This window comes from Phocoena sinus, chromosome 10, assembly GCF_008692025.1.
Source record: "Phocoena sinus isolate mPhoSin1 chromosome 10, mPhoSin1.pri, whole genome shotgun sequence".
Classification (NCBI taxonomy): Eukaryota; Metazoa; Chordata; class Mammalia; order Artiodactyla; family Phocoenidae; genus Phocoena; species Phocoena sinus.
In genome coordinates this window covers 93,296,948-93,369,036 of record NC_045772.1, presented here as the reverse complement: position 1 = coordinate 93,369,036, position 72,089 = coordinate 93,296,948, and the positions used below count along the sequence as shown (strand labels likewise).

General features: G+C 42.3%; 2 protein-coding genes across 2 annotated transcripts; both read left to right on the top strand.

The window, feature by feature from the left end:
* Positions 1–24,504: 24,504 nt before the first annotated feature.
* APOLD1 (apolipoprotein L domain containing 1) lies at positions 24,505–28,069 on the top strand. The gene has a single exon (XM_032645495.1). It carries the CDS (start codon positions 24,570–24,572, stop codon positions 25,308–25,310), a length of 741 nt encoding a protein of 246 aa, XP_032501386.1. The 5' UTR covers positions 24,505–24,569; the 3' UTR covers positions 25,311–28,069.
* A 17,523-nt stretch (positions 28,070–45,592) lies between these two features.
* Positions 45,593–65,992, top strand: DDX47 (DEAD-box helicase 47). Its single transcript, XM_032646752.1, has 12 exons — positions 45,593–45,695; positions 46,348–46,441; positions 56,941–57,129; positions 57,371–57,442; positions 57,649–57,767; positions 59,302–59,373; positions 59,499–59,615; positions 60,170–60,316; positions 60,875–61,012; positions 62,918–62,988; positions 63,580–63,709; positions 65,418–65,992. The coding sequence occupies exons 1-12, from the start codon at positions 45,609–45,611 to the stop codon at positions 65,547–65,549; spliced, it is 1,368 nt and encodes a 455-aa protein (XP_032502643.1). The 5' UTR covers positions 45,593–45,608; the 3' UTR covers positions 65,550–65,992.
* Positions 65,993–72,089: the final 6,097 nt, after the last annotated feature.

The window sequence follows — 72,089 nt, the reverse complement described above, 5'->3', positions numbered from 1 at the left end:
TCCCGTTGTGGAGCACAGGCTCCGGACACGCAGGCTCAGCGGCCGTGGCTCACGGGTCCAGCCACTCCGCAGCATATGGGATCTTCCTGGACCGGGGCACGAACCCGTGTCCCCTGCATCGCCAGGTGGACTCTCAACCACTGTGCCACCAGGGAAGCCCTACCACATGTAGTTACAAAATTTTTTCTTGGGATGAGAACTTTTAAGATCTATTCTCTTAGCAACTTTCAAATATACAATACAGTATTATTAACTATAGTCACCATATTGTACATACATCCCTGAGACTTATTTATTTTATAAGTGGAATTTTGTACCTTTGACCACCTTCACCCATTTCACCACACCACCACCCCTGCCTTTGGCAACTACCAATCTGTTCTCTGTGTCTACGAATTCATTTTTTAAAAATTCCACATATAAGTGAGATCGTATGGTATTTGACTTATTTCACTTAGTATAGTATATAATCTATCTATCTCACATTTTCTTTATTCTTTCATCCATTGATAGGCATTTAGGTTGCTTCCATGTCTTGGCTATTGGAAATAATGTTGCAGTGAACATGAAGTGCATATATCTTTTCAGGTTAGTGTTTCGTTTCCTTCAGATAAATACCCAGGAATGAAATTACTGTATCATATGGTAGTTCTATTTTTAATTTTTGGGGGAACCTCCATACTGTTTCCCATAGTGGTTGTACCAGTTTACATTCCCACCAACAGTGCACAAGGGTTCCCTTTCTTCTGCATCCTCACCAATGCTTGTTATTTCTTGTCTTCTTGATAATAGATATCCTAACAGGTGTGAAGTGGTATTTCACTGTGGTTTTGATTTGCATTTCCCTGATGATTATTTCCAGGTTTCTTTGTGCATATTATTATCAGACTAGTGTAATTTTGTCATTTAATCTCATTGCTGATCCTCTGATATGCTACATGGACTATACGGATAGGAATAATAAAAAAGTTATAGAAAAATGAATGAAATTTTAGCCTTGGATACAGAATGGCATTGAACTATTTAATTAATGCATACTAGGGAACTCTTTTGGAACTTTTCATGAGCAAAATCTCTCTTTCCTACTAGTGTCCCTGGGAGGGTACAAAGTTGGTTGACACAAGAGGGAAAGGTAGCCTCAAGAAAATGGGGCAGGACTGTTCTGATAGGCTGCCAAGATTCTCTCCTGAAGATGTGAGACACACTTCTGGTTGACATAGGCTTAATGGCTAAACCAATGGTTTAAGGGAACAAGAATCAAGGGAATATCAGTGGGGAATCATTCTTAACCAGCTATTGATACTACCTCTGTCCTAGGCTGAATAATGTTTCCCCAAACTTGTCCACATCCTAATCCCCAGAACCTGTGAATATGTTACCTTGTACAGCAAAAAGGACTTTGCAGACATGCTTAAGTTAAGGATCCTGAGGTTGTCCCAATGTAACGGAACGGACTTGGTTGGTATTATTTTCTAATCGGGAGGCCCTGTAGGAACTGCCCCCATTCTAGTGAGATGTAGCTTAATTTGCTAAAAGATCCTGGATAACCTGGTTGTCCCAATGTAATCACAAGGGTCCTTATAAGAGGAACACAGGAGGAGCAAGAGTCGGAGAAGAGGGTGATGTGATGACAGAAGCAGAGATGGGAGCGATGAGCTTTGGAGATGGAAGAAGGAGCCACGAGTCAAGAAATACAGGTGGGCATAGAACCTAAAAAAGGCAAGAAAGCAGATTTTCCCCTTAGGGTCTCCAGAAGGAACCATCCCTACCAACACCTTGACTTTAGCTCAGTGAAATGGATTTTGGACTTCTGACTCCCAGAGCTATAAGAGAATAAATTTGTGTTGTTTCAAGCAACTGTGTTTGTGGTAATTTGTTACAGTGGCAATAGTACATGAATACATCTTCCATGGGACAAAGTTTAGTACATCTGTGTTTTTGGAGAGGGTGACTTAATCTGATGGGTGAATTCTGGAATAATAAACAGAGCACAGTTAGCTTCATTCTCCTTCCTCTTTGGGAGCCAGTTAGGCAGAGAAAGCACAGTTCTATTTCTTGCAGGACAGAATGCCATCCATATGATGAGACCTGCTCCAGTCGGTGCTGCTGGGCCAGGCTGGTTAAGTTTATATAATTCTGTGGCTCAGTGTTAGTAAGCTCACCTGGCTTTCAGGCTAAGCTACATTCCCCAGTAGCTGTATCAGAATAAGGGGATATTTTGGCCTCCACAGACCACTTCGTTGTCTTATTTCTCTCGTTATACATACCTTAAGTGTGGTGAAAAAGTGAATTTGAAGATAATGGACCGAAAAAAATGATACAATCTTCTCTTCAGCTCCAAATTTCTATAAGTAATGGAAAAGATAAATGAAGAAAATCACAGCTGCATGGGAAATAAGAGAGGAAATTTCTAGGGACCAGACACTGTGACATATCCCTGCATGACACAGAATCCTGGAGATAAACCAGAGCTAAAACGAGAACAGTGGAACTTCCCTGGTGGCGCAGTGGTTAAGAATCTGCTTGCCAACGCAGGGGACACAGGTTCAAGCCTTGGTCCAGGAAGATCCCACATGCCGTGGAGCAGCTAAGCCCGTGCACCACAACTACTGGGCCTGTGCGACACAACTACTGAAGCCTGCGCCCCTAGAGCCCATGTTTTGCAACAAGAGAAGCTGCCGCAACGAGAAGCCTGCACACCACAATGAAAAGTAGCCCCCACTCGCCTCAACTAGAGAATGCCCACGTGCAGTAACAAAGACGCAGTACAGCCAAAAAAAAACAAAACTAGAACAGTGGCTATTGCTGCAAAATGTAGTAGGGACACCACGAATGTTCCTTGCCCTAAAGTGATGGATGCTAGCAGCAGGAAGAAGTTCAAAGATAACCAATAATCGATCAATTCAGGTACTGCAGCAGGACTATCTAGATACTTTGATTGCTGCTCACCACTACTTTTCTATCCCTTCAGTCAAACAACAGTGATGGTGGTTTCTATCTTCAGCGAAGAAAAATGGGTAGGAGGGTGGCAGCAAGAAAGATAAGGCAGTGCCCCACCCCCAGTGTCTGGCAATACCTGGAGGAGTGGGGAACACCCATATCAGAACATCAGCCTTCAAGGTATACCCAGTGGTAAATTCTGTGCTTCTTTAGAAAAGGCTAAGAAAACAGATGCAACATAGATCTAACGGGAAATGTCCATTAAAGAGATGAGTGAAAAATCAAGAATGGCCAAAAGAATGCCACCATGAAAGAGAGATAAGAAACCCAACAGATGATAAAACTTCTATCTGACAAAATAGAGTTAATAGGGCAAGAAGATTAAGGCTTTGAAATAGTGTGATTTGTGTCATCAAATGGGAAAACTTAATACACATATAAATAAGAATAAACAAGGATTGTGGAAGTCGATTGTTGAGATAATTTAATAGAAAGGCCAAATTAATTTACTGAGGAACAAATTAATGAACTGGAAGACAGAGCTATAAAGTTCTCCCAGAACATAGACCAAATAGGAAAAAGATAAAATGTATGAAAGAAAAATCAAGAGATGTGGAAGGTAGACCCAGAATTCTAACTTTCATTTAATAAGAATTCTAGAAAGAAAGAATATGGAGTAGGGAAGGGAAGCAGAACATTTAAATAAGAGAATTCTGTCCTCAGATCGAAAGGTCCCTACAAAATCCCTACAAATAGTGTGAGATTTGTGATAGAAAAGATAAAAAGATAAATCTTAAAATCTTCCAGAAAAAAAACAAAACAGATAGACTGCCTACAAAGGAAGGAGCATCAAATTGACATCAGACTTCTCATCAGAAACACTGAATTAAAAAATAAAAGTGCAATATTATCTTCACAGTTTTAAGAGACAGTAACTTTTTTTTTTTTTTTTTTTTTTTTTTGCGTTACGCGGGCCTCTCACTGTTGTGGCTTCTCCCGTTGCGGAGGACAGGCTCCGGACGCGCAGGCTCAGCGGCCATGGCTCACGGGCCCAGCCGCTCCGCGGCATGTGGGATCTTCTCAGACCGGGGCACGAACCCGTGTCCCCTGCATCGGCAGGCGGACTCCCAACCACTGCGCCACCAGGGAAGCCCGAGACAGTAACTTTTAATTTAGGATTCTATTAGACCCAATCAAACAGAAGAAAGAGATGGAGAAACTTTTCCTACCAGACTTCCACCTTTAATATGAAGCTATGGTTATTAAAACAGCGTGATATTAGTGCATGAATGGACAATTGGACAATTAGGAACAGAGCAGACCCATCTATCTATGAAAACATGACTTATATAAAACTGACACTCTGGATCTATAGGGAAAAGATGAACTATTATATCCGAGATGCTGGGATAACCGATTATACAAAATTATATCTCTAGCTCAGATCATACACCCAAAATGAATTTCAGTTAAGAACCCAAAGTGTAAAGCAACTTTTAGAAGAAAAAACTAGAGAATATTTTTATGGTCTTGCCTTTCAAGGTGAAAGAAAGCCAAAATCACAAGGAAGAGGTTGATAATTTCAACTACATTAAAATTTTAAAAAAAGTTGTTTATTAAAAGACATCATAAAAATTGATTGTTACAAAAACTTACAATCTGAAAGAAGATATTTGTAACATATATAATGTTACACAAGGATTAGTATCCAGATTACATAAAGAACTCCTACAAATCAATAAAATACAAGTAACCCACTGGGAAAAAAGAGACAAAAATTTAAAAATTCACAGAAAAGAAAAACCAAATCACAAATCATAGGATGATGAACCTTACTAGGAATTATAAAAATGAAATTAAAAACCAAGTTCAATTTTTAGCCAGTTTGGCAAAAATAAATATAAATGTGAAGTTGCCGATTGCTGGTGAGAGTATGGAGCCATAGGACCTATTATGCACCCCTGGAAGGAATATAAATTGGTATGTCCACTTTGGAGAACAATTTGGTAATGTCTAGAAGAGTTATTAATGCACATAATCTAGGGCCTAGGATTCCACTCTGAGGCATGCACTCTAGAGAAACTCTTGCCATAGTAAGTCAGTAAGACTTGGACAAGAATGTTCAGAGCAGCATAGTAAAAGTAAAAAAAAAAAAGAAACATATATTAGAAATATACATCAATAGGAAAATGAATAGTTAAATTGGATTCATTAATAAAGATTACTACAAAAGAACCTGATTAGATTATGATTAAACTTGAGCTACACATTCATTATAGGGATGGCTTTTGCAAATATATTGAATGAAAAAAGCAAATTGCTAAAAAAGATATTCAGTAAGGTACTGTTTATATAAAATTTAAAACAGGCAATTGAATACTATATACTGATTCACATTAAATACGTAGTACTTAAAGCATAATAAAATGCATGGAGTGATAAGCACCAAATGCAGGATCGTGTTTACCACTAGCGGTAAAAGAGGAGGATGTGATCACCATGAAAACAGATCAAAAGAAGTAACTATAGAGGATTTGATCAGACCATTGAAATCTTAAACATATATGCAAACATATACATATATATGTACGTATCAGCAAGAAGAGAAACAGCGTTCTTTTCAAATACACATAAAACATTCACAAAAACTGAGCACGTTTTTCAAGTTGTATACCATGGGTGACTGAATGGGATCCAGAATGGGCCAGAGGCTTTTGGGGACTGTGACCTGACTCCCACTGGCATTTTTTTTTTGGCCACACCATGGGACATGCGAGATCTTAGTTCCCTGACCAGGGATTGAACCCCTGCCCCCTGCAGTGGAAGCGTGGATTCTTAACCACTGGACTGTCAGGGAAGTCCCTCACTAGCATTCTTATCTGGGACTCTCAATTCCTTTTGGTTTACCCCAATTAGATGCACAAATATGGTTTTCCACATGTGTCACAATACCAAAAAATTTGGGAAGCAGGTACTTGACCAGAAAGAAAATCTTGACAGACTTCAGGCCACATGCAATGATTACAATGTAATAAAATCAGAAACTGAGGATAAAAAGAACCATCCCCAAAGCTATATACACACTTAACAATTAAAAATCAAAAGAGAGGCTTCCCTGGTGGCGCAGTGGTTGAGAGTCCGCCTGCCGATGCAGGGGACGCGGGTTCGTGCCCCGGTCCGGGAAGATCCCACATGCCGCGGAGCGGCTGGGCCCGTGAGCCATGGCCGCTGGGCCTGCGCGTCCGGAGCCTGTGCTCCGCGGCGGGAGAGGCCACAGCATTGAGAGGCCCGCGTAACGCAAAAAAAAAAAAAAAAAAAAAAAAAAAAAAAATCAAAAGAGACATCTAAATAAATCTTGGATTAAAGAGAAAGTAATGATAGAAGTTACAAATTATTTAGAATTGAACAAAAACCCGTGGAATGGGATGAAAGAAGAAAATCTCTGTAGGTTTAAACAGATTTTTAGAAAATGAGAAAGACTGAAAATAAATGCCTAGGCTTTTAACCCAAGAAGCTAGGAAAAACAAAACAAACAAACAAAAAAAAAACAAAGAAAGGAAAAGAAAAAAAAGATAAAATGGGAAACTAATGAGGGCACATACTTATATTCTATATTTTTATTAGCTAAATCTGGCAACCCTAAATGAATAAAAATGAAGAACCGGTTTTTTGAGAAGAAAAAGCAATTAGATAAATTTTGTGAAGTTTAATCAACAGAAAGGAAAAAATAAAATTAATGCTGGGATTAAAAAAGAGACATAATACTGATATAGAGGAGATTTTAAAGAATGTTATCTATAACGTATAACAATATATTTTAAAAAGCGAACAATTATTGAAGACTACCTAAATTTTAAAAACTGAATCCGCAAGAAGTGGAAACCTGACCAGGCCAATAACCACAGAAGAAATGGAATGGTTGTCTAAGAAATACCCACCAAAAAGGCATATGGAACAAAGGTTTTACAACGAGTTTTCCCAAGTAGTCAAGGAACAGATAATCCCCATCCTCTCCAAGTCTTTCCAGAGCACAGAATGAAATGGAAAGCTATGTGATTCATTTTATAAGCCCGACTTAACTCTGATACCAGCAAGGACAAAGACAGCATAAGAAAAGAAACAGGCCCAATCACGTATGGAACACAGAAGAATCAATCAGTCAAGAACTAGATTTAATTTAGATGTATTCTGAATGAATAATGCATCGTGACTGATTAGAATTTATCTTAGAATGCAAGAAGAGTCTAAATGAAAATGTGACTAATTCACTATGTTAACAGATTCATTCAACAGATGCTTACTGAGCTCCTATTACCTGCAAGGCACAGTGCTGGGAGCTGGGAAAGCAGCAGTAAACCAACAACCTTTTTTTTTTTTTTTTTTTTTTTAATTTAAATCAACTTTGTTTACAAAAACACTACTGCAAGAATCACAATTCTATAGCTTTTCCATTTGGGTAAAAATATAATCACTTAAGTAACAGCAATTTCCTAAATTAAAAATGAGCCACAGTTCAAAATTAATTTTGAAAAGAGATTTTTTAAAAAAGTCTCTGGTTCAGAAGGAGGTTTGATTGAAAGCTGCATCAGCCCGGAAGAGCACCCACTCTGTCAGGATAAAGAGATAGTGCAGTGATACAGTACATGGGGTAGTAAAAGGAGGCAAACATTTGGTGGATGGGTATGTCTCATTGCTGCTAAAAGATATGGTAGGCCAGGAAAAAGTCCTTTGGTGGGAAGGATTCTGGAGTGGTCTGTACATGATTTCTGGAGAAGCAGGAGGAAGAAGAGGTCCCTTGGACCTGCTGGCAACAAGGGACCACAAATTAGAGAATGAGGCATGTGATGGTTAGTTTTATGGGTCAACCTGACTAGTCTCTGGTGCCCAGTTGTTTGGTCAAATACCAGTCTAGATGTTGCTATGAAGGTATGTTTTAGATGTGATTTACATTTAAATCGATAGACTGAGTAGAGCAGATTACTCTCCATAATGTGGGTGGCCTCATCCAATCAGTTGAAGGCCTAAAAAGCAAAAAATGAAGTTTTCCAAAGAAGAGGCAAATCTGCCTCAAGATTGCAGTGTCTACCCCTGTCTGAGTTTCCTGCTGGCACATTTCACACTCAAAATTGCAACATCAATTCTTCTCTGAATTTCTAGCCTGCCAGCCTCTTCTACAAATTTCAGACTTGCCAGCACCTGGAATCCTGTGAGCCAATTCCTTAACTCTTTCCCTCTCTATATATCCTACTGGTTCTGTTTCTCTGGAGAATCGAAACACAAGGCAGAAGAACGAACTCTGAGAGCAAAGGGGAGACTCTGAATGGAAAGGCATGAAAATATCTGCTCTCAGATGAAGCTGACCCGGTGGTGAAGATCTATATTGAAGGACACTCTCTGGGAGACTGAAACAGCACAAGCTTTATTCAATGACCATAGAATGGGGCTTCCCTGGTGGCACAGTGGTTGAGAGTCCGCCTGCCGATGCAGGGGACATGGGCTCGTGCCCCAGTCTGGGAAGATCCCACATGCCGCGGAGCGGCTGGGTCCGTGAGCCATGGCCGCGGAGCCTGCACGTCTAAAGCCTGTGCTCCGCAACAGGAGAGGCCACAACAGTGAGAGGCCCGAGTACTGCAAAAAAAACAACAACAACACACAAAAACAATGACCATAGAATGAAGGACTGGGAACTTAGTTTGCAAATCAACTTCTCATCAGGGGTGATCAAAGCAAGATTTTTAAAGGTAGGGTTAATGAGGGGGAAGCATAAGCATTGGTTTTTTGGGAATAGGTGGGGTTCTTCCTGGAACTGAGGTGCCACCTCTTTTTCTACTTTCTATGGTCCACTACTTCCTGTCATGGCGGCAGGTGGGTATGTCATTCAGCATGCTAATGTATGCTAATGGGGCTCAAGGCCTATTGGAGATCAGGTCTTCCACCATCTTGGGTTTAGCGTGTTCTAACCAGTTCTGGTGGCCTCCTGTTTTTCTCTTCTGATGGTTTCCTGTGAGACAAAGATAACACTTCCCCACAGCTTACATTCCCTCAGGGAAGCGGGGGTTAGAATCTGAGGCTAACATGCATGGTAACATTTCTACTAGGAACAGTTTCCCAAAATTTATTTTGACTATCATTCCTCACTCACTGAGCCTTATTGAAGTGTGTTGAGATGGACTGACCTCATCTTCAGCTCCGTTGCTGCCTGGATTAACTTAAGCCAATCAGCATATCCAGTCACCCAGCCCACAGTGACTAGTTTAGAGATCAGCATGACCAGAGTCCATAAAAGACAAGAAGAAATTCACTCACTGCGGCTTCTGGGAAAGATGTCAGGATAATTAACCTTCCTTTGGGAAGGAGATATTAAATTTCTACTTCTTACTATTCACAAATATTAATTAAGGTCGTATTAAGAACCTAGAAGAGTCTATTATTATTAGAAGATACAGAAAGGCAAAAGCCATACTGATACGTTGATAATTTGATTACATGTTGTCAGGGCTACAAAACATCATGAGTAAAATTAAAAGACAAGCAACTTAGGGACTTCCCTGGTGGCGCAGTGGTTAAGAATCCACCTGCCAACGAAGGGGACACGAGTTCGATTCCTGGTCTGGAAGGATCCCACATGCCACAGAGCAACTAAGTCCATGAGCCACAACTACTGAGCCTGCACTCTAGAGCCCGCGAGCCACAACTATGGAAGCCTGTGTGCCTAGAGACCATGCTCTGCAACAAGAGAAGCCACCGCAATGAGAAACCTGCGCACCGCAACGAAGAGTAGCCCCAGCTTACCACAACTAGAGAAAGACTGCGCACAGCAACAAAGACCAACACAGCCAAAAATAAATTAATTAAAAATAAATTAATTAAAAGAAAAAGACAAGGAACTTAATGGGAGTAAATATTTGCTACATATATAACAAGAATTAGTATCCATGTCATAATAAACCTTCTATATATAGATAAGAAAAAAAGGCAACCCAATAGAAATATAGGCAAAGGAGATAATGAACAGATAATCCATATAGAAGGATATGGGGTGGGGGGGAAAGACAAAACAAAGACTACCCTAAGGGATATAACCCTTGATCTGTGATTTCCATTATTGCTCTTTCACACTATCATTTGTGTTTTGACTTCATTTCTGGTGTCTTTTGTCATATTAACTTATATTTATTTTTCTATGATGAATTACATTTGTCTTTTCCTTTAGGCTCTTAAGTTTTCTATCTTGTTTTCTGCCATGTTTCCTGTTTTCTTTAATATTTCTTTTTAAAATTTTGGTCCATCTGGAATTTGATACACGTTGTGAGGAAGGGATCTAACTTTGTTTTCTTCCACACAGATTGCCAATTAGGACAGCATCTTTATTAAATAAACTTGGACTGGGTTTTTATTTTAAATGTAAAAAAGGACATACATTACTGGAAAATTTTAAATTTTGATGCAGTTGCTGTTTTTCTCCATAGGAGAATTACTGGCTGATAGATCTAGGTGCTTCTTGAAACTTATTCTACTTACAAAATAAAATTATGTCACAGGCTTAAATGATGATAATTATCTTTAAGCTTATTATAATCTAAGATACTTAAAGACAGAAATCATACTTTATTCATTCTATATCCTACTACAATTCATGGATTACTTTTCATATATTACGTATTCAATAATACTTATTTAAGTTAACAGTATGGAAGTAGAGCATGTATCTAACTTATCCAAGAGAATTGAAACTATTTTGAAAAGAAGCTCAAACACAACTGTATATGTTCCCATAGAAGACTCATTTTGCATGTGTGATAACATGCCTTACAGTTACTTACAGTTGAACACATTGTAACTGCTATACACCATGCAGTGAATAAGAGCACAGATTTTGAATCAAATCCTAGCTTTACCACGTATTACATTTTATATTGTGATTGAAATAAACTTCTATCTAGTTTCTTCTAACTGGTTTTGTTCTACGTAAATAAAACTAATCCCAGCTGAGCCTGTTAATCAATGAAACAGATAATTACAAGCAAAAAGAAGGATGCATAGATATATTAAACGTTGTATACTTGTTTAGAAATAGAATTGTACAATTTTTCACCAATCTGTGAAATGAGGATCAAAGGACTTTCCTTTGATTATGGAATCACTTACTGGAATTCACACCAATATTGTGTGTGACCATATAATTCATCATCCAAACTAGGACTCTTGAGAGTGAAAGAGGTCACTAAAGTAATTAAAGTTGTATAATTTTTGGAATATTTACTTACTGACAAATAGCTTTTTAAAAAAAATTTATTTCTTTCTAAAAAATAATGTATGTATACAAATATTTAAAAATCTTCATATTAATTATCTGAATATTTAAAAATACAATAAGCAGAATAATTCAGTAGTCTCGATATGCATTCACATGCTTTAATCAGTTTCTTAGCCATATCTTCTAATATTGGGTCACTGGTATTTTTCTAACTGATGTAATTTTTCTAGTATGCTTTTACTGATTTGTTTGTTTTCTTGTTTTTCTTTCCCCCACAAAATTGCCTACAATCATCTTCAAAATTGCATTTTATAGTCAATAAACTTTAAAATATTCACTTTCAATGAAAAAAAAAACCCACCCTAAGTATATGAAAGATGCTCAAATTTGCTCATAATCAAGGGAGTGCATTTTAAAACTGCAGCATAAAATTCCATAGTATGGATGTACTGAAATTTAACCATTTCCAGACTGGTGGAAATTTAGATTATTTTTAATTTATTACATACAATGCTCAATGAATGTCTCTGTCTTGGCTTCTTTTTTTTTTTTTTTTTGGCTTCTTTTTATTTTCTATTTATTTTTGGTTGCATTGGGTCTTCGTTGCTGCACGTGGGTTTCTCTAGTTGCAGTGAGCGGAGGCTGCTCTTCGTTTCCGTGTACGGACTTCTCATTGCGGCGGCCTCTGCTGTTGTGGAGCACGAGCTCTAGGCACACGGGCTTCAGTAGTTGTGGCACGCGGGCTCAGTAGTTGTGGCTCGCGGGCTTAGTTGCTCCACGGCATGTGGGATCTTCCCGGACCAGGTATGGAACCCATTTCCCCTGCATTGACAGGCTGATTCTTAACCACTGTACCACCAGGGAAGCCCCTGTCTTAGATTCTTGAATCTATCTCTGCTTTTGAGATATTAAATCTTGTAAACTTAAACCTAGAATGTAGCAGCAAACGTCTTGGTATCTGGGCCCCAAATGGAAGCTGCATATTATGTGAATGTACTCTGAAACTTACCATCAGAATGTTCTTTGGATTTTATTCTTAATCATGGGCTTAATCTAATACACTTAGGGACTACAGGAACTTTTTCTGGTCAGATTAGTTCAAACAGTCAGAAATTGTTCTCTTTCCTTGAAATAAAGCTGATTGAAGGATTACATTGTCTGAATAGCTGTAGGATTCAGAAACTCCTTTACAAAGACTTACTTTATTTTTAGGTTTTAAAATATCCATGATTTCTTTTGGATTAATGGTCTAAACATGCATGTTTTACCAGAGCCTTACTTTTTCATTCATCATAGCCATAGCTTGTTTGTTGCTCATTAAATGTAAGTATGTTTCAGGGAGAGGAAACTGTTGACTCTCTGCCCAGCGGGGAGAGAAAATATTTATCAAATTTAAAATTAGTATGTTTTTGTTTCAGCAATTCCAGTTTTAGGAATCTCTCCTACAAAAATAGTCACCAAGAGTTTGCACACACATACACATACCCACACACAAGGATGGTGGCTGAACCATTGTTTGTAATAAACAATGCAATTGAAAATATGATAAACGTCCATCAATAAAAGAATGGTTAAATAAATCACGACCTGTCCATAGGATGAGCGACAGCTACGTGTATCACCTTAGAAAAATGTTTGTATAAGAGAGGGTCCCAGGAGGAAACAGAACTCACCCCCAGACGGGTCAAAGGAAGAAATTTTAAGGAACGGTTTACTTACAAAGGTTGAGCAGTGTTAAGCAAACGAAGAAGGGGTGAGGACGTACCTACAGACTAGCAATAGTGGAAAGCTATTACCATTCTAGGACTTAAGAGAGGCCTTAAGGTACATAAGAGAGGACATAAATACCAGAAACAGATTCACAGACATAGAGAACAGACTTGTGGTTGCCAAGGGGGAGGGGGGAGAGGGAGGGAAGGACTGGGAGTTTGGGATTAGCAGATGTAAACTATTTTATATAGGATGGATAACCAACAAGGTCCTACTGTATAGCACAGGGAACTATATTCAGTATCCTGTGATAAACCATCATGGAAAAGAATATAAAAAAAAGAATGTCTAGGGCTTCCCTGGTGGTGCAGTAGTTAAGAATCTGCCTGCCAATGCAGGGGACATGGGTTCGAGCCCTGGTCCAGGAAGATCCCACATGCCGTGGAGGAGCAACTCAGCCCGTGTGCCACAACTACTGAGCCTGTGCTCTAGAGCCCATGAGCCACAACTACCGAGCCCTCGTGCCACAACTACTGAGCCCGCATGCCTAGAGCCCCTGCTCCGCAACGAGGGAAGCCACCGCAGTGAGAAGCCCGCACACTGCAACGAAGAGGAGCTCCTGCTCGCCGCAACTAGAGAAAAGCCCGCGCACAGCACTGAAGACCCAATGCAGCCAAAAATAAATAAATTAAAAAAAAAAGAATGTCTCTATGTGTATAACTGAGTCACTTTGCTGTACAGCAGAGATTGCCACAACGTTGTAAATCAACTCTACTTCAATTTAAAAAAAATTTATAAATAATAGAAGTACAGTGAAATTTGGAACATAGGGGCAGGGCCACCCAGTGGAACTATAGCCAACGCGGGATTCAGCTACAGTCATCCCTCAGTATCCGTGGGAAATTGGTTTCAGGACCCCCTATGGATACCAAAATCTGTGGATGCTCTAGTCCCTTTCAGTTGGTCCTCTGTATTCACAGGAATATATGTGGAACCTGAGGGTATGGAGGGCCGACTGTATTGCAAAAGACAGAGCTGAAGCAAGGGAAAGCAGGGAAGGAATACTCTGACTTCTTTCCTCTTAGGCTCTGATCTTTTGCTGGTATGTCCCATGGGCTGGACCCAATCAGAAGTGTCTGGCAGTGGAAGCTGAGTGAGGCAGTACACAGGAGACAGGCTGCCGGGGCACAGAGCAGGCAGAGGGAAAGGGCAAAAAATAATCTGTGGAGATAGAGAATGACTCTATTTAGGTCATATTTAGGCACAATATTTAGGTCATATTTTCTCAGTGGAAACAATTTGCCCAGCAATCCATAAACACTGTGCTATTTTGTAAAGGAAAATCACAGCCACATATTTGTATAATTGTAGACATTGTGAGGAACACATAGCAAACTACAAACCTTCATATTACTTCCAGAGGGTGAAAACAGATGGAGGGGGAAAGACTTCTAACTTTTCGACATTTTTATACTATATGAATTTGTTACAAGAACTATTTATATTGTGGTTAGGAAAATAAACTACATTTTCCATGAAAAAAAAGCACTGTTATGCCTAATATGAAGACAAAGGTACGAGAGACCCCTAAATGGTTGTTAAACAGTTAATTCACTTAAGGGCACTGCATAAACACCCCCCAAAATCTGTTATTATTACTATTATTATTTTTTGCAGTATGCGGGCCTCTCACCGTTGTGGCCTCTCCCGTTGCGGAGCACAGGCTCCGGACGCTCAGGCTCAGCGGCCACGGCTCACGGGCTCAGCCGCTCTGCGGCATGTGGGATCTTCCCGGACCGGGGCACGAACCCGTGTCCCCTGCATCAGCAGGCGGATTCTCAACCACTGCACCACCAGGGAAACCCTATTATTTTTTATTGTTAAAGTAAAAGAGTCGATCTTAACCGCTCTGGTGTTGGTTATAGTTCTCTGTTGCAAAGGTCAGAAAGCAGGGCTTCACAACTACTGAAGACCGTGCTCCTAGAGCCCATGTTCTGCAACAAGAGAAGCCACCGCAATGAGAAGCCCACGCACAGCAACGAAGACCCAACGCAGCCAAAATAAATAAATAAATAAATAAAATTAAAAGTAAATAAATAAAAGGCTACAAGGTCATCAGAAATCACAAATAGTCACTGGTTTGGGAAAAGGTACCAATAACTTATATTTGCACCCAAATTTCTAGATCTCAAAAGGATTCCACATTCAATTTCTAATTTAATCATGAAAACTCTGTAAAGGCAATTGAGGCTCAGGGAGGTTAAGTGATTTGCCTAAAGTCACACAGGAACCACAGACTCAGGATTCAAGCCCCGTGTTTTCACTGTATACATAGAGGTCTACCTTATAGGAATCTGCTTTCCCTCATTTTCAAAGGTGGTTTAAACTTTTTTTTTTTAGCATAGAAAGTAAAGGCAGAAATAAGTTTTAAAGTGCTAAATTTTTAGGAGAAAAGTAGATTACGGAAAGTTATTTTCTCATCTAACTCAAAAGCAAAAAGAGTCAAAAACCCACTATAGTAACCATTTATTTTTTAAAAAGCAAAAACTAGAACATGAACAATCAACTTTCAGGGTGTTGGAATATACACCCTTGCTTCACTATAATATTTAATGTGGAATGACTGAATTCTTCTTATTAAAAATAGGCTTTAAACAAAGTTAAAAAAGAAAACCAGTATCTAACATTCTCTTGTCTACACGAGGCACGCTAAAAATGAAACTATTCAAATATCTGAGATTTGAGGGAGCACTTAAGATTTATTATGCTTCTCTACATACAGAACAAGCAGGTGTTATAATCCAGGTTGCAATGATTGTTGCATATGTCTAACTTGGGAGAAAATGAGTAAGCCTGGGAGAGAAAGAGACAAAGGTAATTGTTTCCTGGTGTCCTGGGAGATAAGAGAATCTTTACGGCTATCGAAGGGATGTGAACCCAGCCGCAGTCTTTCTGGCACCAGAGGAAAAGGCATGTGGTAAAGATGTTACTATAATAGGGCCCATGGGGCCAACGCATCTGTATTAATGATGTAATGTATGTTTCACCCACATAATCCCAGGTATTCTGTGCAGGTGTGCACACCTGTGGAAGAGAAAGTGGAACAAACTTAAACTGGCTTCAGTTTATCACGTTAGGGAGGCTGGGGCAATTGAAGAGCTCCCAGTGTCAGATTTGTGCAGAACAAGCAAGATTTTCCAGGAAGAGGCAATTATGATAGATTCGCTCTTTAAAAATAAAAATCATATTATCAAGCCGTGATTTTCAAAATTATATTATATTGAATTAAAAACAGGTAAACTGATCAGTAAAATAGAATAGAGTTTCTAGAAGTAGATGTAAACAACAGTAACAAATCAATAAAAGACAAAGACAGTAATAACACATCTATAGAAAAGCATATTACTATTTTATAAAAGGGATCATTCTGGGCAAGAATAGCTTAACTCCCACCATGTACTATAATAAACTCCAGGTGGGTCAAATTAGATAAAAAACAAAGATGTTTTCTTTTTCTTTTTTTCCTCCAAGCATCAGTTTCCCTTTCCCTAATATACCACCCCAACCATAATTTCCTAGTGTGAATTTTTTTCTGTCTGACTATATGTAGTGTTGGTGGGAGGGTAAAGTTCTGTTACTATTTTCCATTTGGAAGCTGAAGGTGATTTACCCTTTCTCTAACCACCCAGTACAGCCAGGGGATGGGCCCTTGACCTAAGCTCAGCCAATCCAGTGGTCACTCCTAGAACTTTGATTGTGATGCAAGGACAAGAAAGAACAGTGGGCCTTCCCTGGTGGCACAGTGGTTAAGAGTTCGCCTGCTGATTCAGGGGACGCGGGTTCGTGCCCCGGTCCAGGAAGATCCCACATGCCGCGGAGCAGCTGGGCCCGTGAGCCACGGCCGCTGAGCCCGCACGTCCGGAGCCTGTGCTCTGCGACGGGAGAGGCCACAGCAGCGAGAGGCCCGCATACCGCCAAAAAAAAAAAAAAAAAAAAGAACAGTGGTTGGTCAGTGACACCCTAACAGGTCATTCCAACTACAGACCAGCTGCTGTTCTTCCAGCTCTGGTACTACAGAGCTCCTTGGTCCTTTCCCAATCTCAAGCATGTTTCCTCAGACTCACAGCAATAGTTTGTTTATACTGGCCAGGGTGAGATTCTTTCCATACCCATGTGGAGACTGCAATTCCAAAGAAATAACTGATGAAAGAAAAGACAACATGAAATGGTTGGTGGTGTCACAGCTCATCTCGGCCTATCTCCTTTACAAGGAAAGCACTCTGCTGGATGGTCTGATGGTTTGCATTTCTTCCTCTTGCCTCCTAATACGGGAGAGGTATACTTCTCTAACCCATTGACCTTGTCTTGGCCCTGTGACTTGACTGACCAACAGAAGTGGATATGATGGGTATCACGTCTGAGCAGAAGCTTTAAGAACGATTTGCCAAATTTTGCTTCCAAAATATATATTTTACATTATCCATTCCATTCTGCTACCAACACTGTCCAAACCCATGCTGATCTTGTTCAGCTACTTCAACAGCCTTCTAACTATCTCCTGGCTTTTAGCTGTGTGCCTCTGAAATCCACCCCTCACACATCTGTCAGTGATGGCAAATCTAACCTTAGCCACAGATTCAAAGCCTTCGATAGTTTCCTCTCCTCGACATGGCATTTGAGAGCCATCATGACTTGCCTCCTACCTATCCCGTCAGCCTTATCCCTGGACATCCCCAGCTTCCCACTTTATGCTAGGCAATAGGAAACTGCCTAAAGCATCCCGAACGCTGCACCATGCCTTTGTCCATTCTGTTCTCTTTAGCTCGTCCTCTTCTTCCTCCTAAATTTTTGTCCAATAATCACTTCTGTTCAACTCTCAAGGTTCAGCTCAATATCAGTGCTTCTAGAAGGTTGTACCCAGTGCTCTGTAGGCATGCACTTTCCCTTGGTGCGTTCATCCCTGGCACTTCCCACATGGTATTGAAATTATTTGTTCTGTATCCTTCTTTCCAATGAATTGCCTCCATTCTGGACGGCAGACACGGTATCTTATTCAGCTCTTTATCCTCAGAATCTAGCATGATGTCTGGCACATGTAGGTATTCAATACATGTTTGTGGAGCTGAAATAAACCAAAAATCTTAACCATGAGTATAAGAAAACTGTGAGTAGTGTCACAGCAGCTGGGATTCTTACAAAGCTAAAAACATTATAAATTGGTTCTTCTGGAAAGGCAGTATGACAACATACAACAAAACCAGGAAAATGTTCATTCCCCTTCACTTGATATTTTCCTGTTTGTGAATACTCCCCAAAGAAAATAATCCAAACAGGGAAAATTTACGCAGATGTTCCCGGCAACTCTAGTTAAAATAGTGAAAAAAACTGGAAGCAATCCAAGTGTCTAATAGGGAAATGACTAAGCAAACAATGGGATTATAACATAGATATTAAAAATGACAGGGGTGGGCTTCCCTGGTGGCCGGCAGTGGTTGAGAGTCCGCCTGCCGATGCAGGGGATGCGGGTTTCGTGCCCCGGTCCAGGAAGATCCCACATGCCGCGGAGCGGCTGGGCCCGTGAGCCATGGCCCCCGAGCTTGTGCGTCCGGAGCCTGGGCTCCACAACGGGAGAGGCCACGACAGTGAGAGGCCCGCGTACCGCAAAAAAAAAAAAAAAAAAAAGACAGGGGTGAGGACTCTATCATCATGGAGAAGTGTGTATCTGGAGGAATGTTAAATGGAAAAAAGAACACAGACCAGTGTTTAAACACTAGTGGTTAAGGATGTGTGGGTACGTTAATGAGGATCAGAGGCCAATTTGGAGAAATGAAAATGCATGGTGTTCAATACTCACTGAGTCTTTTCTTTCCTGTGCAGCTCCATGAGTTTATGACAATAATAGTTGAGATCTCATGCAACATAGATATCTTGCAGAATAAGGGCTCTAGGGACTTCCCTGGTGGCACAGTGGTTAAGAATCCGCCTGCCAGTGCAGGGGACGTGGGCTCAAGCCCTGGTCCAGGAAGATCCCACATGCCATGGAGCAACTAAGCCCGTGAGCCACAACTACTGAGCCTGCGTGCCATAACTACTGAAGCCCGTGTGACCAGAGCCCGCGCTCTGCAACAAGAGAAGCCACTGCAATAAGCCCGTGCACCGCAATGAAGAGCAGCCCCCGCTCCAGCAAAGACCCAACGCAGCCAAAAAATAAATAAATAAATATTTTAAAAAAGAATAAGAGCTCTATATTTCCTACCAGGTTCATCAAATTATTATGAAAATAATGACACTTCTTCAAGGGATCAAAATACTTTAATTCAACAAGCAAATCTGAGTTTAACTATGTGCTAGAGCACTTAACATGCTCATGAAATTTACAAAAAACATGGGCAAAGATCCTCAGGTGGATGTGTGTTATTATTTAACTTATTTTTGTTTATTTGGGGCTGTACACATTAGGACCCAGTACAAAAGAAAGTCTGATGAAAGATCTTTGGCCTAAATCTCACATTCACAAATTGTCTCAATTTTACACTTTTGATATTGTCTCCAAAAAGGGTTTTTATGTACAGTCGCTGAGATATACTGAGAAAGGTTAAAAGGAAAAAGCCATCATCACATCACTTTAAACTTGTGTCACACTGCCATGTAGTGCACTGTTTTATAAATCTGTGATTATCTTGTGAATAGCAAAATATTGACATTGTAAGATATAATACATTGCAATTAAATGAAATAAACCACAAATTTTTATATCTTGCTTTAAAATTTCTTCTTTTTTATTTTTTATTGAAGTATAGTTGATTTACAATGTTGTGTTAATTTCTGCTGTAGCGACCAGGATGGATTGTCATACTAAGTAAGTCAGACAGAGAAACACAAATACCGTATGATCTCGCTTATATGTGGAATCTTAAAAAATGGTACAAATGAACTTATTTACAAAACAGAAATAGAGGCTTAAGAGGGGAAGGGATATGGGGATATATGTATACATATAACAGATTCACTTTGTTGTACAGCAGAAACTAACAACATTGTAAAGCAGATATACTCCAGTAAAGATGTAATAAAACCCCCACAGAAATAGTCACAGGTGTAGAAAACAAATTTATGGTTACCAAGTGGGAGCGGGGGAGGGATAAATTGGGAGATTGGGATTGACATATATACACTACTACATATAAAATAGATAACTAATAAGAGCCTACTGTATAGCACAGGGAACTCTACTCAATACTCTGTAATGACCTACATGGGAAAAGAATCTAAAAAAGAGTGGATACATGTATATGTATAACTGATTCACTTTGCTGTACACCTGAAACTAACACAACATTGTAAATCAACTATACTCCAATAAAAATTAATTTTAAAAATTTCTGCTAGGGCTTCCCTGGTGGCGCAGTGGTTGAGAGTCCGCCTGCCGATGCAGGGGACGCGGGTTCGTGCCCCGGTCCGGGAGGATCCCACGTGCCGCGGAGCACCTGGGCCCGTGAGCCATGGCCGCTGAGCCTGCGCTCTGCAGCAGGAGGGGTTACAGCAGTGAGAGGCCCGCGTACCATTAAAAAAAAAAAAAAAAAAAAAAAAAATTTCTGCTGTACAGCAAAGTGATTCAGTTATACATATATACATTCTTTTCTTTATAGTCTTTTCCATTATGGTTTATCATGGGATACTGAATATAGTTCTCTGTCCTATACAGTAGGACCTTGTTGTTTATAAAATTTCTTCTTTTTTAAAAAAATTCACTGAGACCCTTAAAAAATGGAGGTGGCCCAGGCCTCTCTAGATCTCTGGGAGGCCCAGAATGTAATTATCACTTTATCTTTACAATGTGATAGTTTTAACTAGGGGCCCCAAACTAATGGGTTATTAATAACTTAGCTATGTAAAACCTAACTTACAAACTGCTCTCTACTAGCTGTATGGACTGTTTCTGCTGCCATGTAACCAGTGGTCAGAAAAGTCACAGCTTTTACAGAGGTGGTTCACAGCCCTGGTGGCAGTTCAGAATCACCTATGTTTTTTCAGACCCCACTCCAGGACCTAGGTTCTCCAGGGCTGAAGTCTAGAGATTCCTATGCTTTGTTCCTGTTTTCTTTCCTGCACTGCACTGTATTTTCTTACAGTTCCAGGACTCAGATTTCAAGCTAGTACTGTTAATTGTATGGTTTAGCTGCATCATAGGTTTAACAGATCTGAAGGTCAGTCACCATTTTCAATAGAACCTCTCCAGGGTGATGTGTTATAAGGGCCCAAAAAACAATTTAGAAAAGAAGTTTGAGGGTGCAGTCCACAGATTTTGGGAGGAACTGCCTATATAACACTTTTAATCAAAATACCTTCAGTTATTCCTCAAATTTCTTATTGTGCTTAAATATATGAAAGTAAATAAATACTGAATCTAAGTGTTATGTTCAAGTGTCCATTCTTAGAAATGATGTGAAGGAGCAGGTTTTTATAAGCAGTAAAACCGCAACAAGCCCAAACTGTCAAATGACTGAATCCCTTTTGCTTCATAAAAACACAAACCTGGGGCTTCCCTGGTGGCACAGTGGTTGAGAGTCCGCCTGCCGATGCAGGGGACGCGGGTTCATGCCCCGGTCCGGGAAGATCCCACATGCCGCGGAGTGGGTGGGCCCGTGAGCCATGGCCGCTGAGCCTGCACATCCGGAGCCTGTGCTCCGCAACGGGAGAGGCCACAACAGTGAGAGGCCTGCGTAGCGCAAACAACAACAACAACAAAAACCCCACAAACCTGAAGAATATGGCTTTATAACATAAAGAAAAACAAATTCCAGGATGTGGGCTGAGGTCAGTACCCGTGCTGTCCATTCTCCTGTACCTTCTCCTCTTCTTCCTAGTTCTGTACTATGGTTACTGATGCTCTGGAGATGATGACCCCCTCTGTGTCCCAGCAACAGTCGCCATCCATGAAATAAAGATTTATTTGTGCTCATCTAAACCCAAAACACACAAGAAAATGTCCAGGGCAGTTAGAGGAGCATATGGGAACTGAGAATCAGGGTTACATTGTCTCACTTCCTGCCTACCCTACTCCCCGTTCACCCTACCTTACATTCCCATCGGAGTGATTATGTCTATGGGGTCAGAGGAAGACATTTTCCTATTTCTTACCTCAAAAGCACAGACAGACACTGAAGGCATCTGACTAAGGGTTATGTTTATCCTTTGAGGAGCTGTTACCAGAATATTTGGACTTGGATCAAATTCAGAAAAATCAAGTTCAAAAGGACCGTGATTGTGAGAGCAGCAAATGGCATGGTATTGATCAATGCAATGTCTAGTTATAATGGTGGTGGATTTAATTGTGTTCCAGAAAGATAAGGCTGTTAAGGTTTTCCAGATGAACCAGAGATCTGAGACAATAATTATTTAAGTTTAAATCCACTTTGGCCTTCCTTATTTGAAGGTAAGAGTGTTAGAAGAAGGATGATATATCTGGGACCCTGTGGTAGGAAGCTTCCAGGCTGAACTGCCACCACCTATGTGATTGCCCCAGAAAGCATCCACAGATGCTATACATGTTTTCCTCTCCCGAATGATCCAGAAAATTGCCCTTCAGCCCGTGCTTCATTACGTGGGGTAGAATGCATTCATATAACTATTGCCTGGGCTACAATTGCTGCTTCAGATGAAAACCCAGGAAGCCGAATCCCTGCTGCTGTTGAAAGTGTATAATTAGCTCCTTGTGCAGCCTGACCCCATTGATTCTTCTGACGCATTTGGCTTGAGGTGTGCCCTTTCTGGGACCTCCAATATCTTCTCCACAGCTGGAGATGCCCCAAACTGCACGCAGCACTTCCTGTGGGCGTGGTTTTGCATTCTGAGGGCTGTGCGCAGAGTGAACCACGTGTTTCAAATGCTCACAGATTCACGGTGCTTCTTTTAAAACACAGGAGTGGGTTGCGAGTGGCTCCGTTAGACACAAGAGAATCCCCTCCTTCCTTTTCTTTTTAAAAAGTGAATTTGTAATGGTAGCCTCTCAAGAAACCTATAATTGGTCAGCCTGGGGTGCGTTAGATGTCCTACCAGATAACGTCATTAGCTATTCTCAGGAGAGGAGAGGAAAGGCAGGGTATGCCCCCTGGGACAATGACAACACTTGTTTCAAGTTGGGGAAGAGCCTGTGGTTCTTTTCCTGCGTTTGGAGGAAAGCGAACACACAATGTTCATTTCCTAAATACGGGATGTGCTGCGAGGCTGGTGTGTCATTTTCCACCATGTCACATCCTTCTGGATGGAGGCAGCAGGGGCCAGGACAGGAAATGGCAAATTCTCAGAATGAGACAAGGCTTTCCCAGTGCAGTCATTGGCTCTCTGGAACTATAAAGCGTGCTCATCCAGAAACAGCCTCAGATTTTTCTTTCCCGGAGATCGCCTGAAGTGAATGGTAAGTGGGGAGGCCAGAGGGATGCTGTCTGAAAAATAGCCATTGGACTTGTAATACTGGGGTTATATCCTTGGTCTGTTATATATTTTGAGTAACTTTGTCTCATTTTGCTCAGAGGTGTCTTTATCTGTAAATTTGTCAGTGGTGGGTGGAATTATGGAGGCATGCAAGTAAAGTGAAGACTTAAGAGTCAGGAGACCAAGATTCTAGACTGGGCTCTGAAGAACCAGCTGCATCTAGAATGTGTCTGTGTTTCGATTTCCTCATCTTCCAGTTGAGAATGATGATTTCTGCCCTGATATCTCACAGTAGTGAAATCTTCCATTTCTGTGGCTTCTGTGCCTCTTCCAAGAAGTTCCTGATAATAAGGAGTACAGTGGATATGAAGGGAGGGATTTTTGGCAACTAGGAAGGATGTACTTTTACCCAGGATGGACAGTTCTCTCTGTCAGTCATCTTCAATTGGCTTCATTTCAACTTGGTACAGGTAGCCCTCGGTGAGTTGTTAAAAAATTTTGGCCACTTTTAAAATCGTTCCTCACTTTTTAAAGGAAGCTTTCATAATAAAGGGACATAGTGGTGCTAATTTAATGTAATTTATTTTTAATTAAGCACACATCAAAGAATGAAATTTCTGAAGACCCGATGAGCTCTAATTAGTGGCGCAAACCACATCTTAGGCTTGATTCTAAGATAAGAGACGGGGGGGAAAAAAACAAGCAGAAGAGTTGCTTCAGGCGCGCATCTAACTTAGAAAGATTAGTTTCCTTACACTTGATAGACGGTGTGATTTTTGAGTTTTTGGTGGCTTGTGTTTTTCACTCATCAGAGAGAAAAAGAAGAAAACAACCCTTTTGCAATAAGAGTATTGCAAAACTCTTAGGATCCCAGTCTTCATGTAAGGAAAGGGCCTTGTAAAGGGGTACAACGTAAGGCTTGCAAAGTGTCACCTTTCAGAGAAGAGGCCTTAATATTGCAGTGGACTTCTAATACCACCACTCCCTTATTTAACAGATAAGAAAATCCATCCTTGGCGTACCCTGGGAGAAAAAGCGGACAAGAGCATTCTTCCTATTGGCTTACTCGGATTTAAGGTCCTGAGAACTGGAGGACTTGTCCCAGATTACAGAACGGGTCTTTCAGAACTTGACACATGACTCACTGGAAAATGACCCGTTTCCCCTTGGGTGGAAGCATCTGTTGTGCTTGACTCCGGGCTAATCGCGTGTCGTGTCCCCGCAGGGCATGGAGGGGCCGGAGGCCCGGGAGCTGCAAGGCGCGGATGCGCTGCGCCGCTTCCAGGGCCTGTTGTTGGACCGCCGCGGCATGCTGCACGGGCAGCTGCTGCGCCTGCGCGAGGTGGCCCGGCGCCTCGAGCGCCTCCGCCGGCGTTCCCTGGCGGCCAACGTGGCGGGCAGCTCGCTGAGCGCGGCGGGCGCGGTCGCAGCCATCGTGGGACTCTCGCTCAGCCCCGTCACCCTGGGGGTCTCTCTGCTGGCGTCGGCCGTGGGGCTGGGGGTGGCCACCGCCGGAGGGGCCGTCACCATCACGTCCGACCTCTCCCTGATCTTCTGCAACTCCCGGGAGCTGCGGCGGGTGCAGGAGATCGCGGCCACCTGCCAGGACCAGATGCGCGAGATCCTGAGCTGCCTCGACTTCTTCCTTCGCGGGCAGGGCCGCGGGGACCGCCAGCTGCTGCAGAGCGGGAGGAACGCGTCCATCGCGCTGTACAACTCGGTCTACTTCATCGTCTTCTTTGGCTCCCGCGGTTTCCTCATCCCCAGGCGGGCCGAGGGTGCCACCAGGATTAGCCAGGCCGTGCTGAAGGCCAAGATCCAGAAACTGGCCGAGAGCCTGGAGTCCTGCACCGGGGCTCTGGACAAGCTCAGCGAGCAACTGGAGTCCAGAGTCCAGCTCTACACGAAGAGCAGCCGTGGCCACGACCTCAAGATCTCTGCTAACCAGTCCGCTGGGCTGTTTTTCTGAGAATATCTTTTCCCCTTAATGACCGGGGCCAGAAACCATCCCCATGGGATGCTCCAGATTTGTAGCTCCCTCAGGAAAACACCAAGTTGGGTTAGGAGCTGAATGCAAAGGATGAGAAAAACTGTTCTTCAACAGTTTGAGAACAGTGGTTTGAGCCGAGGCTGGAGAGGGTTGCAGACATTGCCACCCTTTGGGTCTTCTCCAAGCCCCACTAGGCTTTGAAGTCCTCAAAAAACCTCTAAGAGGAGACACTAGCTTTAAAACCTCTCTGCCAGAGTTTCTGAGTACAAAGAAATCCAGAATCCAGAGCAAATCAGACCCTCTCGGAACTGTGTAGGAGGGTTCAGAACCCAAGAGAGGCACCTCCCGCTAACACGTGTCCCCTCCCCTCTCAGCGTGCCCACTCATAGATCCAGCCTGCAGATGGAGTGGACCTTCCTGGGTGTCTTCATATCCAGACCTCCAAGGTACTCTGAGAGGGGAAACCAACTAAATGGTCACCTAAGTCCCACCCCCTTGCAGAAGAAACTGAGGCCAAGGAAGAGGAAATGACTAACAGCTTCGTTTACTGACATCATAGCGCAGAGAAGGGAGCAATGGCTTTTGAGTTAGTCCTGGGTTTACTGTCTAAGACTTGGCTTACTGGTCTGTAAAATGGATGCTAAAACCTCACCCTGTTGGGAGGTATTAAGTGAGATAAAGTGCCAAGCACAGTGTCTGGGTCACAAAGTGTGGCCCCCTGGGCTGGCAGCGTCACCTGGGGACTTGCTAGAAAGGCAAATTCTTGGCCTCAACTCTAGACTTGAGTCACAAATTCTGGAGGTGGGGCGCAGCAACCTGTGTTGAAACAAGCTCTTGCGGTGATTTGATGCCGGATAAGGTTTGAAAACCGCTGCAAGGGATGGTGGTTTCTGATCCTCTGATGAGCTTTCACGAAGTCTATAGCCTCTCTGGGTTCCGTGGTCTTCAGAGTCATTCACAAAAGGTCAAGGACAGTGTCCCAGAGGTAAAAGAAAGAAGGTGCGTGGGGACGGCTGTGTCAATGCTTCCTGGGGCAATTTCCTGCCAGGTGAACTAAGGGATGTAACAGTATCAGCCCTTTAGAGGGCAGTGTTGCCCACTCGTTGTAAAAACTGGTACAGAAAGGAATGTGAATTTAATGGAAATCGACTTTTATTTCCTTCTCTGAAAACCTCCAGACCATTTTTTAATTATTTATTTTAAGTTTCTTATTTAATTACCGTTTATTATTAACCTTTAATTTTATTTAACCACAACATTAGAAAATAATAGGAATAGCAAGTTGCTGAATGGGAGACTACTGAGGTTCTTCTCGGGAGATGAAGTTGAGTTTGCCTTTCTAAGGTGGGCCATGAGCTGAAAATAGCATTGCTTTCCTTGAATAAGTCTCTCTCCTTCAGAGGGGAATTTTTCCCCCCAGTGTTTTAAATGAACCTTTTAAGTAAATGTGGGAAGTTCTGAATAGAGAGACCAGGAGCTGAATTTAAGCTTACAAATGGAGGCTTGACTTGTCAATATACAGATGATGCAAGCGTATCTATCCTGAAGGTACAAGACTTTGCCAGCAGATAACACTTGACCTGAAAAGCCTTCCCTATTTCGTTCAGGGGGGGAAAAAACCAATTAGAGGCATATGAAGGAAGCACTTGGAAGCCTGATGTCCTGTGAAGTTGGGTTTTATGGGCGATAGACAAATTAGCTTGTGTTATGACGGTGATGTGTTATATTTTCACTTTGGGAGCTGTAAGAAATCTGTAAACTGTCTCTTAGAAAATACTTCCAATTTCTTCAATTTCCATTCCTACAAATGTACTGTTGAAAAGTCTTTGGGACCACATGCACAATAAAACTTGGCTGTATTATTTAATTATCTAATATGCTTTAAATTTACCCAGTTGACCCCCATGCTTCCCAATGATGGCAGGGTGTCTGAGGAAGTGTAATTTCAGTGCTGGGGAGAGGGGTTGATGTTTCTATATTTTTATTTTTCCTATAAATGGCAATGGGTCTGTATCCTGGTTTATTCTGAATTTGGTACCAGTTGTGTTTTTTTAAACCGGTGTCATTTCCTAGATTGCCTGGCACAGATGCTAGCATTTTAGATGACCAGAATGTACTTCACAGGGTTGTGTTATGTTATAAAGGTACAATCACTGCCTAACCTCATCTTTTATTAATGCTTAAGTTTAAATTATATTCTTCCAGTGCCTGAGCTGTTCCCCAGATATAAACTGGGCATTTTTGGAAGCCCCAGTCCCAGCCTCAGCAACAGCAACCATTTCATATTATTAGGGTATTTTGCATGTATCGAAGTCTTAAACTCTTGAAGTTATAATTTCAGTGACCCACTGTACATCTAAGGCAGGGTGTCTACTTTGGAACAATACTTTGCACGTTATAGGAGCTCAGTAGATGCATTTGAATAACTTAATGAACTGCTTAACCATATTAAGAGGAATCTGTTGATAATGAAAGAGCATCTATCCTCTTATGTGTCTGTTATAAAGATGGAAGCCTCTACCAGGATTTAAGTCAAGTTCAGTTAAATGGATCCTAGAGACAAGCATTTTCTTTATTTCTTTTGTGGGAATGTGAATAAGGCTTTTCCTTAAGGCCTTCGTTCTGTAAAACAGATTGAAATGGTATGTTGTAAAGGGAAGAAGAGAAAGGGGTATTTAGATTACAAGTGTACTTGAGAAAAATACCCGAGTTCGAAAAATAAATATGTTCATATTGAAGGTTTAAGTGCTTCTGCTGGTTTCTGGGGTTTACAATCCTGTGGATTGTTTTCTTTCACAATAAAGGAGATTCATTTGGTTCTGCATTTCAAGGGTTCAATAAAGCTACATTCTACTCTATTAAAAAGATAATCCTTAGCAGACATTTCTGATTCTAATCACTTTGATGCATTTGTCCTCAGGCGCCTGTTATTTCCAATGTGGTAAATGCCAAAGTCAAAAGTATTTACTGGGAGAAAAAAGAGAGAGAAGAGTGGTGTAGAAGGCACTGTAGATCAGATATGTCAAACAATTTGTCAACTTGATATATTTCTCACTCAAAGCCTTGGCGTGAAAAGAAAGTAGAAGGAATGGAGATGTTGAGAGAAAGACATTGTGCAGAGATAAATGGGGATACCATTAAATGCAGCAAAGTTTGAATTCCACATTTTTTCCCCATTGTAGCAAAATCAGTCCTTCCCTTTATTGAAATAAATTGCCCAGTCCTCAAACATCTTCTTTTTTTTTTTGGCCGTGCTATGCTGGCTTGTGAGATCTTATTTCCCCAACCAGCGATCAAACCTGGGCCCGGCAGTGAAAGCACGGAGTCCTAACCCCTGGACCGCCAGGGAATTCCCAACTTCTTTTTTTTTTTTTTTTTCGGTACGTGGGCCTCTCACTGCCGTGGCCTCTCCCGTTGCGGAGCACAGGCTCCGGACGCGCAGGCTCAGTGGCCATGGCTCACGGGCCCAGCCGCTCCGCGGCATGTGGGATCCTCCCGGACCGGGGCACGAACCCGCGTCCTCTGCATCGGCAGGTGGACTCTCAACCACTGCGCCACCAGGGAAGCCCTAGATCAATTTTTAAAGAGTTATCAACTCATGTATAGGAATTCCCTTATTATCTAGAAATCAGACTTCCAGCAGTTTCAAACCTTTGAACATAATTATAACCTGAGAAGTAATTGAAAAGAATCCCAGAATCAGCCAAATTAGGCTTCACAAAACCCAAACACTAGAGAGAGGCAGAGAGGGAAGGCAAGGGCCAGCATCTATATTAGGAAGGCAAAACTTTCCCAGGCGTCTCCACGGGACTTCGCCTGGCAAGTCACTGATCTTAACCGTGCAAAGCAAGCTGGGAAATGTAGTACTTTTAGCTAAGAACTAGCTGTTCCCAAAACACCTAGGATTCGGTTTGTAAGGACAAAAAGTAGGATGGACATTGGGTCGAGGGGCCAGCAGTCCAAACAAAGAGCCTACAGTGGTTGCTGCAGTGAGTTGAGAACTTTTGCTGAAGGTAACCTGGAGGTAATCTCGTTATCTGAGTCCCAGCCTGAGTCCGCATCTTGGAAACATCCCTGGATGTTGCACTGTTAATGACTGTGCAACCGAAAAAAGAAAAAAAAAGGCTGTGCTGGCAGGATCCTGGCTGTTTGCAAAGGCCAGCCACAAGCTGGGACCATATCTTTGGTAAAGCATATGGTATTCCTGTCATAAGAAGTAACCTTTTAGTTAATTGCAATAAATCTCTCCTCCTTGAGTTGACAGGAGTTTGGAAAATTGTTACTTTTTGCTCCTGGCAAACTCATAAGAGGAAAGTAAACCCTGCTGTGGTCTGGACTAGGACAAAGAGTGAGCCCTAAGATCTGGAAAGAATCCCTTAGCAACCAGAGAGCTGTTTAGAAGAGGGGAAATTGTGCTGTTGAAGCGAGAGCCCTAAGGGGCAGGAATGAACCTTAGGGACCCTCAGCATCCCCCAGTTCTGACTGGCATTAGCACTGGGTTGTGGAGAGAAGCCCCTCCAACGTGGTCTTGCCTGTACAGATAAAGCTCGTCCATACGAAGCTACGCCTGCAGAGAATGACGTTTAATCCCATTCTGTGTTTCCAGTGTAACCCCAGGGATGGGAGTGCCGGCAGGTTTGCAACCTGATTTGCCCCAGAACTTTAGCAATGAGTCATGGCCAAGGCCTCTGACTCTCAAGAGCACAGGGCAGCCACAGCAGGACTTGTTGCAGCATTTGTGCGCATCCAGTTGCTAAATTAATAAAACAGTTGTAATTGGGAGAAGCTTTTTGTGTAAAGGGAGTTGGAGAAGGGCAGTGATATCTAAAGTCTTTCTTTTAGGCTCCAAATTTCTTGTGCCCGTTTCCCTGGTTGACATGGGGACATTTATTAAAACTGATCTTGTTATTCAAACTGCACTGAACTTATTTATAAAACAGAAACAGACTTACAGCTATCAAAAACAAACTTATGGTTACCAAAGGGGAAACGTGGGTGGTGGGGGAGGGATGAATCAGGAGATTGGCATGAACACACACACACACTATATATAAGATAGATAACCAACGAGGACCTACTGTGTAGCACAGGGAACTCTACTCAATATTCTGGGATAACCTATATGAGAAAAGAATCTAAAAAAGAATGAATATATGTATATGTATAACTGAATCACTATGCTGTACACTTGAAACTAACACAACATTGTAAATCAACTATCCTCCAATAAAATTAAAATTTTAAAAACTGCACCGTCGGGGCTTCCCTGGTGGCGCAGTGGTTGAGAGTCCGCCCGCTGATGCGGGGGACACGGGGTCGTGCCCCGGTCCGCAAGGATCCCACATGCCACGGAGCGGCTGGGCCCATGAGCCATGGCCTCTGGGTCTGCGTGTCCGGAGCCTGTGCTCCACAACGGCAGAGGCCACAACAGTACCGCAAAAAAAACAAACAAAAAACCACACTGTCAAAATTTCATTACAGAACAATACTTTTCTAAATGCTTAAATAAAATGACATTTAGATAATAAAGTTAGAAAATAAATGTGGATATTTAAAGATGATAATGATAGTTAACATTTATGGAAAACTTACTAGGTATTGTTCTAAGTACAATTTGACATGTGTTATCACACTTACAAACATCTTATGAGGTAGACACTGTAATTACCGCATATTATTAGATAAAGAAGGTAAAGAACTGAAAGGTTGTACAGCTAGCAAGAGCTGCCCCAGGATTTGAATCCTGGTAGCCTGACTCCAGAGTTATGCCCTTAGTTCTTCTGAGACCAAGTATATTCCTAATGTAAAATAATGGCCCACAAGAGTGACAACGTTAATAACAAGGCTGACAGATTCATTCATCCAGAAAACATTTCTTGAGTACTCACCTTGCATCACCTACTGTCATTTGTGAGCAATGCAGACAGGGTTCTAGATCTTATGGCCCCAACAATCTAGTCATTCAGGTAGGGTATACTCTGATACCAGTAGGTTAATTGATAAGGAATTAGAATGCAGTTTTGCAAATGGCTAGGATGTGCAAACAGCAATATAGGGGCAATTTGAGAATGATGAAACTTCAGTTTGGATTGTAAAAGCTTGTGCATAGGTATTTTGTAATGCTGCCCCAGACGTCCCAGACATGGCAACATTCTTGTGAACAAAACACGTGAAACGGAAGGATGTGATTAATAAGAGAGTTTTGCTAACTGTTGATGTGTTGGGATGAAGGTATGGAAAAAGCCCACACAGACATGAATAAAGGAATTACTGGTTCAACAGGCCTTTCCAGATCTTGCATAAAAACCTCTGAAAATGAAACTACTTGGGGTCATTCCATCGAAACTACCACTGAACCTGCTTGTCAGTTTTCTTCCTGTTAGGGATGTGTATTCAATTTCAGTATGGTAGCTATGAACTAAATCTGCTGGACACTTGTGGGTGAGTAGACAGGTGTGAATAGGAATAAGACTCTAATAATCATAAAATTATTCAAAATAATAATGCTTTGTCTCTGGATGATTTGTTTTTAACATTGCTCCCTGAGCTTTTGCATGGCCAACACTATTAAATGTTGGACTTTCTTTCTTTTTTTTTTTTAACCATCAACAAGTTATTAATTTTCAAGACCTCAAGGAAAGCATTTCTGTTGATTTCTCTGTTACTCAAAGGACCTTTCTTTGATGTTTGAGCACCTCTGGCAATTCACACTCTACCATCAACTAATTATCACTGGAGGGAATTCCCTGGCAGTCCCGTGGTTAGGACTCCACTGCCTGGTGGCGCAATGGTTGGGGGTCCGCCTGCTGATGCAGGGGACGCGGGTTCGTGCCCCGGTCCGCGAAGATCCCACATGCCGTGGAGCGGCTGGGCCCATGAGACATGGCCGCTGAGCCAGCACGTCCGGAGCCTGTGCTCCGCAACGGGAGAGGCCACAGCAGTGAGAGGCCCTCGTACCGCAAAAAAAAAAAAAAAAAAAAAGGCAACATCGGTATCCCAGCTGCCTACCTTGAAATCTCATTCTCATCTCCCAGTCTTTCCCTCCCTTATTACTCTGATATACCTTTGCCAAGGTGTATCCTTCCTCTTAAATGTCTCTCTAGTGCTTTCTGATCCATTCCACCGCTACCCTAACCCATGTAGGCTTTTACCTCCTAACGCTTCCAACAACCTTCAAACTGGTTTTCCCGATTCCAGGTTCTTTCTGCTCAAATTCATGCTATACTCCAATCCTTGATTCATTGACGTAAATCATGGATTTCCTCATATTACAATCTAATGGAGCATCACCTTACCTAAAACTTGACTCTGAATTTGAATACACACCCCAGAGAGGGTTCCTGCAATGTTTGTTATATTTTAACCGTGGATTCTGATGGGTGATGCTGAGAAGGGCTAAGACAGACTTAATCCTGTGGAGTTCTTTTCATTCATTTATTTATTTATTTAGGTTGCTCCAGGTCTTAGCTGTGGCATGCGGACCTCTTAGTTGCGGCGTGTGAACTCTTAGTTGGGGCATGCACGTGGGATCTAGTTCCCCGACAAGGGATCGAACCCGGGCCCCCTGCATTGGGAGTGCAGAGTCTTACCTCCGGACCACCAGGGAAGTCCCAATCCCGTGGTTTTAATGGAAAAAACAATAAAGTACTTTATGGACTTTGCAAAAAGGGTCGAGTCTGGAAGAACAGGTCCAAGCGGGGAGGAGCCTTAGCAGGGGTATGAAGGTGGAAAGCAGAGGGCAAGCGGCTGGGATAGGCAGGGTTGGGCCATCCCTAGGGGAATATCCTCCATGGAGCTGCAGGTATCCTGGTTCTGAGTGACCTGGAGGGAAGAATCAGACCACCACATACCAACAAAACAAACTGTTTGCAGGACCTTCGATGGTGAGAAACGGGAGCAGAGAGGAAAGGTGGTTGAAATTGATGTTTCACCTCCACAGGCTCTTAAACCTGTGCAGTTGGCATAAAAAGAAAATGCACGCCCAGCTCTAGGTCAGCACTATTTTGTAGCTGAATCATAAATCTATGGAGATGACAATGAACTTCCTGACCTCTGAAAGCTTTCCTCCCCAGAGAGGCCTCCTTTTAAAGGCGTGTTATCCAAAGAAGAGAAGACTTCAGAGTGACCTGGGGTTCCATGTCCCTCCTCTCCAATGTGACCAGTTCTGTAAGCTCTGTCTTGAAGTTGCTAATCCACATTCACCTCTCAGAACAGGAGAGGGGGACACCGGTGTGCAGGAGCTGCTAAGTGAGGTTTTTCCTTTGTGTACCACCCTCAGAGTGGACCTTGTCTCCATACCACTGCCTTACTTACAAGGAAAGCTGTCGGGCTTCTGTCCTCACCAGGAATGACCAATCTTGGCTCAGGGTAATAACCTGTCTCCAGAAGCTCAGTTTAGTTCACGACATCTTTTACACACAAGGATATGGCCTTTCCACATCACAATGGCTGCTTCATCTCTCCTTCCTCAACCCCTCCCATATACACTACACACCTGCAGACACTCGGCTAATCATTCATTCAACTAAATAGTTATTGAGTGCCTACTATTTGCTTGGTCTATTTCTAGGCACTGAGCATAGAGTAGTGAACAAAAACAGTCAAATGTCTTGACTGTCACGGACTTTGATTCTAGTGATGACAGGGAGCACAGACATAAAGAAATAAACGTCTGGTTTGCAAGATGGTGTGTATTTGCGACTGCTGCTTTAACAAGTTATTGCAAACTTAGTGGCTTAAAATAACACAAACTAATTTTCTTACAGACAGAAGTCTGATGTGGGTCTCACTGAGCTAACATAAGGTAGTTGACAGGGCTATGATCCTATCTGGAGGATCTCAGGGAGGATCTGTTTTCTTGCCTTTTCCACCTTCTGCAGGCTGCTGCTTTCCTCAGCTTATGACCCTCTTCCACCCTCTTCAAAGCCTGCAATGATGATTGAGTGCTTCCCCACTGTGCCACTCTGAACTTCTGACTTTTCTTCCACTTTCAGGGCCCTTTGATTACATTGGGGCCACCTGGACAGTCCAAGATTATCCCCCTATTTTAAGGTCAGGTGATTAGTGACCTTTATTCCATCTGTAACCTAATTCCCCTTTGCCATGTAACATAAAATGTTCACAGATTCTAGGGATTGGGATGTGTGCATCTTTGGGGTCATTATTCTGCTTACCATTGGCGATAAGTGCCATGAAGGAAAACAAAACAGGGAGAGAGAGAGAGAGAGTATGGGGAGGGGGTGGTTTGCAAGACCTTGATGACAAGGTGACACTTGAGTGAAGACCTGAAGTTGGTGGGGGAGAGAGCCAAGAGGGTACCTGAGGACAGAGCATGCCAGGTGAAGGGAACAGAAAGGACAAAGAGTCTGAGGCAGAGGCATGCCTGATGTGTTTAAGGAACAGTGAGAGCGGAGTAGGGGAGGGGAAGTGCAGTGAGGGAATGAGTTCGGAGGGATGTCGGCTGGAACATGGAGGGCTTTACGGACAGTTGTAAGGACTTTGACTTTGACTCTGAGATGGGAAATCTTTGGAAAGTTTTGAGCAGAGTAGTGATCTGATCAGACTTAACGTTTTAAAAAGATGCCTTTGCTGCTATGTTGAGAATTCGCAGTTGAGGGAGTGTGAGTAGTGGCAAGCGAACTAGTTAGGAGGTTGGTTAGCAGACTAGATAGGAGGCAAGTGGACTGGTTAAGAGGCAAGCAGACTAGTTAGGAGGCTATTACAGTAATCCAGGTGAGAGCTGTTGGTGGCTGGGAGTGGAGAAGAGTAGTCAGATTCCAGATATATGATGAAGGTGGACCAACAGGACTTGTTGATTGGATGTGGGAGCCGGGAAAGAGAGAGGAGTTTGGGCCTGGGTCATTTAGAAGGGTGATGCTGCTATTACCTACCGTGGAGAGGACAGGGAGATGCGAGTCATGGAATCAGGAGTTCAGTTTTGGGCACGTCAAGTTTGAGCTACCTGATGTATCCAGGAGGAAAGATGATGAGACAGTTGAATATATGAGTCTGCAGTTCAAGGAAGGAGGTAGGGAGAGCTATAAACTTGAGGATTCTTAGCAAACAGGAGAGCCATGAGAGTGGATGTGACCACTATGGGAATAAGTGGAACTAGAGAATACGGAGACTAGGTTCGAGCCCCAGCTGGTCCTCTACCGTTGAGTGAGGAGCCAGTGGAGATGAAGGGGGCTAACTGGGAAGACTGAGAAGGAGTAGCCAGCAAAGCAGGAGACAAATCAGGTGTCTCTGGTATCTTGGAAGCCAAGTGAAAAGGGTTTCTCACGGAGGACAGCGCCAAATGCTGCTGAAGGGTCAAGTCAAATGAAGGATGAGAATTGGCCATTGGGCTTAGCAGCATGGAGGTCACTCCTGACCTGCCAAGTGGGAAAACAGAGGCGAAAGTGGTTTTGAGGGACAAGAATTGGAGGCAGCACAGGTGGACCTCTCTCTTGAAGAGTTTTGCTGTCAAGAGGAACAGAGAAGTGGGCCTTAGTTGGAGGGGGATGTGGGGTCATGAGAAATGCTTTTCAAGATGAGGAGAAATAATAGCATGTGTGTATGCTATGGGGGTGATCCAGTGGAGAGGGAAGAACTGATAGTCCGGGAGGGAAAAGGGAGACTTGAGAGGAACGTCCTAGAAGGAGTAAGCGGGGGTGGGATTTAGCCCCAGAGCACGGGTGGAGGCGTGGCCTTCGTTTGGTAGGAGCATTGAAAGCACACCCGGGACTTCCCTGGCGGTCCAGCGGTTAAGACTCCGAGCTTCCTCTGCAGGGTGCCTGGGTTCTGATACCTGGTTGGGGAACTAAGACACTAAGATCCCGCATGCCAAAAAAAAAAAAAAAAAAAAGCACATCCTTTGAATGAGAGGGAAGGTGGGCAGGTGATTAGATGGGTGTGGGAACTTGTAGTGGAAAAGTTGAGATTTTCTTCATTTTCCCTTGAAATAGGAAGTGAGGTCATGGGATGAGAGTGACAATGGGAGAGGAACACGGGATGGTTGACAGGTCATTTAGGAGAGGATGCGCTGAGGAAATGCACTAAGCTTGCCAGGAAGCACGAAGGGCCACTTACAGAGGGACAGTGTGGTGAATGTGTTTTAATGATGTATTGTCGGGGAAGCACAGTTCTTTTCCTTCAGAAGGTTGGCTAGTTAGGGTTCTTAGATTCAAAGAGCAGAAGCTCCTCCAACTAGTTAAGCAGAAAAGGAATTTATTAATTTATGTTTAGACGTTATATATTACTTGCTAATGCATTAAAGCATAACGAGGAAGAATCTCCAAGAAGGTGAAAGTCAGGTTTGGGGGCAATGCAGCCAGAAACAATGCCCCAAGCTGGAGATCGCTGCTCCAGCAGAAACTCCACTGCCACTGTCACTAAGCTAGGATACCTCAGACTGCATGTCCCACAAACGCTCTGGACACCAGAACCTTTGCCACTGCTGCCCACTTAAGCTGGACACCTGTGCCAATGCCAGTGTCTACTTCCTCGCGTTGCTCTTTTCTGAACTAAGCTCTGGAGGGGTGTGTCTGTTTGGTAGAGAGCAAGTCATGTGTCTGAGCCCTGGGTGCAAGGGAGAGTGGGAGAGTGAATTTCTGGTTTCTACTCAAGGAGAAGGACTTGTACGGGGAGAACTTTGCACATCATTGGAAAATTGTCCAAAAGATTTTGGGCTATCACCAAGCATGAGAAATTGTCCAGGATAGCCGTTAATGTTTTATTTTATCTGTTTATTTCAAACACTTAGACATTAAACTTCTACTTAAATTCCTATGCTTCCATTTGAAAGTGTGGCTGGAAGCCACTGTGTATTATCCTTACTATTTCATTGCAGCAATGGTATCTGGATTGCCAAGGAATTTCTTAAATACCTCCATTTCTAGCAAGTTGTTTTCTAAACAGTTGTGTCCTCATTTAAAATAAGACTCATATGAAAGGAATACGAACCAACCAGGAAATCAGGAAATGAGTCCAAGCTGCCTTCCCTTTATTAGCTACCCCATAGTATGAAGTGACCTTGAAACTCTAGCCTCTGTGGTTTGTAAGGATTATAAAATAACATGTGAGTTTCCTGCTTGTTGTTGAATTCAGGTTAAACCCATTCCTTACATATTTTATTTACATGTCAGAGTATCTTTGATCTCTTCATTGTAATTCTCAGTCTGAGACATCAGGTTTTTTCAGGTACTGGACATAAAAATCTTTCATCCTAAAAATCCAAGGATGGTAGTAGACAAGGGTTTCTGACCACTGTTCCAGGGCCCAAGTGACAAGTTTGGTAGAGAAGTGGCTTTACTGCCATGCTGAGCTGCTTCTGGCCCCTGCCTACGGGGTGATGCCTACCATGGGAATGGCTGCAGCCTGCCTTGTTAAATGACCACACTCCAAGGTCAGTGTCTCCATTTTCTTCCCCGAGATTCAGAAATTCCCTCTTCAGATAGTTAGTAAATAAATAGGCTCTGGGGATTTATTTGTGCCAAGCACGCTCACAGGAGACTAATTTACAAACCATTCTCATATTCATTGAACAAAAATTTGCTGAATGCCTGCTTTGTGCAAGGCGCTGGGAGTGGAGTGCTTAGAGTCTGCTAGCAAATCAGACAATAGTGAAGCTCATTTCGGACTAGGTGGTAGTGATGGAAAGGGAGGAGACCTAGAGGGACTCAAGATAAATTTAGGCAGCTGGGTCTACAGGACTTGCTGATGTGGAGGCTGGAGGAAAGGAAGAGGTGAGACGAAGAGATGCAGAGAGAAACAAGTGTGGAGGAGAAATCCAGATGCCCGTGTCTTAATGTTCATTGGAAGACAAGGCCAAGTTGAGACTCAAAGCTATCCACAGAAGAGACACCCTTTGGGGTGTGTAACTACACAGGACACAATAACTTGGCTTAAGCTAACTGAAAAATGTAAGGGCACATTACTTATATTTCCAACTCCCTTTGTCACACTAGGGAAAACACAGTGACGATACACTATGGTGGTAAGAGTGTGGGATCTCAAGCCAATCTGCTTGGGTGCAAGTCTTTGTTTCTACAGTAACCATTACCTTCTGAACATGACCTTGTTTCCCTATCCTCCCACATAATTGCCCCTCTTCTGGTGTTTTCTAGCTTTGTAAAGGTTCCACCAAGTCTCTACTTGCTCAAGCCAGAAACCTAGAAATCACGGACACATCCCTGACCTTCATCCTCCATGTTAAATCAGTCATGAGAATTTATCTAACCTCTAAACACCCTTGAACTTTGTCCAGTTCTCCCCAACCCCACTGCCCCTATCTGGTCCAAAATGCCATCATCGGACTTCCCTGGTGGCGCAGTGGTTAAGAATCTGCCTGCCAAGGCAGGCTCGCTGTAGATCCCGTGAGCCACAACTACTGAGCCCTCATGCCACAACTACTGAAGCCCGCGTGCCTGGAGCCTGTGCTCCACAACAAGAGAAGCCACCGCAATGAGAAGCCTGCGCACCACAATGAACAATAGTCCCCGCTCACTGCAACTAAAGAAAGCCCACTTGCAGCAACAAAGACCCAAAGTAGCCAAAAATAAATATAATTAATTAATTAATTAAAAAATGTCATCATCTTTTGCTTAAACAACTGCTAACTGATCTGCCTGCATCCCTCTCCCTGACCCAATCCATTCTTCACTGTAGCCGAGTGTCCTTTCCAAATGCATCTCTGATGAAATCTCTTCAAAAGGTTCCCACTGACCTTGGAATAAAGTCCCAAATCCCCAGGTCATTTACATGACCTATAAGGTCCTAAATATTCAGGTCCCTAACTGTATGTCCAGCTTCATCATAAATCACCATTTTATAATCTTTAAAAGCTTCATTTGATTTTCCCCACTGCAAGGCTTAACTGGGAATGTTCTTTCCGTCTGTAAATCACTACAGGGCCAGTGAGTGGCGCTCATCTTCCAGGTCTCAGTTTAAAAGTCCCTTCCACGAGGAAAATGTCCCCGATGTGCAGAGAAAGGCTGGGTCATCCCATCGTACGTTGCTCTAGCATCTTGCTTTTTTCCTTTTTACCATGCATCTCACTTGTGTTTACTTTTTTGTGTCCCACTTGATTGTGAGGATTTATTTATTTATTGTTATTTAAAACATAGGCTGCCCCTCCTACAACTGGAGCATAAATTCCATGCTTACTTCTGATTCCTAATGTGTGGTCCGTGGCCTGCCGTAGTGTTTGAGAATGTTTGTTGAATAAAAAAAGAAACATACAGATTTTCTGTATTTTAAAAAACTTCCCAAACTAAAGACCAAAAAAAAAAAAAAAAGGAAAGAAATCAACAAGTAACCAGAGCTAGTTATCTTTTTTTCCCTAGTCACAAATTGGTTCGATAATGAAGTATTTTGTACATCATCTCTCTTTTTCTAGATTCCTTGGAGACTGTCCTCTTCTCTCTCTGCCCTCATTATTACATCATCTACCTCCTTTCTCCCCTTGGACATACCTACTCATAACAGATTAGAATTCATAAATTATGGGGAATTCCCTGGTGGTCCAGTGGTTAGGACTCCGTGTTTCCACTGCAGGGGGCACAGGTTCGATCCCTGGTCGGGGGACTAAGAGGCTGTGCGGGGCAGCCAAAGGGAATAAAAAAGAATTCATAAGTTAAAGATAATTTTTTGATGGATTAAATTTTGCATTGCTCCTTCATGATGAGCATAGAACACTTTGTTAGAGGGAGCTCTCTCCAAAACAGACTACAGGGTATGCAGCTTCTGGGAAGATCTTGAGCAGAAACTGATTAAGAATTTATTCTTATCTGAATCAGTTCCACAGAACTCTTGTCGTAATTTTGGGCTCATGTTACTTTTGGTCCAGGAGCCACCTCTATCCTCACATGCTCTCACCCCACAGCAGCCTGTGTCACTGGTTTGTTGAAGGCTTCCCTGTGGTCCTCACGCCCTTCCCTCAACCACTAGGGCCGGGAGCCACAGTGCCTGGGAGACCACCACACTTTCACAGGCCCACATTAATGTTTAATTTCTTTTTTAAAAAAAATTTATTATTTATTTTTGGCTGCATTGGGTCTTTGTTGCGGTGCACGGGCTTCTCATTGCGGTGGCCTCTCCTGTTGTGGAGCACATACTCTAGGCACGCAGGCTTCAGCAGTTGTGGCTTGCAGGCTTAGCTGCTCCGCGGCATGTGGGATCCTCCCGGACCAGGGCTCGAACCCGTGTCCCCTGCATTGGCAGGCAAGTTCCTAACCACTGAGTCACCAGGGAAGCCCCAAGGTTTAATTTCTTTTAAAAAATCAAAAGAAAAAGATAAACTTTTAAGTCCAAGAACATATTTTAATATATATTAATATATTTATCTTTATATTAAGGCAGTCATAAACTGTAATTGTTACTAGATATTTTTTTTTTTTTTTTTTTTTTTTGTTACTAGATATTTTTGTGTGTTTGGAGGAAGGGGCACATGAAGGCCTATGAAAACCTTTCGGAGGGAGAGGGATAAACCAAGACTTTGGGATTAACAGATACACACTACTATATATAAAATAGATAAACAAGGACCTACTGTATAGCACAGGGAACCATATTCAGTACCTTGTAATAACCTATAACGGAAAAGAATCTGAAAAGGAATATGATATGTATAAATGAGTCACTTTGTTGTACACCTGAAACTAATACAACATTGTAAATCAACTGTACTTCAATAAAAAAAATTGAAATTAAAAAAAAAAACCTTTCAGAGGGAGATGGGCTCAGTCACTTTGACCTCTCCTTCTGGGGCCAGTGTATTGTTTCAGGCCTGCTTTGCCCCATACTTTGAATGTTTATTTGGATTTCCTCTTTAACCTTTCTCATTGTTCTGCAAGTACAGGATATGACATGGTTCAGTTACTAGAATGGACCTCTATTATTTCCACGACCAGAACGTAAATGTCCAAACTACCCCAGACTTGGTAGGAATAGTCAAAAGCAGACAGTCCTCTACGCTGGAATCCACCTGTGCTTACCCTGCTGGTCTGACGTGAATCCTGTCACCGAGGTGGGCACTGGCACCAGAGGAAGTTTGAAAAGGAGCCCATGTCTGATTATCCAAGAACACACAGAAGAACTTTTTCCTGGCTAAAAAGAGCAGAGTTTGCTGTTGTAATAGCAGCTTGGTGGTTTAAATCAGTTTCCCTTTAGAGCAGCCCCAGAGTCCCAGAAATCTTAGGCCTAATTTTCTTTTCGTTCCTGTAACACATTTTACCAAAACTTGGGTAACTTTAGACCCGGTATTATACACAGTTTTATAGTCCTCCCAATTGTTTCCATCTGGGTCCCCTTTTCCAGGCCTCTTCGCTCCGCTTCCCTGAATTTTACGATTGAGTCGTTCACCTTTTCCCAGCACTTTTAATTCCCATTCCACTCTCCTACATGAAATCAGAGTGTGAGCCTAGGGGAAGCAAAGTAAGTCCTTCTCTCTTTGTTTTTACAGAAAAATCTGTGTGGCAGAGGAATTCTGAGTGTGACTGTGGAGGGAAAATTGCTTGTTGTCGTGTAAAGCGATGTTTCTGTCAGTAAAAGCACTGGTCTGGGTCTCAAGAGGCCTGGGTTCTAGTCCTGTCTCTTGTTACCTTGCCACGTGACATGTCTTTTTACCTTCTGGGACTCGAGTTCCTCATTTGTCAAACAAGGAGCACAGATTCCCCAGCAGGTCTACAAAGCAGAGGACAGTGTTAAGAAAAGAAACAACAGGGACTTCCCTGGTGGCGTAGTGGTTAAGAATCTGCCTGCCAATGCAGGGGACATGGGTTCGAGCCCTCACCCAGGAAGATCCCACATGCCGCGGAGCAACGAAGCCTGCGAGCCACAACTACTGAGCCTGCGTGCCACAACTACAGGAGCCCGTGTGCCTAGAACCCGTGCTCTGCAATGAGAGAAGCCACCGCAATGAAAAGTCCGTACACTGCAACGAAGAGTAGCCACCGCTCACCGCAACTAGTGAAAGCCTGCGTGCAGCAATGAAGACCCAACGCAGCGAAAAATAAATAAATTTATTTTAAAAAAAAAGAAACAACAGGCCCAAGATGGAGTCACTTATGCTAAAGCCACGTTCACCAAATCCAGACTTAATACCTAACCTAACTGCAATTTCAGCTGCTTTCAGGAAAGTAATCTTAACCAGTCACTTTAGAATTACCTGGTCAGAACCAGGGAGGTAACTGGCCTCATAGACCCATACTGTGCCCCAAAGGAAGATGACCTGGCCTGAAACAATCAGCTCTTTGATAGAACAACTTCCTTGTCCCACCTCCTCCTGCCTATAAAAGCCTGCCCTTTTGTACAACTCTTTAGAGCTCCTTTCTATCTGCTAGATGGGATGCTGCCCAATTCATGAATCACTGAATAAAGCCAGTAAGATCTTTAAAATGGACTTGTTACCAACCAAGGTTCTTGGACTCCTTAATCAATAGAAATTGATAAGAGGCTGGGACTTCCCTGCTGGTGCAGTGGTTAAGACTCCAGGGGGTGTGGGTTCGATTCCTGGTCCGGGGCTGGGGGGTGGGGAAGAAATTGATAAGAGGCTAGATGCGAAATTCAGGGAAGGCTTTATTGGGACTTGTGCTGCAGGTGAAAATAAGTAACAGGTTCCCTTGCTCACTCCCCGGAGTGGTGGAGCTGGTCCCTCAAATGGGGTGAGCGTAGAGGTGGATACATGGGTGGGGTCAGAGGGGCGGCTTAGGTGGCCTGCCCACCCCCTTGGTGGTGCTGTGTGCAGGGAGCATGGGTAGTACCCTGCTTTTGCTCCTGACACCCAGGTCCCAGCCTGTCTCATACTCAGCTGAATTTTGTTTTTATCACAACAGGAAGAGGAAGAGACAGAGCTTTTTGGGTGGGTTTTCTTTAGGATAAATCAACTCCCCCTTATCTCAAAGCATGTTGTCTGCTTTGGACATCATCTAAGGTGGCCTAATCCCGGTCCTAGGAAGATGGAGAGGTGGCCATGAGGGAGAGCTGAAAAGCGGGCCTGAGCATCTTAGGCTGCTGCCATGGCATAAGCCCCTGTTTCCGACTGCCTGATGGAGCCGATTTCAAGGTGACCTCTTGTTTCACACAATGTGTGTCTTCTCTCCTTACCTTTAACTTGGAGTACATCAACATAAAAAGACAAAAGGCCTATTCTGCAGCGGTGTAACCTCAGAGATGGAAACAACTTCATTCCCTAAAGAAACAACCAGCGACGTCCTTCCTGATTTGCCACCCTACCTGACCCCCACGCTCCGCTGAGCTGTAGTTCATCCAGGTGGGGTTCCTGGGTGTCTATTTCCTGTCAGGCGGTGGGTAGGCAGATCATCTCTTGCCTCTTAGATGGCCTCTCTTTTTCATTATTTCCTCTCTACATATAAAGTTAGAGTGATATTTTAAATATGTAGATCATGTCACTCACCTGCTCAAAACCTTCCAGTGGCCTCTTTCATATTTAGGATAACATCCAATCCCCATACCTTCGAATCTAGGGCCCTGCAGGGTCTGACCCGAGCCTCAGGGCCTTTGTACTTGCTGTTCCCTCAGCCTGAAATCATTGTTCCCTGGGTTCTTGAAGGAACTTTCTTCTGCTTCCCAGTGACGTCTCAGCTCAAACATCACTACTTCAGAGAGGTCTTCCCCAATCTTGCTGTTATCCCCATAATCCGCCCCCCCAAGTTGCTCTCCATCATTTGAAAGAATTTTATTTTGTTGAAGTATAGCTGTTTTACGAGGTTCTGTTAATTTCTGCTGTACACCAAAGCGATTCAGTTTTACACATTCTTTTTCATATTATTTTCCATTATTGTTTATCACAGGATACTGAATACAGTTCCCTGTGCTATACAGTAGGACCTTGTTGTTTATCCATTCTATATATAGTAGTTTGCATCTGCTAACCCCAAACTCCCAATCCATCCCTGCCCCAACCCCCTCCGCTTTGGCAACCATAAGTCTGTTCTCTATGTCTGTGAGTCTGTTTCTGTTTTGTAGCTCAGTTCGTTTGTGTCATATTTTTTTAATATTTATTTATTTTATTTATTTATTATTTTTGGCTGCATCAGTCTTAGTTGTGGCACACGGGATCTTCGTTGCGGCACCACAGGCTTCTCTCTAGTTGTGGCGTGCGGGTTTTCTTTCTCTGGTTATGGGCTCCAGAACGCGTGGGCTCTGTAGTCTGCGGCACGTGGGCTCTCTAGTTGAGGTGCTCGGGCTCAGTAGTTGTGGCGTGAGGGCTTAGTTGCTCCACGGCACGTGGGATCTTAGTTTCCCGACCAGGGATGGAACCCACGTCCCCTGTGTTGGAAGGCGGATTCTTTACGACTGGTCAATCAGGGAAGTCCCCATTTGTGTCATATTTTAGATACACATATGAATGATCCAAAATTTACAAACAGCTCATACAACTCAACAACAAAAAACCCAATCGAGAAATGGGCAAAAGACCTAAATAGACATTTCCCCAAAGAAGATGTACAGATGGCCAACAGGCACATGTAAAATGCTCAACATCGCTAATTATTAGAGAAATGCAAATCAAATCTCTATCGTTTTTATATCTGTTGCATCATCACACTTTCCACAAATTGAAATGATCTGTGATCACTTATTTATCATCTGTCTTCTCCATGACGGTAGAGGTCGCTGTCCTGTTCAGTAGGCATTTAGCATAGCCCTAGCATATGGTAGGCTCTCAAGATATTATTATTATTATTTATTTATTTATTTATTATTATTATTTTTGCGGTACGCGGGCCTCTCACTGTTGTGGCCTCTCCCGTTGCGGAGCACAGGCTCCGGACGCGCAGGCTCAGCGGCCATGGCTCACGGGCCCAGCCGCTCCGCGGCATGTGGGATCTTCCCGGACCGGGGCACGAACCCGTATCCCCTGCATCGGCAGGCGGACTCTCAACCACTGCGCCACCAGGGAAGCCCTCTCAAGATATTATTGGATAAATGAATGAAATAATATTTATAATAAATAAATAGTACTGTAATATGAACATGTTCAAAACTCTATGGTTAGAAGAGGGAGGAACACAGCGGTTGTGAAAGGTGGGGAAAACTTTCTAAAGGGACCTAAAGGGCAGATTAGAGGTTCTGGTCATCAGGCCCTTCTGCACTTGGCTCAGCTCCGCAACTCCAAACGCTTATACCCATACCTAATTTTTTTTTTTAACTGCTTTTCCGCGAAACCCCTCCAAGCCCGCAGGGGGCGCCCACAACACGCCACCCGGGAGAACGAGAACTACATTTCCCAGCATCCCGCGCGCCGCCGACCCACTTCCGGAGCCCGCGGACAGCATGGCGGCGTCCGAGGAGCGCGATTCACTGGCTGAGGTGCCCCAGATGGCGGTGGAGGAGGCGGAAACGAAAACATTTAAAGACCTGGTAAGTGTAGATGACGCCGGTTTCCCTTTTTCCTACTGGCGCCAGGCGCGGGCAGAGTCCGGTTGCCTTCGATACAGGCCGCTGGTGTGCAAAAAACAGCCGGGGCCTAGCTCAGGTTTCCCCCGGGGTGTCCGAAGCTCGGGTTTGGGTGGTGGGAGGGCGGCCGGTGCGCGGGAGCCCCCATTTGCCCTTTTGAATTCCACTTCGGTGTGGCACCGTTGTGTCTGTGCAGGGTGTTGTCCATGCGGCGAATCCGAATTTTGTGCATCTTGGGCTTTGGATTCGGATGAACCGGTATTGAATTCTGACCCAGTCACTGACTAGAGGCAAGTTATCTCGGTGCCTCACTTTCCACATCTGTAAATTGGGGATTATGATAAGTACCGCATAGAGCTGTTTAGATTAAATGAAGTAACGCAGGCAAAGAACTTGGCTTTGGCCCCGGCGAGTGGAGAGTGATTGGTAAGTCTTAAGTTCCTGTCCCAGTTCTCAGAGTTAAGGAGAAGACTGGGTAGACTGACAACAAAAACCTTTTGAATCAAAGCGTAGGGGACGCACATATCACCAGCAAGGCGGCCCTAACAGTCATTTAATTATGTGGGAGGTGAGTGTGTGTTTTCCTTTGCTAAACTGTGTTTTTCCGAATTCTAAGGGTGTGACAGATGTGTTGTGTGAAGCTTGTGACCAGTTGGGATGGACAAAGCCAACAAAGATCCAGATTGAAGCTATTCCTTTGGCCTTACAGGGTAGGTTGAAATTAAGTGTGTGGCCTGTTTCAGATTCAGTATGAAGTTACACATATTCAATTAAATACCACTTTTGAGAGCTATTGCTTTGCATACAAGTGAAATAAAATATGGTCCCTAAAGATAAAAAGTTTGTGGCTTATTGGTTTTGTTTTTTGTTTTGCGGTACACGGGCCTCTCACCGCTGTGGCCTCTCCCGTTGCGGAGCACAGGCTCCGGACGCGCAGGCCCAGCGGCCATGGCTCACGGGCCCAGCCGCTCCGCGGCATGTGGGGTCTTCCCGGATGGGGCACGAACCTGCGTCTCCTGCATCGGCAGGTGGACTGTCAACCACTGCGCCACCAGGGAAGCGCGGCTTATTGGTTTTTGAAACAGTAATTCTCCAGTTTTACGGAGCTTACTTTCTACGAGGGGGTTTGTTGTCTTCTCCTGTTTTTCTAGCTTTCTCTTTCTCAGTTTCTTTTGGCTTTTCCCTTTGCCTTGCGGTGTTAATTCTGCCTTTATCCTTTTTTCTCACTCTAAAATGTTACTAAGATTTCTTACCCAGTCCTGAAGCTTTAATACTGTCTGCATCAGTGAGTTTCAGCCAGTGCTCATTAGAATCACCTGTGGAACTTTTAAAACACTAGCGATTTCTGGGCTCCAACGTAGACCTTCTGAATTTGAATTTCCAGGCATGGGACCTAGGCATATATAGATACAAAACTTAATAGTTCTGGGACTTCCCTGGTGGTCCAGTGGTTAAGAATCCGCCTGCCAATGCAGGGGACACGGGTTTGAGCCCTGGTCCGGGAAGATCCCACATGCCGTGGAGCAACTAAGCCCATGCACCACAACTACTTAGCCTGCACTCTAGAGCCCGTGAGCCACAACTACTGAAGCCTGTGCACCTAGAGCCCATGCTCTGCAACAAGAGAAGCCACCACAATGAGAAGCCTGTGCACCGCAACAAAGAGTAGCCCCTGCTTGTCGCAACTAGAGAAAGCACGTACACAGCAATGAAGGCCCAGTGCAGCCAAATGTAAAAAAAAATAATAATAATAATTAATTAAAAAAAAACTTAATAGTTTATTCTAATGTGTCTTCCCCTGGGGGAGCACACATGAGCACTGGTCAGATGCTTATGGCTCCCACGTCTATATTTCTAGCCCACACTTCTTTGCTGAGCTCCAAACAAGTATGTCCAACTGGTTTTTAGATACTTTTCTCTAAGCTTACTGCAGGAATCTCAAGTTCCCTATGTCCAAAACAGAGTCCTCATTTTTCTCACCAGAACTAATTTCCCTGTAGCCCTTATCTCAGTATATGGCTTTTGAGATTCCCAAGCTAGAAACCTCTGTGTCAATCACATTTTCTTTTGTTACTTTCTTTTATTTTTTTTATTTTCTTGAAGTATAGTTGATTTACAATGTTGTGTTAATTTCTCTTTCCTTTTTTTTTTTTGGAAGTCGCATGAAGAAAGAAAATGTATTCAATATATTTTTAACAATTTTGGGAATACGTGAACTTTACATTTATATTTGCAAAAATGTACATGGAAAATATGATGAGAACAAGTAACAGGTCAACAGTACTAACACCAGCAGAAACAATAAATTGTGTACATCACACCTATGAACTTTCTACATAAGAATGATTCCAAAGGTCTATAGAAACAAAATAACACGAGAGAGGTTATTTTGTGAATAATCATATATGTGTTGATTCAAATAAGTTAGAATTTCATGTTGTAATGCTTTGTAATGTTCCAATTCTCATACAACTTGATTTTATTATCCAATACTGCTTAGTCCTCTGGAGTCTCGGCAACAACATAGACTTTTACAGGTTGATGGTTTTTCAGTCTCTAACCAGCCACGTAACATTTAACGTCAGGCCTAGTGTTACGGAAGCAGCTCTTGAAAAACCACCTAAAGAGGGCTTGAGATCCCCAGGCAGAGCCTGGTGTTTAAGGTTGAAAGGCAGTCTGTGATAAAGTAGCAAAGTTGAGCCTTTGATTTATTTTAGATTAATTAATTAATCTGTTTATTCATTTATTTTGGTTGGGCCTTGGGTTGTCTGCCTGACAGAGAGCATCCTTCCTCAGGAAATTCGACTCTTGCCCACTAAGGGAGAACAGAATAGTCGGGAAAGGCATGGATGACCTTTTTAATTTTTCTAATATGATACAGTGTAACATATCTCCTCAGAGCTCTGATTACAAAGGAAAATTCCCCACTGCAGACTGGTGTGCCATCCCATTATTCAGTTTTAGAAGCATAAAATGAGCCTCAAGGCAAGACATCAGAGAGCTCACTTAACACATATTCTCCCACGTGAAGACAAAAAAATAAATGGAAGAATGGAAGGAAGGAAGGGAGGGAGGGAGGAAGGAAGGTCTTATTGTTCCACATTGTTTTGGCTATTATCAGCTTTTGTTAGATGTTTCCTTCTTTCTCTCCAAGGTGTGTGAAACCTAGGAAGCTGTATGTGCCAGACATTTGTCAGGCAATGTGGTCCTAATTATATAGCTATTATTTAAACAAAATTCCAGTCACTGATGTTAACAGCAGGTTATCTGCCTATGGCCTAGAGATTTGGATCGATACTGTACTATCAACTTTTATTGCATATAAACGAAAATTTGAAATTCATAATTCTGTTATTTGAAATCCCATCACAGTTTACATATCTGTATCTATACATGTGATCTCATATAATCTTTATCGTATCAGTTTTACAGTAAACAATATGATCTTTCTCCCTCAAGCTTTATTGCCAACTTAATGGGAAATGCACTTATTTTGATGACTAAAAATTGCCCCCCAAAATTGGATGCAAATTTGTCCAGTGGAGTATCATATTCTGACTCTGTAGTTGACTCAACTTAAGGATTTTGATGTATTTTATTCCTACTTACTTCAACTTGATGTATTTTATTCCTACTTACTTCAACTTGATGTGCTTGATAGCTCATTTTTATGCCAGCTATCTGCAGGAAAACAAAAAGAATAGTAAAAATCATTAATCACGGCATTTTGTTGTTCATGTTCCAAACTGAGAGCAAAAGTTATGCAAATAGAGTATCTGTCCTATTTCTCTGAATATAATCAACAGTAACAATTTTAAATGCCTGTTTAAAGAATTGTAAGAAATAATTTCAGTAAGTTTTATCTATGACTTTTAACATCTTTATTGGAGTATAATTGCTTTACATTGTTGTGTTAGTTGCAGATGTGTAACAAAGTGAATCAACTATATGTATACATATATCCCCATATCCCCTCCCCCTTGCGTCTCCCTCCCAACCTCCCTATCCCACTCCTCTAGGTGGTAACAAAGCATGCATGGCCTGATCTCCCAGTGCTATGCAGCTGCTTCCCACTAGCTATCTGTTTTACATTTGGTAGTGTATATATGTCAATGCCACTCTCTCACTTCATCTCAGCTTACCCTTCCCCCTCCCCGTGTCCTCAAGTCCATTCTGTACGTCTGCGTCTTTATTCCTGTCCTGTCCCTAGATTCTTCAGAACCGTTTTGTATTTTTTTTTAGATTAAATATATATGTGTTAGTATACGGTATTTGCTTTTCTCTTTCTGACTTCACTCTGTAGGACAGATTCTAGGTCCATCCACCTCACTACAAATAACTCAATTTCGTTTCTTTTTATGGCTGAGTAATATTCCATTGTATATATGTGCCACATCTTCTTTAGCCATTCATCTGTTGATGGACACTTAGGTTACTTCCATGTCCTGGCTACTGTAAATAATGCTTCAGTGAACATTGTGGTACATGACTCTTTTTGAATTATGGTTTTCTCAGGGTATATGCCCAGTAGTGGGATTGCTGGGTCATATGGTAGTTCTAATTTTAGTTTTTTAAGGAACCTCTGTACTGATCTCCATAGTGGCTGTATCAATTTACATTCCCACCAACAGTGCAAGAGGGTTCCCTTTTCTCCACAGCCTCTCCAGCACTTATTTTTTGTAGATGTTTTGATGATGGCCATTCTGACCGGTGTGAGGTGACACCTCATTGTAGTTTTGATTTGCATTTCTCTAATGATTAGTGATGTTGAGCATCTTTTCATGTGTTTTGTTGGCAATCTGTATACCTTCTTTGGAGAAATCTCTGTTTAGGTCTTCTGCCCATTTTTGGATTGGGTTGTTTGTTCTTTTGATATTGAGCTGCATGAGCTGCTTGTATATTTTGGAGATTAATCCTTGTCAATTGCTTCATTTGTAAATATTTTCTCCCATTCTGAGGGGTGTCTTTTCGTCTTATTTATGGTTTCCTTTGCTGTGCAAAAGCTTTGAAGTTTCATTAGGTCCCTTTGTTTATTTTTGTTTTTATTTCCATTTCTCTAGGAGGTGGGTCAAAAAGGATCTTGCTGTCATAGAGTGTTCTGCCTGTGTTTCCCTGTAGGAATTTTATAGTGTCTGGGCGTACACTTAGGTGTTTAATCCATTTTGAGTTTATTTTTGTATATGGTGTTAGGGAGTGTTCTAATTTCATTCTTTTACACGTAGCTGTCCAGTTTGCCCAGCACCACTTATTAAAGAGGCTGTCTTTTCTCCATTGTACATTCTTGCCTCCGTTATCAAAGATGAGGTAACCATATGTACATGGGTTTATCTCTGGGCTTTCTACCCTTTTGCATTGATCTATACTTGTTTTTGTGCCAGTACCATACTGTCTTGATTACTGTAGCTTTGTGGTATAGTCTAAAGTCCGGGAGCCTGATTCCTCCAGCTCCGTTTTTCTTTCTCAGGATTTCTTTGGCTATTCGGGGTCTTCTGTGTTTCCATACAGATTGTGAATTTTTTGTCCTAGTTCTGTGAAAAGTGCCATTGGTAGTTTGATAGGGATTGCACTGAATCTGTAGATTGCTTTGGGTAATATAGTCATTTTCACAATGTTGATTCTTCCAATCCAAGAATATGGTATATCTCTCCATCTGTTTGTATCACCTTTAATTTCTTTCATCAGTGTCTTATAGTTTTCTGCATACAGGTCTTTTGTCTCCTTAGGTAGGTTTATTCCTAGGTATTTTATTCTTTTTGTTGCAGTAGTGAATGGGAGTGTTTCCTTAATTTCTCTTTCACATTTTTCATCATTAGTCTGTAGGAATGCAAGAGATTTCTGTGCATTAATTTTGTATCCTGCTACTTTACCAAATTCATTGATTGTCTCTAGTAGTTTTCTGTTAGCATCTTTAGGAATCTCTATGTATAGTATCGTGTCATCTGCAAACAGTGACAGTTTTACTTCTTCTTTTCCGATTTGGATTCCTTTTATTTATTTTTCTTCTCTGATTGCTCTGGCTAAAACTCCCAAAACTATGTTGAATAAGAGTGGTGAGAGTGGGCAACCTTGTCTTGTTCCTGATCTTAGTGGAAATGGTTTCAGTTTTTCACCATTGAGAATGATTTTTGCTGTGGGTTTGTCATATATGGCCTTTATTAAAGGGTTAGGTCCCTCTATGCCTACTTTCTGGAGAGTTTTTATCATAAATGGGTGTTGAATTTTGTCAAAAGTTTTTTCTGGGGCTTCCCTGGTGGCGCAGTGGTTGAGGGTCCGCCTGCCGATGCCGGGGACGCGGGTTCATGCCCCGGTCCGGGAGGATCCCACATGCCGCGGAGCGGCTGGGCCCGTGAGCCATGGCTGCTGAGCCTGCGCGTCTGGAGCCTGTGCTCCACAACGGGAGAGGCCACAACAGTGAGAGGCCCGCGTACCGCAAAAAAATAAAAATAAAATAAATAAAAAAACATGACAGGGATGAGGAGTCATTCCTTTAAAAAAAAAAAAAAAAAAAAAAAAAAGTTTTTTCTGCATCTATTGAGATTATCATATGGTTTTATCCTTCATTTTGTTAATATGGTGTATCACATTGATTGATTTGCATATATTGAAGTATCCTTGCATTCCTGGGATAAACCCCACTTCATCATGGTGTATGATCCTTTTAATGTGTTGCTGGATTCTGTTTGCTAGTATTTTGTTGATGATTTTTGCATCTATGTATATCAGTGACATTGACCTGTAGTTTTCTTTTTTTGTAACATCTTTGTCTGGTTGTGGTATCAGGGTGATGGTGGCCTCATAGAATGAGTTTGGGAGTGTCCTCCCTCTGCTATATTTTGGAAGAGTTTGAGAAGGATAGGTTTAGCTCTTCTCTAAATGTTTGATAGAATTCACCTGTGAATCCATCTGGTCCTGGTCTTTTGTTTGTTGGAAGATTTTTAATCACAGTTTCAATTTCAGTGGTTATGATTGGCCTGTTTATATTTTCTCTTTCTTCCTGGCTCAGTCTCAGAAAGTTGTGCTTTTCTAAGAATTTGTCCATTTCTTCCAGGTTTTCCATTTTATTGGCATATACTTGCTTGTAGTAATCTGTCATGATCCTTTGCATTTCTGCAGTGTCAGTTGTTAGTCCTCCTTTTTCATTTCTAATTCTGTGGATTTGAGTCTTCTCCCTTTTTTTCTTGATGAGTCTGGCTAATGGTTTATCAATTTTGTTTATCTTCTCAAAGAACCAGCTTTTAGTTTTATTGATATTTGCTATCATTTCCTTCATTTCTTTTTCATTTATTTCTGATCTGATCTTTATGATTTCTTTCCTTCTGCTAACTTTGGGGGGTTGTTTTGTTGTTGTTCTTCTCTCTCTAATTGCTTTAGGTGTAAGGTTAGGTTGTTTATTTGAGATTTTTCTTGTTTCTTGAGGTAGGATTGTATTGCTATAAACTTCCCTCTTAGAACTGCTTTTGCTGCATCCCATAGGTTTTGGTCTGTCATACTTTCATTGTCATTTGTTTCTAGGTATTTTTTGATTTCCTCTTTCATTTCTTCGGTGATCTCTTGGTTATTTAGTAGCATATTTTTTAGCCTCTATGTGTTTATATTTTTTACAGTTTTTTTCCTGTAATTGATATCTGGTCTCATAGCATTGTGGTCAGAAAAGATACTTGATACGATCTCAATTTTCTTAAATTTACCAAGGCTTCATTTGTGACTCAAGATATGATCTCTCCTGGAGAATGTTCCATGAGCACTTGAGAAGAAAGTGTATTCTGTTGATTTTGGGTGGAATGTCATATAAGTATCAATTAAGTCCCTCTTGTTTAGTGTTATCATTGAAAGCTTGTGTTTCCTTATTTATTTTCATTTTGGTTGATCTGTCCATTGGTGAAAGTGGGGTGTTAAAGTCCCCTACTATTGTTGTGTTATTGTCGATTTCCCCTTTTATGGCTGTTAGCATTAGCCTTATGTATTGAGGTGCTCCTATGTTGGGTGCATAAATATTTACAATTGTTATATCTTCTTGGATTGATCCCTTGATCATTATGTAGTGTCCTTGTTTGTCTCTTGTAATAGTCTTTATTTTAAAGACTATTTTGTCTGATATGAGAATTGCTACTCCAGCTTTCTTTTGATTTCCATTTGCATGGAATATGTTTTTCCATCCCCTCATTTTCAGTCTGTATGTGTCCCTAAGTCTGAAGTGGGTCTCTTGTAGACAGCATATATACGGGTCTTGTTTTTGTATCCATTCAGCCAGTCTGTATCTTTTGGTTGGAGCATTTAATCCATTTACATTTAAGGTAATTATCAGTATGTATGTTCCTATTACCATTTTCTTAATTGTTCTGGGTTTGTTATTGTAGGTCTTTTCCTTCTCTTGTGCTTCCTGCCTAGAGAAGTTCCTTTAGCATTTGCTGTAAAGCTGGTTTCTTGGTGCTCAGTTCTCTTTAACTTTTGCTTGAATATAAAGCTTTTGATTTCTCCATCGAATCTGAATGAGATCCTTGCTGGGTAGAGTAACGTTGGTTGTAGGTTTTTCCCTTTCATCACTTTATATATGTCCTGCCACTCCCTTCTGGCTTGCAGAGTTTCTGCTGAAAGATCAGCTGTTAACCTTATGGGGATTCCCTTGTATGTTATTTGTTACTTTTCCCTTGCTGCTTTTAATATTTTTTCTTTGTATTTAATTTTTGATAGTTTGATTAATATGTGTCTTGGTGAATTTCTCCTTGGATCTATCCTATATGGGACTCTCTGCTTCCTGGACTTGATTGACTATTTCCTTTCGCATGTTCAGGAAGTTTTCAACTATAATCTCTTCAAATATTTTCTCAGTCCCTTCCTTTTTCTGTTCTTCTACTGGGAACCCTATTATTTGAATGTTGGTGCGTTTAATATTGTTCCAGAGGTCTCTGAGTCTGTCCTCAATTCTTTTCATTCTTTATTCTGCTCTGCAGTAGTTATTTCCACCGTTTTATTTTCCAGGTCACTTATCGGTTCTTCTGCCTCAGTTATTCTGCTATTGATTCCTTCTAGAGAATTTTTAATTTCATTCATTGTGTTCATCATTGTTTGTTTTCTCTTTAGTTCTTCTACATCTTTGTTAAATGTTTCTTTTATTTTCTCTATTGTATTTCCAAGATTTTGGATCATTTTTACTGTCATTACTCTAATTCTTTTTCAGGTAGACTGCCTATTTCCTCTTCATGTGTTTGGTCTGGTGGGTTTTTATCTTGCGCCTGCATCTGCTGTGTGTTTCTCTGTCTTCTCATTTTGCTTAGCTTACTGTGTTTGGGCTGTAGGTTCATAGTTCCTGTTGTTTTTGGCATCTAACCCCAGTGGGTGAGGTTGGTTCACTGGGTTGTGTAGGCTTCCTGGTGGAGGGGACTGGTGCCTGTGTTCTGGTGGATGAGGGTGGATCTTGTCTTTCTGGTGGGCAGGTCCGCATCCGGTGGTATGTTTTGGGGTGTCTGTGAACTTATGATTTTAGGAAGCCTCTCTGCTAATGGGTGGGGTTGTGTTCCTGTCTTGCTAGTTGTTTGGCATAGGGTGTCCAGCACTGGAGCTTGCTGGTCGTTGAGTGGAGCTGCGTCTTAGCGTTGAGACGGAGATCTCTAGGAGAGCTCTCATCGATTGATATTAGGTGGAGCTGGGAGGGCTCTGGGGTTCCAGTGTCCTGAACTCGGCTCTCCCACCTCAGAGGCTCAGGCCTGACACCCAGCCAGAGCACCAAGACCCTGTCAGCCACTTGGCTCGACTTGGTACGAGGGATGCTTGCCAGTGAATTAAGGTGCGAAAAAGACATAAGGCATAAATACCAAAGGTGTTGCCTGCGGTGCCAACTCTCTGGTTCCACGGACCTCTTTCCGTACTTTGTAATTCTCACTTCGGCTGGCCTCCATTCAGACCACCATCGTAGGTCCCCTGGTGCCCTAACTGAGCTCTCATTTTCCTGTGTGTTCCCCATTCTGCACTTTAGTTCATTTTAAGTTGTAGGGAAGAGAGTCATACTCAGGTTACCTCAGGGAAAGGGGGTTATTCTCTAGGTGAGGAAGCCTCAGCAGTCAACTGTGGAAGTCGTTACTGGACAGGAAGGCCTCCCACTGGGTGCTGTCCTCGTGCTCAGCTACCTTGGGAGCTGCAGCATAGAGGCGGTGGTCTTGGCTTCGAAACTGATTGCCAAATCTTCTCAGTTATGGCTTGATTGGTGATAACAAACCATGGGGACCCATTCTTAAGGTATTACTTCTGGCATTCTTCCCTCAGAAGGAGCAGTGTAAATGGCTGGACTGTTAAGCTCCTTGGGTCCTTCTTATGCCATCAGGCCTGGGGTTTATCTTCTTAATGAATAACATTCCCTGCTTAAAATCCTTCAGTTCCTCTCTCTTACAGGAAGATGTCAAAACTCCTTAGCATGGCTGTGGGTTTCCTTATTCTTCTCCCTTTCCCCCTTGACTTCTGTGTTCTGGCCACGTTGTACTTCTCCCTCTCTGAACTCATGCTGTGTTCTTTTTTTAAAATTAATTTATTTATTTTTGGCTGCATTGGGTCTTCGTTGTTGTGCGCGGGCTTTCTCTAGTTGTGGAGAGCGGGGGCTACTCTTCGTTGCAGTGTGCAGGCTTCACATTGCAGTGGCTTCTCTTGTTGCGGAGCTTGGGCTCTAGAGCACAGGCTCAGTAGTTGTGGCTCACAGGCTCTAGAGCGCAAGCTCAGTAGTTGTGGTGCACGGGCTTAGTTGCTGTATGGCATTTGGGATCTTCCCGGACCAGGGCTCGAACCTGTGTCCCCTGCATTGGCAGGCGGATTCTTGACCACTGCGCCACCAGGGAAGTCCCATGCTGTGTTCTTTAAAGCATCTTTCCTCATAAGGGACTGCCCTTCCTTTCCTTCTTTGCTTACTTCCAGATTTAATTTACTCATCACCTCTGTTAACCTTTCCTGACTCTTCCTGGCGGTAGGTTGCTCATTCCGTTTTGTTCTCACTGTACCCTGTAGGGACCTATCATATTAGAACATATTTGTGTATTTCACCCCTGGATTTTGAGCTAATTTAAGACAGAGACCGTGTCTTCTGTCTCATCAACCTCCCCCTCCCCTGAATTCATCAAATATTTATTCGTGGTCTACTTTGTGCCAGCATTGGGTCCTTGTGGAATAATGTGGAAATGGTGCAGAGAGCATTTCTTTGCTATTAGGTGTTTTCTTTGTCTTCTAGGTCGTGATATTATTGGGCTGGCGGAAACCGGCTCTGGGAAGACAGGGGCCTTTGCTCTGCCCATTCTGAATGTGCTGCTGGAGACGCCCCAGCGTTTGTTTGCCTTAGTTCTCACCCCCACTCGGGAGCTAGCCTTTCAGATCTCAGAGCAGTTTGAAGCCCTGGGGTCTTCTATTGGGGTGCAATGTGGTAAGTGTCGAGAGGAAAGGAATCTTCAGAATTTCTTCACAGGTTGAGAATGAGTGTGAAAGGAGAATGGAAGGAAGTGTCGTTAACATAAGTTCATTGACCTAAAGGGCTGATTTGGTATTTTAGCTTCGGGGAAAGTTGTAAGGGAAGAAAAATGAAAGTAGAAATGTGTCATTGGCTTTACAGTGAACTATGGAAAAAAATTAAGGATCTCTTTTCAATATTCTTTTTCTTTCTGTAGCTGTGATTGTAGGTGGAATTGATTCAATGTCTCAATCTCTGGCCCTGGCCAAAAAGCCGCATATAGTAATAGGTGAGTAATGACAATGGTAGAAGACACTGGTGATGATGAATTGGAGAAAATCTGCTGATATTGGGTGCAACTTCTTTGTGCGGAAAGAGTTCAAAGAATGGATTTAATTTTTTTTAATTTCTGAAATTCTGGTTGGGAGGGGGTGGTCACTTTCTTTCTGTCCTTTTTCTTAAACATTGCCCTCTCTCCTCAACTTTTCTTGTTAGCAACTCCCGGTCGACTAATTGACCACTTGGAAAATACAAAAGGTTTCAACTTAAGAGCTCTCAAGTACTTGGTCATGGATGAAGCGGACCGAATATTGAATATGGATTTTGAGACAGAGGTGAGCTCAACTTTCCTCTTCCTAGAGCATCTCAAAATCTGTTCAAAATCTGGTTCATTGCATACCTGCTTTTGTGGAGCACTTAACCATTGTTGGTTAATTTAGCATCTCTGCTGCTTTTTTCATTCTTGATGCTCTTTACACTGTCCGCCTCAGCATCCTCTTTATTTATTTTTTCTTTCTTTTTTATTGAAGGATAGTTGATTTATATTATTATATTATTTTTAGGTACAGCATAGTGATTCAGTATTTCTGTAGATTATACTCCATTTAAAATTATTACAAAATAATGGCTATATTTCCCTGTGCTTGTTGCTTTTAAATTAAATTTAATTAAATTTAATTAATTTTTTTACTGAAGTATAGTTAATTTACAATGTTGTGTTTCTGGTGTACAGCAAAGTGATTCAGTTATACATACATATATAAATATGTGTATATATATACATATATGTATGTGTGTATATACATATACCTACACAAACTCCTAATTTATCCTTCCCTCTTTTCCCCTTTGGTAACCATAAGTTTGTTTTCTGTGTCTGTGAATGTGTTTCTGTTTTGTAAATAAGTTCATTTGTATCATATTTTAGATTCCACATATAAGTGACATTATGTGATATTTGTCTTTGTCTGACTTCACTTAGTATGATAATCTCTGGGTCCATCCATGTGGCTGCAGATGGCATCATTTCATTCTTTATGAAGGCTGAGTAGTATTCCATTCTGTATATATACCACATCTTCTTTATCTGTTCATCTGTTGATGGACGTTTAGGTTGCTTCCATCTCTTGGGTATTGTAAATAGTCTCAGCATCCTCTTTCAAATATAGTCTGACTTGGGGGGTGAGGGATAAATTAGGAATATGGGATTAACATACACACACTACTATATATAAAATAGATAAACAGCAAGGACCTACTGTATAGCACAGGGAGCTATATTCAATATCTTGTAATAACCTATAATGGAAAAGAATCTGAAAAAGTGTAAATATGTATGTATGTGTAACTGAATCACTTTGCTGTACACCTGAAACACTGTAAATCAACTATACTTCAATTTAAAAAGACGGTTGGGCAAAAAACATGTATATATACATACATACATACATACATACATACATACATACATACATACAGACTGACTTTGATTTCAGAGATGAGAAATACCAAAACCAGATTTTCTTTTTCCATTTCATTTGATTTCAGCCTCTTCCATCTTTTCTTTGATGACCCATTCATCATAGCTTATTTAGTTGATTAATGCTTATTCTTTACTTTTCTCTTAGATTAGCTCTGCTCTGCTGATTTAAATGGTGCTTTTCTCTGACTGGCATTATTTTTTGGTAGCATCTGGTATGGTATCAAGTAGTAAATAGTCAGTTTTAGCTGAACTGAATCAAAGTTTTGAGTCCCCAAATCCCCACAGTGATGTATTTAGTTTGTTACCCCTCATCTCCTTCACAAGCAGCATTTGCAGGTGTCCAGTCTAAATGTTATGTTGGTACCGTTGTTCTTTCTGCCTTTTAGGTTGACAAGATCCTTAAAGTGATTCCCCGAGATCGGAAAACATTTCTCTTCTCTGCTACGATGACCAAGAAGGTGAACTTTTCTAGGACTTCTCTTTTCTTCTTTATAAGAATTGATAAACAGAAACAGTCACAGTGACAATAATAAACACAGAGTATTTAGGAATCAGTGCACTATTCTAGGTTTTCTTTCTTCAGGTGCAAAAACTGCAGCGAGCAGCGCTGAAGAATCCTGTGAAATGTGCTGTTTCCTCTAAATACCAGACGGTTGAAAAGTTACAGCAATATTATCTTTTTATTCCTTCTAAGTTCAAGGTAAAGTGTTTGCTTTGATCATTCCTGCCTCTCCCTCTCCTTCTTCACCAAGACATCTGAAAATGTGTCAACTCCTGATTAGCTAAGAGCTGTGCTACAGATTGGAGTCCTTTCTATTTGTTTTAGAGCTCATGCCGTGCTTTATTTTATCACTGATAAAGTCAAACATTCCGGGAATTCACAACATATTAAACCACAGTAATGAAGTCATGATACACTCCCTTTCTAACCCCATCCTTGAGGTAGTTTTTCTTTTGCCTGCTTATTATGTGGCTTTTTTATGGACAGAGGACCCTAGTTTTGTGCTTTGATGTCAGGACTTTGCGTGCTTGCTGAGTACAGATCTCCTTGTGCTCGGCTTCAGGCTGTGTGTGAAACTCATGGTTCACAGAGATGATAATGATAATGCCAGTTAAGGAGTGCAAAGCTGGCGGCTGGGGGTCTGGATAACTGAGAAGCAGCTATGGGCTTAGTCTTTTACGTAATTTATATGCCCAGGACGCCAACCTTCTTCCAGGTTCAGTTACATATATTATTTTGGCTTTGTGACTTAGGATACCTACCTGGTTTATATTCTAAATGAATTGGCTGGAAACTCCTTTATGATATTCTGCACCACCTGTAACAATACTCAGAGGACAGCTTTGCTACTCCGAAATCTTGGATTCACTGCCATTCCCCTCCATGGACAGATGAGTCAGGTAACTATTCTTTGGAATCATTAGTGGGGAACTGGGGCATGAGAAAGCTAACTCTTGTAGCAGGAGATTTCTGCAGTAGCAACACATGACATTAATGCCTCTTCCCATAGTTGCCCTGATTTTATGGGCATTAAAGTGTTGCTTTGGATGCTACTTCCTCCTTTCAGGATAGCAAGAGGCTCAAATTAAAATATTCCACAGGTAGTTGTCTGGGATGGAAGCTATTGAGTTGATTTATTCAGCCCTCATGGTAATAGTGACTCTCGTCTCTAAAGACTTTCAGTAAATTAGTTCTCAATTATCTTTCTGTTATGTTTAACAAACTCTGTTTCATGTTAGTACTTTCTAGCTTTAGTCTTAAATATCTTTTTATTTCTTCCATGTTTCCTTTTGACCTGTGAAGCCTAGTTCAGACTAAGGGGGAAACATCCTTTTAAAAATTTCTCTCTTGGTTCTTGTATTTATTTAGTATGTCTAGTTTGTGTGTCTTGGATTCCAAGTTTTTCAAGATTAAAATTCTTTCAAGATGATTAAAATTTCTTCTTTTCATCGTCTCAGAGCAAGCGCCTAGGATCCCTTAATAAATTTAAGGCAAAAGCTCGTTCCATTCTTTTAGCAACTGATGTTGCAAGCCGTGGTTTGGACATACCTCATGTGGATGTAGTTGTTAACTTTGACATTCCCACCCATTCCAAGGTGAGTCCTGTTGCTGACCTGACTTTCTAGCCCCAAAGTGCTTTTCTTTTCTCTTTTCTTTTCTTTTCCCCTTCTCTTCCCTTTCTTTCCTTTCTTGTCCTTTCTTTCACTTCCTCCTTTCCTCCCTCCCTCCGTCCCTCCCTCCCTCCCTTCCTCTTTCTCTCTCTCTCCCCCACCTCCTCCTTCCTCCTTTTCTTTTCTTTTTTTAAAAATTGAGATGTAATTGACATATAACATTATATTAGTTTCAGGTGTAAAATGTAATGATTTAATATTCGTACATATTGCAGATTGGTCATAGTAAGTCTAGTTAACATCCGTCACCATTCATAATTACGCATTTCTTTTCTTATGATGAGAATTTTCCCTTAGCATTTTCCCTTAGCAACTTTTAAATATGCAGTACAGTATTATTAACTCGAGTCAGCATGTTGTACATTACATCCCCATGACTTATTTATTTCATAACTGAAATTTGTACCTTTTGCCTCCTTCACCCATTTCACACACACCCATCCCTGCCTCTGGCAACCACCAAATCTGTTCTCTGTATCTGTGAGCTCAGTTTTTTTTGTTTTTGTTTTAGATTCCACATATAAGTGAGATCTCAGTATTTGTCTCTAACTTATTTCACTTAGCTGAATACCCTCAAGGTCTATCCATGTTGTCACAAATAGAAAGATGTCATTCTTTTTTTATGGCCGAATACTATTCCATCGTATCCAAAGTGTATTTCTTAATGGAATGTTTTCTGTCTTTCCTTAGTTACAGTCTTGGAGTTTTTTTGGTGTGTGTGTGTGTCCTTGATTAGTTAAGTGTCAAAAATAGGGAAAGCCCTAGATCTTTTCATTCTCCTCATCTTGCACATGCCTGTGGATCTGATATTACTGAATGTGAGTGAAGGAGCCCAGGAGAGGGGTTAGAGGCTCACCGTCGGAGGCGTAGACGCACTGCGTGCTCACCTCTGTCGGCCTGTCTGAAGAGAGATGGCAGCCTGTGGTCCTCAGTGTATCCCAGGGTTTCTCAGCCTCGGCACTGTTAACACCTTGGTCTGGGAATTCTTCATTGCGGGGCTGTCCTTTGTATTGTAGGATGCTTAGCAGAATTCCTGGCTTCTACTCACAGGTGACATTGTGACAACCAGATATATTTCCAGACATTTCCAAATGCCCGCTGGGGAGGATGAAACTGGCCCCAGTTGTGAACAACTAGTGTGTCTCGACTTCGTATTAAACCGCTGTAGACAGGGTCCTGTCTCATGATTTTCACAGTAACTCTGTGTGAGTTTGGCCATGTATTTGTGTCCCTGTTTTATAGATGCAAACCAGGGTTCAGAGAAGTTCTGGACTTGTAGACAGTTGTGTCGCTGGTCGGTGGGAAAAGCAGATCTGTGACCCAGGTCTGCCTCTAGATCTAGTGCCATTTTCCTCTGCCTGTGCTATGTCCATGGAGATTTGCTTTGTAGATTTGTCTTTATATAAAAGAAAGGAAAAAGGGGTCAGTTTTGTGCTGTGAGGAGAATAAGAAAAGCGAAGTAGATTTATCTCTGTAACAGATTGCCAGTTCATCTCTCCACGTTCCAACACAAATCTGTTTTCTTTCAAAGGTTTGCAGGAAGAATTTACATACAGTTTTTTTTTTTTTTTTTTTTTGCGGTATATGGGCCTCTCACTGTTGTGGCCTCTCCCGTTGCGGAGCACAGGCTCCGGACGCGCAGGCTCAGTGGCCATGGCCCACGGGCCCAGCCGCTCCGCGGCATGTGGGATCCTCCCGGATCGGGATACGAACCCGTGTCCCCTGCATCGGCAGGCGGACTCCCAACCACTGCGCCACCAGGGAAGCCCTACATACAGTTTTTAATTCATCTTCCAGCTAACTCAAAGTTACTTACCGTTTTCGTTTCAGGATTACATCCATCGAGTAGGTCGAACAGCTCGAGCAGGGCGCTCTGGGAAGTCTATTACTTTTGTCACACAGTAAGTGACCTGACTTTGGGGCAGAGCAATGTAGAGAAAAGAGCAGAACTGTGGGGCAGACAGACTTGCAACCTGACTTCACCACGTACTGTAACAGTCACTTAACCTCCCTAATCCCGCCTTCATTGTTTGTAAAATAGAAATAATAATACCGATCTAGCAGGGTTTTAATGAAGACTGGAGCTGTATATGTAAAGAGCATATACTATACTACATATGTGTAGTATAGTACTTGGCATATAGAAGCACACACACACAAAAAACCCTATTATTTCTTTTAAATGCTGGAGCCAGAGAACAGTGACCATTCCCTCAACTCACAGTATTACAATAACTATTTCTGATTTTGTTTTCTAGGGAATAAATTGTTATGTACCCAGGGCTTTTCTGGGAGTAAGGGGTATGTTGGGTGGTTTTCTGCTGGGCTGTGCACAGAAGATTGCATTTAGTTAGTATTCTGAAAAGGAATAGGTTCTGAAAAGGAATAGGTTCGATATTGTTGAAAACTGTGGCCCCTGTTGCATCATAGTTTTGGAATGGACAGACATGCATTGTCAGCCAGCCAGAGCCATGGCAATTTTCCTTTTTCAGATACGACGTGGAACTCTTCCAGCGCATAGAACACTTAATTGGGAAGAAATTGCCTGTCTTTCCAACCCAGGATGACGAGGTTATGATGCTGACAGAACGTGTGTCTGAGGCCCAAAGATTTGCCCGAATGGTATGCAATGCATTTTCTCACCAGCAAATGAAATTAACTTACATGCAAGACACTTTATTGTGTTAATCTTCAACTTGGAATATTTGATTCCAAATTTAAGATGAGCATACTAAAGTGCAGATGTAGGTCGTTTGCTTTCGACTGTACGACTAAATGGTTGAATCAGGGTTTGGACTCCGTCTGACCACAGTGACCACATTCCCAGCCACTGTTCATGTTTCACATGAGGCAAAAAAAACCCTTTGGACTTGAGATCAGATCAGGAGGTGCAGCTGTGAACTGTGAGCTTGGACACGGTGTCTAACCTCTCAGAATCAGTTCCTCATTTGTAGATTGGGAATAAACAGTTACCTTGAATACAGGGTTTTATGAGCATCGATCAAGCTGATGTAAACAGCGTAGTTACTGATAGTAGCGGTGGCGGTAGGAGTGGCGATGAGAAGGTTCTAAAGGAGCCCCTTCCAAGTGCCGTCTGCTCTCTGGGGTGCTGGTCTGAGGGGTGAAGAAACTTCGCCCGTGGGGTGCTTTCTGAGTAGCTGAGGTGTGGACTTGCTTTTGTTTTTCTCCCCACATGGAATTCTTTGTTTGGTATTTTTGTTTATAAAAATATTACATGTACATTGGGAAACATTTTTAGAAAATACACAAAGGATTAAAATAGTAAGTGAAACACGTAAGCCACCCCCCGCCGAAAACCATTGATAACAGTTGGCTGTTTTTCTTTCCTTAGTCATAATTAGACCTTATCTAATTGTATATGACTTTATCTAAATGTATATCATTTTTCTATTTGAACTAGCAGAGAATCATGCGATCACTTCTTTTTTTTTTTTTTTCACATTTTAAACTTTATTCAAAAAATGTCATCTAGGCTGTGTCTTAGCCCTGAATCGATTCAGTTACCAAACTTTCCTAAACACCAGTGGCAGGAGTAATCTCTTGGAGTTGTTGCAAGGTCCTTAACTGCCTTCTGACTCGTCAAGGGAAACCAAATTGGGTCTTCTAGACTTTGCATTAGGTATATTTTATTACTTTCCAATGTTTTGAAAATTGGTAATCTGAGGGGAGAGAATTAAGTTTTTTAAAAATAGCACTGCTTGCAAGTTTAGAAACTGATATCTTAGACACTAGCATCTTAGAATTCTCATGGGATCATTTCTTAATGGCTACAGAGAATTCTGTCATGAATATATAATGTGATTTACATTGATGTGTGTTTATGCTTTTCCCGGTCTTTTGTATTTTAACTAGAACTCTGTTGAACATCCTGATATGTACAGCTTTGCACACTTGTCTTGTTTCCTTAGAATAAATTCCTAGAAGTAGAATCAATTGTTGGGTGGAGGAGAATACACAGTTAAAATTCGAATTCATACATAATGTCAAACTGCCCCCCTAGAAAAGCTAAAGCACTTTTACACGATGAGCGACAGTGTATGTGACTGTCCGCACACCTGACCAGGTCTAGGTATTACCATTCTCTTAAATCTTTGCCAGAATAATAATAATAGCTTATTGTTTTAATCTTCCTGTCTTTGATTACTAATAAGATTAACATTTTTGTATCTTGGGATTTTGGTCTTATTCCTTTGCTAATGTGAGGTGTTAGGGAGTTACTTAGTGTTTGATTTTAAGGAGCAGAGACTAGGATGTGTCACTGTCAGTGACAGCCATTCATTTTCAATCCCGTCCTTTCTGTTTCTTGCAGGAGTTAAGGGAGCATGGAGAGAAGAAGAAGCGCTCGTGGGAGGCTGCTGGGGATGGTGACGATAGGGAGGGTGCAATCGGTGTCAGGAACAAGGTGGCTGGAGGAAAAATGAAGAAACGGAAAGGCCATTAATCTCTTTTATAAAGACTTGACTTCTGCTTTCTGTTCTGTAAAGAGGATTGAAGGAGAGAATGGGACCTCTCCCTCCAGAGTGCTGCAGGCCGAAATCCATCAGAATTCTGTCCAGAATCTGCCCAGCTCACTCAGTGCTCATCCCCCTTTCCGTGTGTTAGAACATCGTTGCCTGCAGAATATTTTTGAAGTGCTGATGTCAAGATTCGGACTGTTCTTCAGCTTTGGTTCCTTGCTCCTGACGCTAGTAAGATATGTTCTCCTATCCCTTCACACAGACCTGTGCTTTTTTCAGCTGCAAGTCAAGGACTGGGCTATTGAAGCCCTTGACCTGTGATTGTAAAGGAAAGGAGCTTCTAGATCTAAAAACAGTGATGCTTCCGCAGTCTCAGCTTGTGTTTCGTGAGACCAAATGGGAAATAATAAATATTATTAAAAAAAAATTGAAACTCCTTGAGGATCTTTTTGGGTTACAGACTTTATAGATTTAGTAAGATCTTCCTAATAGGTAAGAAACTGACAGTGGTGATTCCATGGCAGATTCATTGGTTGTCCTTAATTTGAGGTAACCATTATTTATGACTTTAAAAAAATCAACAAAGAAACAAGAGGATGGATGGCTTTGAAAGGGAAGTCCTGCTTGAAAGGAGGTTGTGTTTCTCTTGGGGATGGAGCAGAGTCTCTTAGATCCCTGAATAGATTCACATCCCTGGCTCCTTGGATTAAAATCCTCTGTGGGGGGCTTCCCTGGTGGCACAGTGGTTAAGAATCCGCCTGCCAATGCAGGGGATACGGGTTCGAGCCCTGGTCCAGGAAGATCCCACGTGCCGCGGAGCAACTAAGCCTGTGCACCACAACTACTGAGCCTGTGCTCTAGAGCCCGCGAGCCACAACTACTGAGCCCACGTGCCACAACTACTGAAGCCCACGCGCCTAGAGCCCGTGCTCTGCAACAAGAAAAGCCACTGCAATGAGAAGCCTGCGCACCACAACACAGAGTAGCCCCCGCTCGCTGCAACTAGAGAAAGCCCGCATGCAGCAATGAAGACCCAACACAGCCAAAAATAAATAAATTTAAAAAATATATTCTCTGTGGGAGTCAAGTGTGGATGTTGATTGCAGGAAGATCTTTATAAAAATAGGGGGTGGGGTGCCTACCTCTGGGGGGCTACTTCTTCATTTGTTTCCTGATGGGACTCTCCAGAGTGGGTTAGCTAATAGCAACTCTCTCTCCCTCTGGGCTGGTGGGTAAAAGCCAGTGGATGGGTGCTGTTTCAGCTCAGTGGAAGACTTCAGAAGCAAGCTGAATGTGAATCGGGTTATGGGTGGTGGGTAAGAAGGGATTGGAATTACCCTGAAGGAGTCTGAACTTTCTAAATGGACAGGATCTCTAATTTAGGGTCTGTGGACCACTGAGGTAGATGCATATTTCTGGGGAGACTAAAAAGGTTAAAAACCTCTTCTAAAGCTTATCTGTTGTTTCTGAAGTATTCTGCTTTGCTAGGATGGGAAGATAGGACTCTAAGGGGAGAAAGGTGGATGATGTGTCTTCGGGCATATTAGTAGGCCCAGACCATAAACTAGAGTCCCAAGCAGAACAGGTAAAATGCCATTGTGAAGGGCAGGAGGCACAGAAATAACCGAATGCGATCTAGTAGTAAATGAGGGCAAAGCTGCTGGTTTGTATCACTAATCTGAACTGTTCTCATGCTCCCTGTATGCAAAGGCAAGATTGCAGAAGTCTTGAGGCTGAAACCCTAATCGAGGTGTGTATGAGTTTCCTGGGGCTGCTGAAACAAAGTACCAGAAACCCGGGGGCTTAAAACAGCAATTAGTTGGATCACAGTTCTGGAGTCTAGATGTCCAAGACCAAGTTATCAGCAGGGTTCCATCTGAAACGTCTCGGGAAGGGTCTGTCCTTGCTGCCTCCTAGCGTCTGGTGGTGGCCAGGGGTCCTTGGCTTGTGTCAACGTAGCTCCAGTCTCTGCCTCCATATCTTCACGTAACCTTCCCTGTGTGTCTGCCTTCACATGACCTTCTTATAAGGATTCGATAATTGGATTTAGGGCACACCCTAATCCAGTATGACCTTGTCTTGACTCATTATCTCCCCAAAGACCCTATTTCCAAATAAGGTCACATTCTGGGATTCCACGTGGACATGAATTTGGGGGGGGGACACCATTTAGCCCAGTACAAACCATCTTTCTGGACTGTTGTGTTTTGGGGGGTTTAAGATTGTGTTGTGGAATACAAGTGGTAGATAGAGTTAATTACAAAGAAAGTGGAGAAAAGACAGGAGATAGGTCTTCAGAAACAGGATGGGTAGAAGTAGAGAAATTTACAGTGACATCCTCTGAAATGAAATGTAAATTGTTTTGTAGTCAAGGTCCCAAAGGGTCTCGTTTTAGAAATGGAGAAGGAGGTTTCCGGCCTTTCTACCTGTCCCATTTTAGTGTAATTCCTTAGTTCTGCTTTCCTGATTTAAGAAACTGAGGGTTTCAAAACAACCAACCAACCTCTCCCCCTCCCCCAATTGCAAACAATTCCCACACCTAACTTTTATGATTTAAAGGGAGTATCTTGCGATAGTCATTAATAATGCTGGCCCAGAGAAAATTCTCCCTTATTTCTCATCCGAATCATAAAACCACTTTATACAGTATTCATTGTATCATGGCTTCATGATACTAGCTAACGTGGTTTTACTTCCTCTGTACAGAGCTAAAGTGAGATGAGGAAAATATCTCTACCTTGTGAAGGGGTCTTAGGATCCCAGTGATGGAGTTTCAGCTGAGCAGGCTATTCTAGGCTTAAAAGCAGGCCCAGAATTCCAGGCTCTCGAATTTAAGGGCACTCAGGATTCTAGTAGTTGCCCAGAGGGATCTAGACTCAACTAGATCTTGATGATTCTTTTCTTAGTCCCTCAAAAATGTGATGAATATCCTAGAACTTGGCTGACTCTATAAAGACATCTGGCTTACAGCCAGAGTGTTTTCCAGGTAGCTTCCTACCTGCAGATATATCCAAAAATCCAAATCAAAGACTCTGTGTACCCCAGGTCCCTCAAAGCCCTGGGAAATGAGACCAGAAAGAACCACAGGCTGTGGTATTGGTTACAGAAAATGAAGGCGTCCAAGTTATCAAAAGCAGGTAACAAAATAACATCAAGCAAGTATGCTCCAAAGACTTGAATGCAGAATTAGAGAGTATACAAGAAGTTTTAATCCACATAGTTCTCAAGGTGAAATCTAGCCTCAGGGCTGATAATAAATCAGGGTGTGAGTCACCCCTCTTCAGTAGGAATGACGAGAGACCCAGACCCTGGCACTAGAGACTCGAGGGCTACCCACACCCACATTCTTTTTCATGCCTCACCTGTTCCAGGTATGCACTAAAAATAACTGCAGAAACCTGAACTCTGGGAAATCACACTGAACAGTCTCACCTAGAAGAAAGAGTTGATTTGTGCCCAGTGGAAGAGAGACGGGGGAAAATGGGCTCATGTAGAGACTGTGTAATCTCTAGTTGGTGGGCCCTGATGTCTTCGTATTCTTGAAGTTTTTATCTGTTTGTAGTCCACCCAATACCTTCCAAAACTATAATTCTTCATTAATCTGTGGATGCTACCTAGGGACTGGAAGAAACTGGAGGGATGCGGAACAGCGAAGTGTGGGGAAAGTGTTAGTCAAGAGACTTGTTCACGCTGTAGCTCTGTGACCTCGTGAGAGTTACTGAACCTCGATTTCTCTCACTTGTTAATACGGAAATAAGAGCATCTCGCCAATCTGCCTCAGAGTCTTGAAGCTGGTTTTATTGATTTTTAAATTCTGTTCCCTCCCTCTCTCCCTTCCAGTGTCTGCGCTGTCCCAGCCACTGTGCCAGGTACCAGGAAGACCACAATGAAGAGAAAGGTCAGACGCTGTCTTGGATGAACTCAGTCTTAGCGTGGTATTGTGGTCGTGCTTGCCCAGGGAGCAGGGCCTATTCGTGGGTGTGACTCTAACATCTTGCAGGGCCCAGCACACAGTGAAGGTTCAATATCTGTCCTTTTCTGAAACTGTGTATTGGCATCTTCACTCGTGTCTTTAGTTCCCTTCAATCCTGAAAGGTGGTTGTTATTGTTCCCATTATAAGCTAAGGAGCCGGACTATCCAGTCTGCTGCTTACCAGCTGTGAGACCTTGGGCAAAGTATTCAACCTCTTCTTGTTTCAATCTCCTTATCTGAAGAAACACAGATAGTAATAAACCTACCTTGTGAGGTTTAAATGACCTGCACTGCGGCTGTTGTCATAATGATCAGTAAGTGTTAACCATTGTGATTGTCATTATTCCTATTATTACAGAGGAAGAGTGGCTGAGTAGCTTGCCCACACAGCTTGCCATACAGCGTGTAATGGACCAAATTTCATTTCAAGCCTCTACTCTTTATGCGAAATACACTATGTGTGTGTTAAGTGTGTGTGTGATTTCATATTATTCATTCAGCAAGTGCTTATTGCATGAAGACTGAGCCATCATTTGTAATTTCTTCCTTTGGAAAAATGTATTCCACATAACAAACAAGTATGACACAAATGAGCTTTCGGACTCCAGCCGATTCAATATTTGCAGATTGGAACGGCCAGGTGGGGGAATATGACATTTTCATTTCCACCAGTAGATGGCAGAAGGGAGAAAAGATACCCCTAAATGGGAGGAGTTTTCACAGTGGCTGATTAAAAGGGCTCTTTGTCTAATGTTTGGCCCACGGTGACTAAGGGCCCGGGGGTCAGGGTGGGTATGAGAACTACCTTCAGGTATTTGAAGGTGTCAGCCTTCAAGAAGGTCTACTAGGTCGACCCAGAAGATGGGGACTGGGGATAGAAGTAAACTGAGGCTCAGATGTAGTAAGAAGAAGAAGTTGCATTCCACTATTATCTCTTCCTCACATTCCCAGCCTGCATTCCCTACTGTTCAGCCTGCAAGCAGCTTTGTACTTTTGAAAAGTCTGCCCTTCCCTCCTGGGATTTTAAGTCCCTTGTCCTCCATTTATGCCCCCTCCAGCTCCCACCCCAGTCTGTAACCTCAGAGTACTGTTATTCTCCCCCCAACATCACTGCCTACTCCCACTACATGTTCATGTTTCCGAGTGTAAATTTGCCGAGCCATGAACCCCCCTTCTGTTGTACCTTCTCTTTTACTGCACATCCATCTAGTAAGCTTTGTCCATAGCCCTCACTCCTCTGTCAGATAAGCCTGGTGCTGGTTAGCTGGAGAGCCACTTGTGCCTTCATTCTGTCCTAAAGACATTATCTTTCAGCTCCAAGTGATGGGCCATTGTCCCTCTGGTTCCAGAAGAGTGGTAGCAGCCTTCAGGTGTGGTGGTCAGAAATAACGGAGCTAACTCCACCGTCACTGGTTTCTGTGCTGGCTCTTTCTTCACACATTCCTTTTGGGGGAGGAGTCCACTGGTGACTCCTGCCCAATACCTGACCTCTTAGAAACTCTCCAACCCAAGCTGTTCCATCCCGTGCCGACTTCAAACCAGCATCCTTATTGTGTTTTCTGGGTGGGTCAAAACAGTAGGGACCAGGAGAAGGCTTCTTATTTGACATATTTCTGCTTGTATATTTGTAATGGCTTGTTTGTTGCTCTTTACATAAGGATGTGGAAAGCCTGCTGTGTGCTAGGCATTTGCTGGGTGCTTGGCATATACTGTTCCATTTACTGGAGATAATGAGTCATTTCTTGAAGAAACAGAAAAGCTGGTTTGTGATATTTTCAAATCACAACCTGGTCACTCCTTATTCTTTGTCTTCCATGATTTGTTAAATTCATCCAAAACTGTTCAGGAAATTAGCATGGTGAGCTGATGCTGACAAAATGAAATAGAGATTTGATCACATCAGAGATAATCTGTGACTTCTCTGTCCATTTCGTTGATCTGGTAGAATCCAAAGGCCTGAGGGTGAGGGGGGAGTGGAAGAGATGCCTCTCTTCACCATAGCTTTATATTTTCACCAAGTCTCTATAAAATTAATAAATTTGATGTTTGGACTCTGTCATAATATTCATGTGAAACCTCACCCCAAACCAGAATTTCAGGGTTGAGAGGACCTTGGTGGTCAACCAGATTGTTCATTTTTCCTTTGAGGATACTTAAAGGCAGTATGTGTATCTTTGTAAGTTTGTATATGTTTTACAATGTGTAAGTTTGTGTTTGTTTTATAACATGCTCACAAAGTTATAACAATTTAAAGAGAGACACTATTCTTCAAACAAGTTCTACTCACTGCTGAGGTCCTGGGTTTGACCCCCCTGTTTCGGGAACTAAGATCCCACCAGCCATGCAGCACAGCCAAAAAAAAAAAAAAGCTCTGATGGAATTTTGTTCATAATACCTGCCTAAAGGGAAAAAACGCTTGCTTTTCAGGATAATAGCTTAAGACTGAAGTCTCCTTTTTGAGAAACGTGGTGGAAGATGTTGAGGCACAAATATGTGTTTTAGATGGCCCTGGTTAGCCTAATTTTCCTAACGAATGCCAGTGTTGTCCCCA

Bases quoted from the DNA above. Each gene is read 5' to 3' on its own strand.
- APOLD1 (XM_032645495.1), top strand. From the start codon at position 24,570: ATGGAGGGGCCGGAGGCCCGGGAGCTGCAAGGCGCGGATGCGCTGCGC.
- DDX47 (XM_032646752.1), top strand. From the start codon at position 45,609: ATGGCGGCGTCCGAGGAGCGCGATTCACTGGCTGAGGTGCCCCAGATG. The intron at 57,130-57,370 runs GTAAGTGTCGAG...TTCTTTCTGTAG, and splicing joins TTCTATTGGGGTGCAATGTG to CTGTGATTGTAGGTGGAATT. The intron at 57,443-57,648 runs GTGAGTAATGAC...TTTTCTTGTTAG, and splicing joins AAAGCCGCATATAGTAATAG to CAACTCCCGGTCGACTAATT.